The sequence below is a fragment of the Papio anubis genome, unplaced genomic scaffold, assembly GCF_008728515.1.
Source record: "Papio anubis isolate 15944 unplaced genomic scaffold, Panubis1.0 scaffold250, whole genome shotgun sequence".
Lineage (NCBI taxonomy): Eukaryota > Metazoa > Chordata > Mammalia > Primates > Cercopithecidae > Papio > Papio anubis.
The window spans coordinates 1,564-72,306 of record NW_022162568.1 but is presented as its reverse complement, the minus strand read 5'-3'; the positions used below and the strand labels follow the sequence as shown (position 1 = coordinate 72,306).

General features: G+C 57.5%; 3 protein-coding genes across 3 annotated transcripts; 2 read left to right on the top strand and 1 right to left on the bottom strand.

The window, feature by feature from the left end:
* The first annotated feature begins 19,852 nt into the window (after positions 1-19,852).
* On the top strand, positions 19,853-46,248 carry LOC101017900 (mucin-6). The gene is given in 35 exon segments (XM_031661793.1): positions 19,853-19,904; positions 23,280-23,342; positions 24,705-24,945; positions 25,017-25,143; positions 25,501-25,591; positions 25,767-25,876; positions 26,044-26,251; positions 26,475-26,597; positions 27,159-27,279; positions 27,411-27,549; positions 27,627-27,731; positions 27,816-27,888; positions 27,994-28,131; positions 28,384-28,545; positions 28,713-28,807; positions 28,955-29,087; positions 29,272-29,521; positions 29,596-29,648; positions 29,739-29,848; positions 30,291-30,442; positions 30,629-30,770; positions 30,855-30,965; positions 31,390-31,575; positions 31,674-31,913; positions 32,680-32,836; positions 33,131-33,274; positions 35,156-35,218; positions 36,162-36,329; positions 36,907-37,128; positions 37,621-38,046; positions 43,896-44,215; positions 44,217-44,276; positions 44,278-44,297; positions 44,299-44,837; positions 46,154-46,248. Coding segments are annotated over 35 exon segments (5,439 nt in total).
* A 3,187-nt stretch (positions 46,249-49,435) lies between these two features.
* On the top strand, positions 49,436-53,875 carry LOC116272900 (mucin-6-like). The gene is made up of 3 exons (XM_031661795.1): positions 49,436-50,941; positions 52,704-52,806; positions 53,085-53,875. The coding sequence occupies exons 1-3, from the start codon at positions 49,495-49,497 to the stop codon at positions 53,260-53,262; spliced, it is 1,728 nt and encodes a 575-aa protein (XP_031517655.1). The 5' UTR covers positions 49,436-49,494; the 3' UTR covers positions 53,263-53,875.
* A 610-nt stretch (positions 53,876-54,485) lies between these two features.
* Positions 54,486-66,850, bottom strand: LOC101016863 (AP-2 complex subunit alpha-2-like). The gene is made up of 8 exons (XM_031661794.1): positions 66,645-66,850; positions 63,327-63,409; positions 60,532-60,621; positions 59,000-59,123; positions 57,787-57,903; positions 57,606-57,675; positions 56,723-56,857; positions 54,486-56,124 (listed from the first exon to the last, which is right to left on the bottom strand). Exons 1-8 carry the CDS (start codon positions 66,833-66,835, stop codon positions 56,047-56,049), a joined length of 888 nt encoding a protein of 295 aa, XP_031517654.1. The 5' UTR covers positions 66,836-66,850; the 3' UTR covers positions 54,486-56,046.
* Positions 66,851-70,743: the final 3,893 nt, after the last annotated feature.

Below are 70,743 nucleotides of genomic sequence, written 5' to 3'. Positions count from 1 at the left end.
CTCCCAAAGTGCTGGGATTACAGGCGTGAGCCACTGAGCCTGGCCCCTAATAGAAATTTTACAATGATAAAGATGATTTAAAGTATACAGGAGGCCAGGCGCGGTGGCTCAAGCCTGTAATCCCAGCACTTTGGGAGGCCGAGACGGGCGGATCACGAGGTCGGGAGAGATCAGACCATCCTGGCTAACATGGTGAAACCCCGCCTCTACTAAAACATGCACCCAGCCGGGCGACGTGGCGGGCTACCAGAGTCCCAGCTACTCGGGAGGTTGAGGCAGGAGAATGGCTGTGAACCTCGGAGGCGGAGCTTGCAGTGAGCCGAGATCCCGCCACTGCACTCCAGCCTGGGCGATGAGCAAGACTCCTGTCTCAAAAAAAAAAAAAAAAAGTATACAGGAGGGGCCGGGCACGGTGGCTCCAGCCTGTAATCCCAGCACTTTGGGAGGCCGAGACGGGCGGATCATGAGGTCAGGAGATCAAGACCATCCTGGCTAACACGGTGAAACCCCGTCTCTACTAAAAACACAAAAAATTAGCCGGGCGATGTGGCGGGCGCCTGTAGTTAGTCCCAGCTACTCGGGAGGCTGAGGCAGGAGAATGGCGTAAACCCGGGAGGCGGAGTTTGCAGTGAGCTGAGATCCAGCCACTGCACTCCAGCCTGGGTGACAGAGCGAGACTCCGTCTCAAAAAATATATAAAAAATAAAAAAATAAAGTATACAGGAAGATGTGGCCAGGCGTGGTGGCTCATGCCTGTAATCCCAGCACTTTGGGAGGCCAAGGCAGGTGGATCACCTGAGGTCAGGAGTTCGAGACCAGCCTAGCCAACATAGGGAAACCCTGTCTCTACTGAAAATACAAAAATTAGCCACGTGTGGTGGTGGGTGCCTGTAGTCCCAGCTACTCAGAAGGCTTAGACAGGTGAATCGCTTGAACCCGGGCGGCAGAGGTTGCAGTGAGCCTAGATCACTCCATTGCACCTCAGCTTGGGTGACAGAGAGAGATTCTGCCTTAAAAAATTAAATAAATAAATAAATAAAGTACATGGGAAGATGTATGTAGATTATATGCAAAGACTATGCCATTTTATGTAGAGGATTACCACATGCACACATTTTGTGTCCTAGGGGTGCTGGAACCAAAGCCCCGTGTATATCAAGGGACAACTGCCGTTGCCTTTTATAGATTCTCGACTATGCACAGTCATATCATCTGTACAATTTCACTTCCCACTTCCAATCTAGATCTTTTACGCGTATCCACCTTCCCGATTGCCTGGCTATGCTTTCCAGCACCATGTTGATTAGAAGTGGCGAGAGCAGGTATCTCGGTCTTGTTCCTGATTTCAGGGGAAAGCGTTAGTGTGTAAGTGTGATGTCATCTGCAGGCTTTCTGTAAATGCCATTATGAGGACGAGGAAGTTCTCCTCTATTTTTAGGAGAGTTCTTATTAAGGGTGGGTGTTGAATCCTGTCAAGTGCGTTCTTCTGCATTGACTGGGATGATCATACGATTTGTCATCTTTAGTCTGTTCAGATGATGAATTGCATTGATTTTTAATGTTAGACCAACTCTAGATTCTTGGAATAAATCCTTTTTGGTTATAATTTTAATAAATTGTTTGATTTGATTTGAAAACATCTTGTTTAGAATGAGAACACACGGATACAGGGAGGGGAACAACACATACCAGGGCCTGTTGGGAAGTGAGGGGAGGGAGAGTATCAGGACAAATAGGTAATGCATGTGGGGCTTAATACCTAGATGACAGGTTGACAGGTGCAGCAAAAACCACCATGACACACATTTACCTGTGTAACAAACCTGCACGTTCTGCACATGTATCCCAGGACTTAAAGTAAAATAAAACTTTTTTAATTTGTTTAGAATTTTTACATCTGTGTTTATGAGGGATGTTGGTTCATAGTCTTCTTTTCTTTTTCTTTTTTTTTTCAGAAATATGGACACTTTATTTACGTGAAAGAGTCAGGAGACGAACTGGCCACAGTGGTAAATAATTGGAAAACATAGGAAAAAGATTAACAGGAAGTAGTATACTGTGTGTTTATTAAGTTGGGTTGTAAATAAGAGTGATAAGAAAACCCCTTCGGCCGGGCGCGGTGGCTCAAGCCTGTAATCCCAGCACTTTGGGAGGCCAAGATGGGCGGATCACGAGGTCAGGAGATCGAGACCATCCTGGCTAACACGGTGAAACCCCGTCTCTACTAAAAAATACAAAAAACTAGCCGGGCGAGGTGGCGGGCGCCTATAGTCCCAGCTACTCGGGAGGCTGAGGCAGGAGAATGGCGTAAACCCAGGAGGTGGAGCTTGCAGGGAGCTGAGATCCGGCCACTGCACTCCAGACTGGGCGACAGAGCGAGACTCTGTCTCAAAAAAAAAAAAGCCCCTTCGCCCACTCTTTTCCCAATGATCTCATTTCCAATACCTTCATAAGCCCTTTCGTTCATTTGATATACAGTCTTTCATTTGAAAGCAGTCTCACATGTTAATGTGTCAGATAAAGCTTGCATCTAAAGACTGCTTTCAAATGAAAGGTTCATAGTCTTCTTGAAATGTTTTTATGTGGTTTTGAAATTGGGACCTGGCAGATGCCACCTGAACCAAGGGGTCAAGGTTAACATCCCCAGCAATGGGACAGGCAGCGTCACACGCTCTGATAAGCTACATAAGAAGAGCACGTGGCTGGGTCCACTGGCTCACACCTATAATCCCAGCATTTGGGGAGGCCGAGTGGTTCTCTCCGCTTGAGGCCAGGAGAACTGCTTGAGGTCAGGAGTTTGAGACCAGCCTGGGCAACCTAGGGAGATCTTGTCTCTGCAGAAATGTTAAAAAATTAGCTGGGCAGAAGGTCGGGCGCTGTGGCTCAAGCCTGTAATCCCAGCACTTTGGGAGGCCGAGATGGGTGGATCACTCAGGGTCATGAGATCGGCGACCATCCCATAACCCGTGAAACCCCCGCCTCTACTATAATGACAAAAACTAGCCAGGCGAGGTGGCTGGCTTCGTAGTCCCAGCTACCGGGAGGCTGAGGCAGGAGAATGGCGCGAACCCGGGAGGCTGGAGCTTGCAGTGAGCTGATCCGCCACTGCACCCAGCCTGGCAGGATAGAGCAGACTGCCTCCCCAAAAAAAAAAAAAAAAAAAAAAAAAATTAGCTGGGCACAGGCATGGTCTGGGGTTCCCAGGCCCCGTGACTCCACCTCCTGCAGGGCTGACCCCGGGTGTGGCCTGTACTGGATGTCGCTGGCTGACATTTGCTTTCTTTGGAGGACTCCTTTCCTTTTTATTGCACTATTTAATTGGTATTAAATGGTGCCCGCAGGCATAAGGTGCAGGGATTTTATGGCCTCAGGGTGACTCCTGCAGCAAGGCTCCGGCTCCTTTCCCATCTTTTACTTAGAACCCGGGCTGCCCTGCCCTCAACGGGTGATGCTAGGAAGCCCTTGACTCATGTACCAGGAATTGTGAGGGACACCAAAGTCTGTGCTGTTTTCCATGCAGAGCTGCGGCACTCGTTACAGAAACCAGAAAACACAGAACCGTCCGTGGGTAGAAGAAAAACGTCCCTCTCCCCTTCCCCCGAGAAGCCCCTTAACCCTTCAATGTCTTTCCCACCTTCTGTGCAGTTCTGGGAGATTTCTGACATTGTAGTGGCCATTCCTGGGGACAATTCTGTAGCCGGAGTCTTTTCATTAAATGACATTTGTCGTCTCTGAACATAAAGCAACACACGTGCACTGAGGGAACGTCCAGATGCAGAGACGTGTTCGGAAGCTCCAGCGTCCAGTGTCAGCAGCCTGGGGTCCCCAGGCAGCAGCGTCGTTCCAGGTGGGGAGGGGCCCCAGCTGCTGGGTGCCGTGGCCTGACAGTTGCTCGTCTGTGATGGGTTCTAGACGGCAGCACCCTTGCTGGTTATGGGGGTGAACGGTGTTCGTGAATCTCTGCCGGGCATGGGCACCCGCGGGTCCTCCTAAGTTCTCCTGGTTATTACTGTAGATTGTTTTATAGCTTCTTTTCCCCCCCAATATATTGGGGAAATTAAATATTTGCTGAGAACATGATTATTTATTATTTAGTTATTTAGTCATTTATTGTGAGGCAGGGTCTTGCTCTGTTGCCCAGGCAGGAGTGCAGTGATGCAATCTTGGCTCACTGCAGCCTTGAACTCCTGGGCTCAAGCGATCCTCCTGCCTCAGCCTCCAGAGTGGCTGGGACCACAGGTGTGCACCACCATGCCCAGCTAATTTTTTCGTTTTTAGAGATGGGGCTGTCACTATATTGCCCAGGCTGGTCTTGAACTCCCCGTCTCAGGTGACGCCCCCGCCTCAGCCTCCCGCAGATCCAGTACCATCTTCCCAGGCTTTCTGTTTTCCTCCTAGGAGAGCAGTGGTTAAGAGGTCAGCCCGGCCTGACTGTCGTTCTGCCTCTGCTACTCCTCACGGCGCCCGCATCTCGCTCGCCTCTGACGGCTGAGAGCCTCCGCTTGGCCGTCCCGGGTCCATTCTTCCCATCGCGACTCTTCCAGCTGAGGGGCTGTGGCTCCCACTGTGAGGTCTGCGGCCCTCAGAGAAGAGCGGCCCGGGGGTCTGTCCGTGTCTCTATCCCCCTCACTAATCCGGTTCCCAGTGTGGGGAAAGGTCTGTCTTCTGGACCTTCTGTGTGGGGGAGGAGGTCTTACGTGACAAACCCACCCTAGCCTTCCAATCTCCCTAGGCCTTTGTGTCCTGTCCTCCACAGTAAACCGAGGCAGGTCTGGCATTTCCAGTTTAATGTGGCCCCTTTTCTGTCTATGTTGCAGCTAATGGAGCAGCCAGCGGTTCGCGCCCAGCTAACTCCCCGAACCACACCTCAAAAGGCAGACTCTGCTTGGTGGGCGCCTGCGGCATGCTCGGCATGACCTCCTCATGGTCCTCCCACACCCCTTGACTGCATTTCTGTCTCTGCGGGACAGACCCCGCGCTGCTCTTGCCATGGGTCACCTCCGTGGCTCGCACTCAGCCTCCGGCTCTGGGGCCTGCTGGACTTGAGTCAGCACCTGGGATCCCACCAGTGAGGATCAAACCCTTGTTCTTACGCACGCGTTTTTAGGGAGGTAACACATTCCTCTCTTTTTTTATTATTTCTTCCTACGTATGCTTAGAAAAGTGCTCTTCGCTAAAGATCAGATAAATTCTGACTCTATTTTCTTCTCTTTTTTTAAATGATCCTCCTTTTTCCTTATTTTTTGCCATATAAGCATTTCTCATGTTAAACATTAAACATTATTTTTTACTAAACATTATTTTAAAATTTAAAATTATTTTAATTTTAATGGGTTTTTTTTTTTGCGTTTTTTTTTCTGGGTTTTTTTGTTTTTTTGTTTTTTGAGATGGAGTCTCGCTCTGTCCCCCAGGCTGGAGTCAGTGGTGCAATCTTGGCTCACTGCAAGCTCCGCCTCCCAGGTTCACACCATTCTCCTGCCTCAGCTGGGACTGAGTAGCTGGGACTACAGGCGCCCGCCACCATGCCTGGCTAATTTTTTGTATTTTTAGTAGAGACGGGGTTTCACCGTGTTAGTCGGGATGGTCTCGATCTCCTGACCTNNTCGGGCCTGTCCCCACCTTTGTCCCCACACCTCGGGCCTGTCCCCACACCTCGGGCCTGTCCCCACCTTTGTCCCCACACCTCGGGCCTGTCCCCACCTTTGTCCCCACACCTCAGGCCTGTCCCCACCTTTGTCCCCACACCTCCGGCCTGTCCCCACCTTTGTCCCCACACCTCGGGCCTGTCCCGCCTTTGTCCCCGCACCTCGGGCCTGTCCCCGCCTTTGTCCCCACACCTCGGGCCTTTGTTGACACCTGTAGGCTCAGGCACCACGTGGGGCCCGGGACAATGGGGGCCGCAGCACATCGGGGAGGGGAGGCTGCAGTCTGGGCCCAAGGGCATCCAGCCTCTCCACTCCCTCCCTGGTGACCTTGGGCAGGCCGCCCCGTCTCTGTGCCTGTTTCCGCATCTGTGTGGGCACAGAAGACGTCTCCACCTGCAGTAAATCCGGTGATGGCAGAAGCGTCCCGCCAGCCACACACCAGGAGCCCTTTGCTGCCAGGATTGACTGGGGATGCCTCAGGCTCTGTCAGGGCCTGGACCCTCCCTGCCTGGGTACCTCTGACCCAGCAACAGGAAAGGCCACCAGGGCAACCCCAGAGGCCTGTCCAGCTCGGAGCCAACCCCTCCTGCACCGGGGTCCCCTGAGATTCACCCTGGCAGGCAGCAGGAAGGCACGGGGCCTGGTGGCCTTCTTCCCCCAGGGGGAGGGTCTGGGCTGGGCTCTTCTTTCATAGGCCACCTGGGTCCCACCTCAGGCCTGGAGGAAAGTGGAGGGGTCCACACCGTGGCTGGCCCTGGGACTGGGGACACATGGGCACCAGGACACACGAGGCCCATGGGGGCCGGGAAAGTCCCCAGAATCCCCACTCACCACTCCGGGTAGGGAAGAGGCGGGGCCAGCCTGTTGACGTGCATCTCCTGCTGTCCAGAGAATGCTCCAGATGTCCCCGTTTTCCTGCAGAAGGGACGTCCTTGCTGGGGAGCCGGTGGCTGCAGCCAGTCAGTGGTGACTCCCAGAAGGTTCCAGGCCCCATCCAGCCAGAACCCCAGAGCCGGACCTGGGGCCACAGGGCATGACGCCGCTCTGCCTACACGGGGACGGGCAGCTGCCCACGGCCATAGACACAGGCTTTGAGGAAGCGACAAGGCTCTTGCATCAGATTAAAATGCTGCCAAGCGGAAGAGTCGGCAAAAAGCTCTCGCGGAGCAGCTGGTTCAGGGCCAGCAGGCGCTGGGGTGGCACGGGGGCCCCTTGGGTGCTGTGGCAGTGCCTGTCCCCGGCTCCCAGCCTGGGAGCCCCGGCAGTGCCTTGCACAGCTGGCCCAGACATGCAAAGGGCCACAGCCCGGCACATGGCAGTGTTGACTGTCATAATTGTTATTGCCATAATCATCGTGATCATCGTTGCTATTATTATATTATCACCAGGAAACTCACCTACCTTCTGCAGGCTGCGGGTGAGGCCAAGGAGCAGAGGGCTAGGGGCTGATGTGGGCCGGCAAGGCCCAGGCCACAAGGGTGCCACCTTCATCCCAAGGATGCCAAGGCCCAGCAGAAGGTGAGCAGGGGAGGAGAGATCCTTACCCCAGGGTGACCCCATGGCGGGGGCTGCACGTGGGCACCCACTGGAGGCCTGGGGGAGACAGGTGTGGCTCGGATGCTTTTTGGCAAAGTGGGAGCCAGGGCTCCCTTAAGAGGTCCACCTTAAGAGGTCCTCCAGAGTGACCCAGGGAGAACCATTCTCCATCCCACCCACTCCTGGATCTCAAGCTCCCAGGACGCAGAGAGAACCTGAGCCATTGCCCGGTTTGTGCCGCTTGATCACGGTGGCCCCAGGAAAGCAATTCAAGAGTTGCAGCAATGCTGCCCAGCCCCACGGGCAGGGAAACCAGGGCCAGGAGGCGGCGCTGGGGGCTGCAGCTGGGTGGACCGCGCGGCTGGGGTGTGTTTGCTGCCTGCTACTCTTCTACATTTTTCCAGGTTTTATTTAGTGACTATGCTCCACTCTGTATTAAAGTATCAAGATTCCATTTCATCAAGGACTAGCATGTTTAGCAAAGAGAGTAGCAGAGGCCGGATTTAGCAACTGAAAGACTCCAGAAAACATGGGAAACAACAGCTGTCAAGACGTTGGACATCAGGCGACGAAGAGAGACAGCGGCTCCCTCCAACCCGGCTGCTACCCGGAAACGCCACGGCCTGAGTGGCGTAAAAGCAACAGACACGCATCTCCACAGCTGCGGAGGACGGGACGTTCAAGGTCGACGCTCTGGCAGATTCGATGTCCGGTGAGGTCACTGCCTGGTTCATGGACGGCACCTTCTCACTGGGTCCCCTTCCCCTCTGGTAGAAGGGGTAGGAGAGTTCTCTGAGGTCTTTTTTTTTTTTTTTTTGAGACAGGAGTCTCGCTCTGTTGCCCAGGCTGGAGTGCAACGGTGCGATCTTGGCTCACTGCAAGCTCCACTTCCCAGGTTCAAGTGATTCTCCTGCCTCAGCCTCCTGAGTAGCTGGGATTACAGGTGCCCACCACCATGCCCAGCTAATTTTTGTATATTTAGTAGAGACAGGGTTTCACCATGCTGGCCAGGCTTGTCTCAAACTCCTGACCTCAGGTGATCCAACTGCCTTGGCCTCCCAAAGTGCTGGGATTACAGGCGTGAGCCACCGCCCCTGGCCTCTGGGATCTCTTTTGTAAGGACACTAACCTCATTCTTGAGGGCTCTGCCACCTCCTCAAGTCCCCACTTCCTAATATCATCACCTTGGGCACTAGGATTTCAACACAGGAACTGGAGGGTGAGGAAGACACAAACGTACAGTCCGTGGCAGACAGGAAACACACAAAGGGAGCCCTAAAACTGCCCAGGTCACCGCCGCGAGGGTTTCCAGGACAAGGGGCCAGGAAGGGGAACTCAGGAAGAGCTCAGCTGAGAGGCCACGGAGCCCACGGCCGCTGGAGTGCACAGGACACTGGCAAGGAGAGAGCTGCCCAGAGCAAAGCGTAGAGACCTGCAGAAAGTCCATCTTGAGTGTTTGGTAGAGAACCCGCTCAGCACGTGCCTAGGAGGAGACTGAGGCTGACGAGCAACCACCCGAGAGCAGCGGCGCTCACACACGCCGGGAAAAGCACGGCTCCCGCCAGCACCACCGAGAACCCTCGCCACTCAAAGTTCACGGTGCAGTGGGCAGAGTCTCTGTCCCTCAGGGTCTTGCCTCAATGGTGAGGAGTAGTTTGCCCTGGACTCGGCACTGCTTTGATGCCACCTACAAGTCACAAAAGGCCCAGGAGGCCCCTCTCCAATCCCTTAATTACGTCCCAGAACAAAGCTCCAAGACACAAAAGCCTCCAGCAGTCCACAAGGTAAAATTCACGAAGTCCGACAGCCATTCAAATAGTACCAGGCAGGTAAAGAAAGGCGATAACTCCGCCCATAACCAGGAGAAAATTCCACTAAATCCAAACCACAAAACCAACACGGATGTTGGAATTAGCCGACGGAGACGTTAAAACAGGCGTTATGACAGTATTCCATGTCATCAAAATGCTATGCTAAAAATTGAACGGATTTAGTAAAAAACGTGAAACATATAAAAAGGATCCAAATTAAACATCTAAAGATAAAAATGACTATGTATGAGATGAAACACACTGGACAGGATTAACAGCGGATGGGACACCACAGAAGAGGAGGGTGGTGAACTCGAAGACATAATAGAGACACAGAAAGACAAAAGAATCCAAAAAATAAACAGCTCCTTAGTGAGCAGTAGGTGGAAAAGCTTCGCGCAGTCTGACACGTCTGTAAACGGAGCCCACGAAGGAAGAGAGGAGGACAGGAAAAACTGAAGAAATCATGGCCAAATTTGTTCAAATCTGATGAAAACTTGGCCGGGCGCAGTGGCTCACACCTGCAATCCCAGCACTTTGGGAGGCTGAAGCGGGTGGATCACCTGAGGTCAGGAGCTTAAAACCAGCCTGGCCAATCTGGTGAAACCCCATCTCTACTGAAAATACAAAAATTAGCAGGGCGTGGTAGCGGGCGCCTGTAGTCCCAGCTACTCGGGAGGCTGAGATGGAGGGGCCGCTTGAGCCCCGGAGTTTGAGGTTACAGTGAGCCGAGATCGCACCATTGCACTCCAGCCTGGGCAACAGAGCGAGACTCTGTCTCAAAAAAATAATAATAATAATGAAAACTAAAACGCAGAGATACAAGAAGCTCAATGAGCCCAAAGTACAAGAAACATGAAAGAAATGACACCAAATCCTAGTCAAACAGAATCAGTGTTAAAGAGAAAATCTTAAGTTGTAGGGTGGGGGCGTGTCACAAAGAGGAAACATATTAAAATAACAACAGATTTGGGGTTTTTTTGGGAACTCGTGCCAGTAAGAAAACTAGAGCAGCACCTTTGCAGTACAAACGGAAGAAGCTATCCTAAAAAAACATCTTTCAAAAACAAAGGCAAAATGAAGACATTTTCAGACAAATAACAATTGCACTGTACGTTAAGAAATAAAGAAAGCCCTTCAGGCCAGTGGAAAAGGATGCCAGATAGAAATATGGCTCTGTGGCTCATGCCTGTCATCCCAGCACTTTGGGAGGCAGAGGCAGGCAGATCACTTGAGGTCAGGAGTTCAAGACCAGGCTGACCAATATAGCAAACCCCCATCTCTACTAAAAACACAAAAATTAGCCAGGTGTGGTGGCGGGTGTGCCTGAGGTTGCAGCTGCAGTTACTCAGGAGGCTGAGGCAGGAAAATCACTTGAACCCAGGAGGTGGAGGTTGCAGGGAGCCGAGATCCCACCACAGAACTCTAGCCTGGGTGACAGAGCAAGACTCCATCTCGAAAAACAAAGGAAGGAAAGAAGGAAGGAGGGAGGGAAGGAAGGAGGAAGGAAGGAAGGAAGGGAAGGGAAGGAAGGAAGGAAGGAAGGAAGGAAGGAAGGAAGGAAGGGAAGGACGGGAGGACCACATGTGATAGAATATGCATTTGAAACACAGTAATTGTATGGGTAAATATAGAAGTGCATTATTTAAACTCTTTTAAAATAAATAACTAATTAATCAAAAATACCAACAATGTAATGTGGTATGAATCGTGTGTAGAAGTAAAATGTGTGACAAGAATTGCACAACCCGGGAGGAGGGAACTGTGAGGCACTTTTTTTTTTTTTTTTTTTTTGAGACAGAGTCTCACTCTGTTGCCTAGCTGGAGTGCAATGATGGGCCTGTCTCACCGCAGCCTCCTCCCAGGTTCGGGCTTTGCATTCTCCTGCCTCAGCTCTTCCTCGGAGTAGCTGGGACTATAGGCTCGGCCACCACTCCAGCTTTCACTTTTTTGTATTTTTAGAGACGGGTTTCACCCAAGTTGACTAGGCTGGTCTCGAATTCCTGACCTTGTGATCCACCCGCCTCAGCCTCCCAAAGTGCTGGGATTACAGGCGTGAGCCACTGTGCCCAGCCTGGAAGGTTCTTATTCTATATGTGGAATGTGGTAATATCTTTAGAAGGTAGACTATAGTAAGTTGTAGGCGTACTATAAACTCTAAGAAAACTACGAAAATAATAAAAAGTTATGGCAGACAAGCAAACAAAGGAGATAAAATTGAACTGTGGAAAAATAGTCAATCCAAGAGAAGGTAGAAAAGAAAGACGAAGAACAAATGGAAGACACAGAAAACAAGTAGCAAGATGGTAGATTTTAACCTGTGGCCGCATCAATAATTACATTAAATGTAACAGTCTAAACACCCCCAATAAAAAGATGTGGATTGTCAGACTAGAATAAAAAGCAAGATCATCCTATAAGCTGCCCAGAGAATCTCACTGTAAGGAAAAGATACACATCAGTTATTGAAAGTAAAGGAATAGAAAAAAACAAACCAGGCTAACACAGAAAGAAAGATTAAGTGGTAATATTAACACTAAGGTAGACTTTAGAGCAAGGAACCGGCAATAAAGGTCATTTCATAATGATAAAATCATGACCTTGGATTAAGCAAAGATTTCTTACATACAACACTAGAAGCACGATGAGTCAAGTAAAATATAATACATTGGACTTTGTCAAAATTAAGAACTTTGGCCAGTCTAGGTGGCTCATGCCTGTAATCCCAGCAATTTGGGAGGCCGAGGTGGGTGGATCACCTGAGGTCAGGATCTCGAAACCAGCCTGACCATCATGGTGAAACCCCATCTCTACTAAAAATACAAAAATTAGCCAGGCGGGGTGGCACGCACCTATAGTCCCAGCTACTCCGGAGGCTGAAGCAGGAGAATTGCCAGAACCAGAGAGGCAGAGGTTGCATGAGCCGAGATCGCACCATTGCACTCCAGCCTGGGCAACAGAGCACAAGCCTCCATCAAAAGAAAGAAAGAGAGAAAGAGAAAGAGAGAAAGAAAGAAAGAAAGAAAGAGCCAGAAAGCAAGAAAGGAAGGAGGGAGTGAGGGAAAGAACGAACTTTCGATCTTTTGAACAGAAGTTTTGACAGTTAATAGTATCTTCTGACACAATTAAGAGAATAAAAAGACAGACAAACCCCAACTGGGAGAAAAATCTTTGCCAAGTACATATTTTTAGTGAAGGACTCGAATGCAGAATATAGAAAGAACTCTCAACACCAAAGCAACCCAGTTTTAAAATGGACAACACGTTAGAACAGACCCTCCACCAAATAAGATACGGGGATGGACAACACGTTAGAATGGACCCTCCACCAAAGAGGATACGCGGATGGCAAATAAACACATAAAAAGATGCTCAATGTCATGAGTCGTTAGGAAAATTCAAATTAAAACCACAGTCAGATAGCACTGCCCGCCTGTTAGCATGGCTAACATTTTAAAAACGGACGACGCCAAGCATACAGGAGGGTGAGGAGGGGCTGGAACGCGTATCACGGGTGGGAGGCACAACGGCACAGCCGTCCCGTTAAACAGTTTGGCAGTTTCTGAAAAATTCAGATGCCAACCACGTGATCCAGCAGTTCACACTGGGAGAAGTGGCAGCACAGGCTCCTCTGAGACACAGACGTGCATGTTCTACTGCTTTGTTTGTAATTGCTGAAACAGGATGAGCAGACGAACGGACCACGCTGTGTTCACCACCGATGGACACCTGGGTCATTTCCGGTTTGGGGTTGTTACAAACAGCTCCTGGGAGCATGTGTGCGCACGCATCCGCCTCGGGCACTGGCCATGCCCCCAAGAGTCAGTGGCGTCCGGACTGGAGGCAGCTGCTCACTACAGGAAGGGTGCACTTGGCCACCAGTCTTGAGCCAGGCTCCTGGGTAAGCCGGGGGGTGCTCCTCGGCCGCCCTGCTTGTGCTTCCATCTGGGGGAGGGTTGGGCTTTGGGGGACCCCCGGGGAGCTGCTGAGACAGTGGACAGTGGCCATGGGCTGCTCTGATGACCGGTCTCAGCCCCAATCAGCCCTGACACCAGCTGGGAGGGCCTGAGCCTCTGGCTTCCCGAGCCCCGAGCCCGGCTGTAGGGCCACGTCTGTGCCACGTCTGTGCCACCTGGGCTTCTGCCAGGCCTGTGTGTTCTGGGCCCCCGACCCTGCGGGCCATGTGCACGGGCCCCCCATGGGCCACACAGCACTCACGGCCACAGGGCAGCAGATCAGACCCAAAGTTCCCCTGGGCCGGCACCTGGTGTGAGTGGCTGGGAAACCGCCTGTTCCCTTCTGGCCTCCACTGTTTCCGCCTGAACAACACCCGAAGAGCCAGCTGTTGTGAGCCTGGGGGCTCCTTGGCTCTCCGCAGGCCACGCCAGCCATGCCAGCATCCCCCAGGACCCTCTGGACCGGGACCTGCCCCGTCACCCCTGCTTGCCTGGGCCTCAGTAGCTGCCCCCACTGCACGTCCCACCGCCTGGGAAGGGCCCTGGACGTGATTCCTGAGAGAGACTCGGGTCTGGCTGCAACACCTGGAACTTTTCTGGGGAAAAAAACAAATTCTTCAAATTCTCCGCAGGATCTGTGGCCCCAACGCCATTGCTGGCAAAGGCACCTCTGCCGGGGCACCTGCCCAGACTCTGCACCAGCACACAGCACCACCGCCCCCAAGGCTGGCTCAGGGTCCCTTCCCCGCCCCCAGCTCTGGTCCTCAGTGTACCCACTGCTCCCAGCTCACTCTAGGCCAGGACACCTTCCAGCCTGGTCTCCGACACCTCCTGACGACCTGGCCCCACCCCCCACCCAGTCCTGCTCCTCACCTGGGGGCCCTGGAAGCCCTTCGTCTCGCCCTGGGCTGCCCAGGGCCCCCTTGCTGTGAGCGGCACCTGCCCTCAGAGGCCATTTGACTTCTGCTTTTGGGGCCCTGCTGGGCTCCCCAAAGGGACCCCGTAAACGTCACCCCCATGAGAGGGATGAGGATTCCTGGGAAGGAGGTGGTCTCATGAGCCTGAGCTCCAGCTTGACCAGCAGCCTCCAGAGTCCCAGAGTCAGCAGTCCAAGGTCCCCCCACCCCCCTCAAAGCCCCCCCACCCGCCCCCCCCGGAGAGCAAGCCCCCGCTAACTCCCTGTCCAGCCACACTCACTGAAGGCAAAAGGTGCCCGATAAGCCCTGGCCCCGGGCAGTGCCTCACGGCTGCCAGCCCAGAGCAGCCCAGGGCGCCCAGTTCCCAACAACCTTATCTGTTTGCATTTCACTCCTCATCCGCTGGTTATCAGCTCCAGAGCCCGGGCGGGGCAGTCGGCTGGACACCCAGCCGTCCTGGCAGCCTCTCCCTGTGGGTGCTCAGATGAGGGCGCCTTGGGTTCAGGCCTGGAGTTGGCAATGCATGGACATCTGCCCCAGGATGTCGGAGGTGCAGCCCAGCCCTCAGGATCCTGGTCTTCCCCTCGGGGCTGGTGGGGCACAGTCACCCCGGCACGGAAGGCCCTGTCCCTCGAGGGCCTGCTCAGGGCCCCACGGCAGGGGGTGAAACTCTCGGGGCGGGTCTGACAGGCCCTGCTCCTCCCAGGGAGCAGCTGGGGGCTCTGTACCCTCACCTGTGGCACACAGCCACCTCCCATGGGATGGCAAAAGGGGAGAAGGCATTTGGGGTGCCAGGTGGGGAGATGACTCGGCCACCTACCCCGGGGCTTAGAGGTACGCAAGTCAGGTGTGAGAGGAGCTCAGGCCAGGGGCCTCTCCTGGGTGCCTGCCCAAGGCTACCGGCCGGCAATGCTCACCCAGGGAGGTGGGGGTCCCGCCCCAGCTAAGCTCCCACCTGGAGGGAGGGGTGGCCTGGCCAGGACCCCTCCTGTGGTGCTGCCTCAATGGCCCCAGCAGCCCGTATCCTGCCGCCGCCCCCAGCTGAAACGTGTCTGCTCCTGAGGGCCCCGGCCCACCCTGACCTGCTTCCTGCACGGGGCATAAGTAGACAAAAAGGACAAGGGCCCGTCTCTGGAGGAGGGCAGGTGGCAAGTTCCCCAGCCCTTTCTGGAACGTGAGTCTACTGGCCTGGGCTGAGCCCAGCCTCAGGCAGTGGCTCCTGCTGGCCACTCCTCAACCCGCCCTGGACGTGGGGGCCAGGCCAGCATCCCAGCCACCTCCAGGCCCAGCATCCTAGAGACCTCCAGGCCCAGCAACTACCAGGGCCCCTCCTGCAGCCAGACAAGACCTTTGGTCCACTCGAAGCCACACAGTGGACTGTGGGCAGCAGACAGCACAGGGCTGGGGCTGGGCTGGGGGTGGGAGCTGTGTGCACCCGAGTGTCCGGCTCCTGAAGGGGGTCCCAGGGATACGGGGAGGGGCAGTGCCCCCAGATCCCAGCCCAGGCACCAAGCAGTCAAGTCTGAAAGTGCAGACAGGTGGATGCCTGGCGAGCCCTGGCCCTCGAACATCACTGGACAGGGGCTGTGGGGTCTCACTGAAGAGGGTGGGCTGGTGGTCGCCCGGGTGAGCTGCACTGCCCAGCCCTTGCAGCTGCCCTCCTGGGGTCATGCTGCCCCTCCCCAGGCCCTGGGGAAGGCCCTCACCTGTGGCATGCAGCTGGCTCTGTTTCTACCTCCAGCAGGGTGGACTCCAGCAGCTGAGTGGGGGGGTCTGCAAGGCTGGTGGAGGAGCAGAGTTGGCCAAGGAGGGGAATAGAGGCCAGAGGTCAGGGAGTGTTGGAGCCAGGCAGGGCGTCCTCTGAGGTGCTGGAGACAATGAGTGGGCACCACACACGCGTGGCTGCAGGGTGGGGGCCACAGCAGGCCAGATTCGATGGGGGTGGCTACAGGCAGGAACTGGACTAGGAGTGTTTCAACATGCTCAGGAGGTGAAACCGCAGGAAACCACAGGGTACTGGCAAGCTGGACAAGCCCACGGGAAGGTCACCAGTGACGCTCAGGGACGGGGGAGACGGAGAAGACCCAGGGCCAGCCCCACCCAGCCACACAAGGGCCTTGGAGGGAGGGGGGGGCAGGTGACCTCCCCCCAGGCCTGACGCCCCTTCCCTGCCATCCCCCTGCCCCTTGGGGGACTTTGCATCCAGCCACTCTGTCCCCAGGGTCTCGGGGTTCCCACCACCTCCCCAAGCAGTGGGCTCCAGGACCTGGCACAGGGTCGGTGCCTCCCAAGACATCGGGCATCCGGATCAACAGGAAGCCGTGGCGCGCCCCCTCGGGCATGCACCTGGGCACTGGCTGGCCATGCTGAGCTCTGCCAGCCAGCACCGGGCCCGCGCCTCGGACGGGATATGGCAGGGATCCGAGCCTGGGCGCGTGCCCACTCCTGGGCTTGAAATCTTTCCCGAACACTCCCCAAAGCCACAGCTTTCAGTGCTTTGATCTGATGGGGACCAGCTGCCAAGCCTCTGGGGGTGAAGCCCCACCTGTTCTCCTCCAGGGGACGTCACACCTGACCACAGGGTCCAGCAGGGCAGAGGCGGGGAAGGGGCTGGCCGAGGGGCGGGGGGCCACCAGCAGGTCCATCCCAGCACCTCCATGAATATGAGTCCCAGCAGACCCTGTGAGGGAAGCCTTCTGGAGACACCTGCAGGGGCGAAGGCCTCAAGTCCAAGCGAAGGTCTGCTCACACCTGTCCGGGGAGCCCCTCGGGTCTAGGAGACAGCGCCCACCCTCACAGTTCAGCCGGGAAGCTGGGACCCGGGGCCCACCCTGTGCTCCCACTTCACAGCCACACCAGGCCCAGAGTGACCGCTGTTCAGGGCCAGGCCACACAGATGGATGTAGAGGGCAGGGCCAGCGATGGGCATGAGACGGGACAATCGCCCACTTGTCCAGTCCTCAGGCCCTGTTCTCCAGCCAGGCGGAGACATGGCTCCTATCACCAGGTTGCTCCAGGAACAACACCTCATACGCTTATCTCCCCCATTGCTCAGCGCATTCAAGCGCTCCCCGGCCAGGACAGAAATGCCGCTCCCAGCCATTTGCCACCAAGCGAGTGCATTGGGAGAGAGGGACCCCCAGGCTCCGGAGACCCCATGGTGTCACGATGGAGCCCCCACCAGGGCTCGGGGCCAGGGCCTTCTACACACCCCTGAGTGGCCCTGAGATCATGGGGACAATAAATTCTGGGATGCAGAGTTTTCACCAGAAATTCAACACATGCACACACAGGCACACATGTGCGCACATGCATGCACACACACATGCACACAGGCACACACATGCACACAAAGGCACACACATATGCACACAGCCGCACACATGCAAACACAGGCACACATGCACACACAGGCACACACACATGCACACACACGTGCACGCAGGCACACACACGCACACATGCATACACAAGCACACACGTGCACACACAGGCACAGATGCACACAGGCACACACGCACACAGGCACACACACGAATACACACGTGCACACAGGCACACACACATGCACACACAGGCGCGCACACACGCCCACAGGCACAGACATATGCACACACAGGCACACACACGTGCACACAGGCACACACACATGCACACACAGGCACACGTAGACACAGGTATACAGGCACACATGCGTGCACACACAGGTACACATGTGCGCACACACACATGCATATGCACGCACACACACGCACAAGCATCACATGCCTGCAAGCGGGCATCTTCACCACAGGCCCAGTGGGCAGCCCCATTGCAGGCTGGTGGCATCCAGCCCCCACCTGCCCCACACCTGTGCAAGCTGCAGGGATCCCCCAATTCTAGGGGACGCTGGGGACTCACGTGCTGAACGTCACGGCCATAACTGCCCTTCAAGGTCAGGGTTCTCATGAGCCCAGACAGGCGGTCAGACAAGCACAACTGCCGGGCTGACGCGGCCACAGGGCTCCCAGCCATGCCACCTGCCCATGAGGCCCCTTTCAGTACCAGCTGCCCTGGTGCAGTGACCCCACCCAGGGAAGGGGGCCCTAAGATCTCGGCCCCTCTTCGTCTCCACCTCAAGCCCGGGTTGAGAGGCCCCAGCTCAGAACAAGGGCCAGCTGTGAGCCCTGTGTCCATCCAGCCTCAGCATGACAGGACAAGGGCCTCACTCCTGTGCCTCAGTTTCTCACCTAAACCACAGGGGCCACTGAGAGTGTTAAGAAGGGACAGCCAAGGCCAGATGCAGTGGCTCACACCTGTCATCCCAGCACTCTGGGAGGCTGAGGCAGGAGATCTCTTGAGCCCAGAAGTTCAAGACCTGCCTGGACAAAGTGAGACCTCGTCTCTACAAAAATAAAAAATAAAAAGAACAGATGAGAGCAGGAACACCAAAATGCCTGGTGTGGGGCTCTCGGGGTGGGTAGCACACATACAGCAATTTCCTACGAAAACAACTTATTGTAATTTCAAGCAACGTTCTGCAAAACAAGCTGATTTAAGTGAAACACCTGACACCTACCGCGTGGGGCACGTGTGGCCCTGGAGCCTCTTCCGGGGCAGGTGGGGCGGCTCCCCGGCGAGTGGGCACAGGTGGGACAGAGGTGGCAGGCTCCGGTCCCAGCCAGCGGGCTCAGCTCACCTGTGGGACAGGGGTGCAGCCCCATGTGGGAAGCCCAGCCCAGGGAGACCAGGTGGCCTCGGGGCCCTCCTGGCTCAGGCCGGGATGCTGGCATGTGGTGGGAATGGCCCCAAGGCCAGCAAGGGCTCCTGTTGGGGTAGGGGGGCCAAAATCCCCTGCGGGAGGGGTCCCTGGGCTCCCAAACGAGGCTGGGGCAATCCCGGCGACTGCTCAGACCTCCACCTCCCTCCCACACTGCCAGCCACCAGCACCACCCCGATGTCCCCAGACCTTGCCCTGGCCCCTCAGGCGTGGCACGTGCCTCCACAGGTGAGCCCCCCTGGTCATCCCAGTTCCTGCCCCTCTGCCTGAATGGGTCAGGAGCACACCAGCGACCCCACAGCCCTGCACAGATGCCCCAGCAGACAAGCGGCCCCTGAGCTTCTGTGCCCAAGACGGCCACCAACAGTGCTCGGGGGAGAAGAAAATAGCTGTGGAGGGGTCTTCAGGAGCAAGCCTGGGACCCGGCGGGCTACAGAGACACGGTAGGTCCTCAGGCCTCCAGGGCAGCCTGTTTGAGCCCCAAGGCTGTTGTCTGTCCCAGACAGCAAATCCCCTGCTCCCCAATGCCCCCTGGCAGGGTTCACCCAGTCCTCAACGCCCCCTGGCATGGTCCCTCCTGCTGGGTGATCTTTCCTGCTGGGCAGGGAACTCAGGGTGAGGGGCGGACCCAGCGCCCTTCAGGGGTCCTGGGATTCAGGGTGAGGGGTGGGCCCAGCGCCCTTCAGGGGTCCTGGGATTCAGGGTGGGGGTGGGCCCAGTGCCCTTCGGGGGCCCTGGGATTCAGGTGTAGCAGGGCTCCCCCCAGCTGGGTCAGCACTGGTCCCCCCAGAAGGGGCAGAGCAGGTGCCCCAGGGCCCCTACCTCCCCCAGCAGGCCCGTCCCGGCCACCAGGCGTGTGGCTGACAGGGCCCACGTTGACCCAGCAGCGGGGAGGGCCCGGCCGGGATGGCCCGACGTGGGGGGTGTTTGCAGGGCCTTTGGGGGTGTGCGTGCGTCAGCCCCCGCTGGGAGCGGGTGATAATGGGACCACTGCCTGCAGGATTTTCCAAAGAAAGCCGAGTCCTGATAAAGCAGGCCCAGATCCTGTTTGGCCACCGCTGCGCCCGCCAGCAGTGGTGATTAAGGGGCTGGACCGTGGGGCGCAGGCAGGTGCGGCGGGGGAGGACCCACCACCCTATATAAGGCTCCCAGGACTGGCCATTGGAGCCGCACGGGTGGCAGCAGCAGGTCTGCCGGGCCCAGCGCGAGCTCCTCTCCACGGTGCACCATGCTCTGGCCGTGGCTGCTGCTGTCCTGCTGCGGAGCCCTGCTCAGCACTGGTGAGTGAGGCCAAGGGGTGCCGGACACCGCGGTGCCCTCAGAGGGGCCCTGGGCCTTCTCGCCTTGCCAACTGGGCTGGCCCACGTGGACGCTGATGGACAGAAGGCCCCACCTCGGCTCCGTGACCAGCCCCCGCTGCCGGGCCCAGGTCCCCCTCGCAGCCTCAGCGCTGGGCTCTGCCAGTTGGGGTCAGGGACCCCATGGGGCCTGGGCAGGGACGCCCTCCTGTGGGCTGACACAGCGGCCAGCAGGGGAGGACGCTCAGCTGGAGTGGGGTCCGGAGGTCCCGCAGGAACAGTAGGCAGGTGTGCTGGTGCCCAGGCCTGGCGCTCTCCCTCCCCCAGTGGGGTTCTGAGTCCCGAGAGCTCTCTGGAGTGTGGGGGACAGAGGCCCAGTCCCTGCTGCCGTGGGCCTCAGTTTCCTAGTCTACAGAAGTAGGGGATGCTGCCTCCCCTGGTGTGGCCGCCGTGGGGGGAAGGGAGGGGAAGGTGCGCAGCCATTCTGGGCTCAGAACCACCGCAGGCAGCCTGCCCTCTCCCCCACGCTCCCCTACCCAGCTCAGGCAAGATCCAGGAGGGACTGACATCCTGGATCCTCTGCCAACCACCTGCCCTGCGGCTGCTGCAGGTGGCCACCAGTCCTGCCCCAGGCCCCCAGAAGGAGCCAGCCCCAAGGGGTCCCTCTGTGGCCACAGCCTGAGGCCTGGGGAGACCCCTCTTGCCGACCAAGGCACCAGCCCAAGGGCCTCTGTGTTCCGTGCTCCTCCTTCCTCTCCAAGCTGGCCCCTGACCCTCCTCCACAGCCGGGAGTCCCCTGGGGTGGACGCTGGCCGGACAGAGCTCGCCCTCGGAGCTGCTGCCAACCTGGGGCCTCGGGCTCAGAGCACAGTGGGACCCCCCCAGGGGTGCCCCAAACCCGCCTCGCCCCTTCTCTCCCTTGAAGCCCCTTCCCCACCACACCGGGCACCACCCTTCAATGGTGGGAGATGTGGGGGTCTCTGAGCCCTCCCAGCAGTACCCTCTGCTTGGGACCCCGGCCCCCACCTGCACACCTGGCACAGCTTGGGGACAAGTGCCAGAAAGTGGGGCTGAACTTGCAGCAGAGCGCGACCCCTAGTCCCTCGGGCCACCACCCTGGAGCCAGGGAGGGAGGTGTGATGAGGCCCAGGGAGCCTGGAAGTCTGCGCTGTGGGCAGTGCAGAGGGTGGAGGGCCAAGTGGGGGTGTCCACCGGTTACCCCAGCAAATGCTCTCTGAGCACCGCCTCTGCCAGCACGGGAGGGGTCTCAGCCGGCAGAGTGTGGAGTCGGGCAGCTGTGCTGCAGGCCTGGGCCACAGTGGGCCGGGAGGCAGGGGTGGGTGGCCGCCAAGCGTGCAGAAGGAACAGCGCGCACCTGCCGCCTCGTGCTCGTCCAGGGGCTGAGAGGCCGGGGGTGGCAGACCAACCCGCCCAGAGGCCCATGGGCCTGGCCGAGGGATGAGCCAAGGGGAAGCACAGCCAGTCTGGGCAGGAACACAGGAGCCTCCCACTGGGCTTCAGACAGAGCTGGAGGCAGCCGACTTGGAGCCAGTGGACCCAGGGAACCTCCTGCGGGTGGGGCAGGGCGAGGGCGGTGGGGGGCACAGGGGACGCAGCAATGAGGCTCCCACCCGGGGCAGTGGAGCCAGCCTGGCAGGGCCGAGGGCACCGAAACACGGGCCTGAGGTGTCTGTGCTGCAGCGGGGACGGCCACCAAGTGCCATCCCCCATCTGAAAGGTGGAGAAACTGAGTTGCAGGGGGCATTGCCCAGGGGAGACCTGTCACAGCTCTGCAGCCTCCAGAGGTGCTGGCCTAGGGGCGGGCAGCCGACTCCTCCTCCCGCTCAGAGCTCTCCCACCCCTCCCCCACCAGAGGCCAGTGAGGGCCCCGTCCCAGGAACCACTGAGTTCCGTGGCTGAGGGTTCTGTGTGTTGCACACTCCTACAACAGGTGCTTCTGAGCCCCATGGATCATCCCTGGAAAGAATGGCAGGGGGCTGAGGACCACGACACCTGCTGGGACCCCCAGGAAGGGGATGGGTGAGGGGTGGGTGCTCGCCAGGCTCAGGGCCCAGCATGAGCCACCCCCACCCAAGTCTGGAGTAAACTCAGCTTACATTGGGGATAAGCCAGGTGCAGCCCATCAGAAAACGATCTCAAGGCCAAAGGGGACCACAGCCAAATGTGTGTCCCCCACAGCCAAGACTAGCATTCTCCTTAAATCCAGTCACTCAAATATCCAACAACTTCTGCCTGTGCCAGAGAGGACTCACCCAGGCGGCCAAGGGGCAGGCAGCCTGGCTCCTCCCTGGACCGTGGGTAACACCATGCCCCAGCTGACAGGCCCCTGCCCCTGCGTCACCGGAGACACAGGTGTCCAGTGGTAACGGGGGCAGCACCAAGTCAGTCCCAGAAAGTGGGCAGAGCCGGGGGTGGGAGCGCAGGTGGGGAGTGGCAGGAACAGGATCTCAGAGCTACGTCTGGAGGGAGGTGCCGTGAGTGCCCTGCTAACCAATGGGCAGGGACAAGGAGGGTCCCGGCCCCGAGAGGGGTCTGGAGAGGTCACGGGTCCTGCTCAGGTGCCCCACCAGTACTCAGACATCGGCGGCCCATGGGAGCCACAAGAAGGGCCACAGTCCCGGAGGCAGGGTCCGGGGAGTTACCCAGAGGTGGTAGAAGTCTCCCTCCGGGTAAAGGGGATGGGACCTGGGGGGTGTCGGCCCCACCTCAGCCTCCGCGAGTCAGAGTGGGGCATCCCCCGCTGCCCTGCCCTGGAGTCACCATGACTGGGCTATCTGGACATTTCTCTGACAACAGTGGCCTCGGTGCCAGGCCTGACTTCAAGGCTGTCTCAAGGCTGACGTGCAGGCAAGTGGCCATGTTTAGAGCCACTGAGGGCAGGGAGAACCGGCCGTGGGGCCTTGGCACAGACCCCTCAGGGAAACCAGGCGGCCAAGCTGGGGAGGTGGGCACAGCCCGTTCTGTTGGCTCCACTCTCAAGCCCCTGCCACCCACACCAGCCCCTCCTCGCCCTGCCCAGGAGCCCCAGGGATGAGTACCCTGCACACAGGGTGCCCGTCATCTGCTGAACCCCAAGGGGCTGACGGCTGAACTGGGACTGAGTGGACGAACGAGGAAGTGAATGAAAGCAGGGAAGGAAGCCGGGGCTCATGAAGGACAACACGAGAGGCCAAGCGCTTGGCCTGCTGTTGAGGCCTTGAGCCCCACGAGCCATGGATACTTCTCGCACTCCGAGTGTGTGCAGGGGCACAGGCAGAGCAGCCCTGGGCAGAGGTGAGCGGCGCCCTCAGGGACGACAGGGCAGCCCCACACCAACCGCGGGTCCTGTCCACACAGGTCTGGCCGACACTTCCTACACCAGCCCAGGCCTCTGGAGGCTGAAGGACTCTCCACAGACAGGTAAGAGCGCAGCGGCCACTGATCCTGCCGCCCAGACCACCCAGGTCCGGTGTGCAGGAGAGAGGGCCCCCCAAGACACACGCATCAAACACACATACACACACATACATGCACCAACAAACACGAACACACATGCATATGCCAACATATGCACACGTACCAACATACACATGCACATACACCTGACACACATACATGACACAGATGCATGAGCACATGTCACATACACACCCAACACACACTACACACACCCAACACACACTACACACACCCAACACACTACACACAACCCAACACACATGCACACACACCCAACTCATTACACAGACACAACCCAACACACATGCACACACACCCAACACGATCTACACACACACCCAACACACACTCCACACACAAACCCAACACACATGCACACACACCTGAACACATTAATGCAGACAATAACCCAACACACATGCACACACACCCAACACACACTCCACACACAAACCCAACACACATGCACACACACCCCAACACACTCTACACACACAACCCAACACACACGACCTACACACACCCGACATACACATACACACACACCCACTACACACACACAACCCAACACACATGCACACACCTGACATACACATGTACATGACACATGCATGAGCACACGTCACACACACACCCAACACACAACCAACACACACGACCTACACACTCCTGACATACACATGCACACACCCAACACAGCCAAACACATACACACCCAACACCCACGCACACACATCCCAGACATGCAAACGTGCACACATACAACATGCATGACTTATACATGTGCACGCACCCAACACACAACCCTACACACACATGCACCATTGTACACACCCTACACACACCTGAGACATGTGCCCAACACACACCTGCACACCCACACACACGCATACACCCAGCATGCACACACATGCACTCAACACACATGCCCAGCTCACACAAACAACACACACATGCACACAACACACACAATCACACCCAATACACATGCAGGTATATATTGTACACGCCTACACAGCTCTCCAACACACACTCCCAATGCACGCATGGACACACCTGACACGTATGCACACACCCCCAACACACACATACGTGTACACACACACACGTGTGTACATATGCCCACAGCAGCGCTGACTCCTGGCCAGACATATACCATAGCACTCAGGTTCACTCAGATGCCCATGTCTGGGGTTTCCACAGCCTGGCCCCAACTCTAAAACCCTGGCCCAGGGAGATGAGTGACCTCTCTGCCTGCCCTAGCCCTGCCCGGCCAGGATGGTGGGGACACAGGGTTTTGTGTCAGCACTGCTATCTCTGTAGCCCCGGACAAAGGCCAGTGCTCCACGTGGGGGGCTGGTCACTTCTCCACCTTCGACCACCATGTGTACGACTTCTCGGGGACGTGCAACTACATCTTCGCGGCCACGTGCAAGGACGCCTTCCCCACCTTCAGTGTCCAGCTGCGGCGAGGTCCAGACGGGAGCATCTCGCGGATCATCGTGGAGCTGGGGGCCTCCATCGTCACCGTGAGCGAAGCCACCATCTCAGTCAAGGACATCGGGTAGGCCAGGTGGGCTGGGGCCCGGGGGCCGGAGGACTGAGGGGCCACCACCGACTGCCCTCGCCCCACAGGGTCATCAGCCTGCCCTACACCAGCAATGGGCTCCAGATCACACCCTTTGGCCAGAGTGTGCGGCTGGTGGCCAAGCAGCTGGAGCTAGAGCTGGAGGCCGTGTGGGGCCCTGACAGCCACCTCATGGTGAGGAGAGAGGGGCCAGGGTGGGCCTGGAGACCCACAGCACTGGGGGGGCAGGTGGGACTCTGGAGGGGCTGCCCTCCTTGGGGATCCCAGCCAGCCCTCAGGCTGCCATGCAGCCAGGCCCTTTGTGCCAAGCAGTGCTGACCCCTGGCCAGTAACATGAGCTAGGACTGGGTTTTGTGGGTGATTCAGCTTCTCCACTGGAAAATTAGGCTCCCACAAGAAGCAGCAGACGAACAGGGTGGGGGCATGGTGGGGGCTCTGGGTCCAGGAGCAGGAACTGAGAGCCCTCCACAGCGGATGAGGGGCACCTCGGTCCCCTAGCTCCCTGGCCCCCAGCAGAGCCGTCTCCCGCAGGTTCTGGTGGAGCGGAAGTACATGGGCCAGATGTGTGGGCTCTGCGGGAACTTTGACGGGAAGGTGACCAATGAGTTTGTCAGTGAGGAGGGTAGGTGGGGCCAGGGCTGGTGGGGGCCTCTGTTCTGAGCAACAAGGGTAGGTGGGGGTAGGGCTGAGGGTCTCAAAGTCGGGGACAGGGCTGGGGGACCTCTAGGTGGGGGGCCGGGCAGGGGTGCCTCTGAGGCCCAGCCCCCACGGTGCTGATCCCTGTCCTGCACCCCCAGGCAAGTTCCTGGAACTCCACAAGTTCGCTGCCCTCCAGAAGCTGGACGACCCCGGTGAGATCTGCACCTCTGAGGACATCCCCAACACCCACGTCCGGCAGGGCCAGCATGTAAGCAAGGGGGCTCCAGGTGGGGCTGACCCCAGGTCTCACAGGGTCGCCGAGACCACCAGGGTCCCCCACAAGCAGCCCCATCACAGACGCCCTGCCCTGACCTCCCCAGTCATGGTGGCACGGGGTGTGGCCTTTGCCCCCATGACCCTGAGCGGTCCCCCCAGGCCCAGATCTGCACACAGCTGCTGACCCTGGTGGCCCCCGAGTGCAGCGTGTCCAAGGAGCCCTTCGTGCTAAGCTGCCAGGCAGACGTGGCCGCAGCCACCCAGCCAGGCCCACAGAACAGCAGCTGTGCCACCCTGTCCGAGTACTCCCGCCGGTGCAGCATGGTGGGCCAGCCCGTCCGCCGCTGGCGGGGCCCCGGCCTGTGCTGTGAGTCCAGGGAAGGGTGGCGGGGGGCAGGGAGGCCGAGGGCTCCAGACCCAGCTCTCCCAGCTCCTGGACTGCCTGATGTGACGCCTGCATCCGTCCTCGTCTGAGATCCTGGCTGCTGCTTCTAGATGGAGGAGGGGCTGGGCTAAGTCCTCCACCAAGCTGGGGGGGGGACAGGGAGGGGTGGGGGGGACCCTCTCACCAGAGCCGTGTGTGCCCACAGCCGTGGGTCAGTGCCCAGCCAACCAGGTGTACCAGGAGTGCGGCTCGGCCTGCGTGAAGACCTGCTCCAACCCGCAGCACAGCTGCTCCAGCTCCTGCACCTTCGGGTGCTTCTGCCCAGAAGGTGAGGGCAGTGGCAGGCACTCACTCTCCCCGGGACCCCTGGAGAGAGCCCAGGGACAAGGGGACGTCAGACTCCACCCACCCCGACCCGGCTCACCCCAACATTCTGCCGTCTGAGTCCCAGCTCCGGCGCCTCTTGCCCTGGGACAGGCTTTTCCCGCCCGGAGCTTGCAGCCTGCAGGTCTCCCAGCCATGGCCACCCCTGCAAACTCACAGGCAGTGAGGGCTGCTCACTGGAGTCGGGGAGCTGCCGAGAGAAGGTGGGGTTTGAGCTGGGCCCATGGGACAGTTACACGTCCCTGCCTGCTGGAGGCCGCCACCCACCAGGAGCCTGGGCCGGGCACACTGGCACGAAGGGCTGTGCACGCACAGGGCCTGACGTAGACTTGCAAATGCAAGTGCAGCTGGAGTGAGAAGTCGCAGCCCAGGCTGGAGGGGCGTCTTCTCGGAGCCAGGTTGCGGGGGGTGGGGGGCGTCTCCCTGGAGCCAGGGAGGGGCCGCCCAACAGGAGAGTGGGAGGCAGTCAGTCCCACCCAAGCCCCAAGAAGCCCCGCTATTGCAGGGACGGTCCTGAATGACCTCTCCAGTAACCACACCTGCGTGCCCGTCACCCAGTGCCCCTGTCTGCTCAACGGCGCCATGTATGCCCCCGGGGAGGTCACAATAGCCGCCTGCCAAACCTGGTGAGTGAGGCGCTGGAGGGGGCTCTGGCTGGCCGGCAGGAGTTCCGCTGGCCTAGGGCGGGTAGGGGTGTGCTGCTGTCCAGCTCCAGCGGCCCTGCCCACCATGCGGTTGCCCCCATGCCCACCCACAGCCAGTGCACCCAGGGCCGCTGGGCGTGCAGGGAGCGGCCATGCCCCGGCCACTGCTCCCTGGAAGGTGGCTCCTTCGTCACCACGTTCGACGCCAGGCCCTACCGCTTCCACGGCGCCTGCACCTACATCCTCCTCCAGGTAGGACGAGCCCTGTGGCCCGTGGGGAGGGGCACTCCCAGTGACCCCACCCATGCCTGAGCACCAACCCCTCGCAGAGCCCCCAGCTTCCCGAGGAGGGTGCCCTCATGGCTGTGTACGACAAGTCCGGCTTCTCACAGTCCGAGACCTCCCTGGTGGCCGTGGTCTATCTCTCCAGGCAGGTAAGGCCTTTCCCGCGCCCGTCCCTGCCAGCAGGGCTCCGCTCCCTGGCGCCTGTGCCCTGACTCAGGCCACCCTCTCTCCAGGAAAAAATTGTGATCTCTCAGGACGAGGTGGTCACCAACAACGGAGAAGCCAAGTGGCTGCCATACAAGACTCGTACGTCCTGGCCCAGTCCCTGGCCCCCCAGAACGGTGCCTTCGGGGTGGGCTGCAGTGGGCAGGGAGGGGGCTGAGACTGCCCATTGAGCACTGTGTCCTGCAGGCAACATCACGGTCTTCAGGCAGACGTCCACCCACCTCCAGATGACCACCAGCTTCGGGTTGGAACTCGTGGTCCAGCTGCGCCCCGTCTTCCAGGCCTACATCACTGTTGGGCCCCAGTTCAGAGGTCAGACCAGAGGTGAGTCCCTGCTCCTCCGGGTGGCCCTGTTGCCTCATTCCTACGGGGCCTGGCCATGACCAGGGGAAGAGAAAGGTCCAAGAGAGGTTCACACAACCCTGTGTATCTGGGGAGCCCCCGGGGGTAACAGGCACGTGTGGCCCACACGGCTTCTCACCCAGGATGCTATTAGAGGAAGGACGGGGGCTCCAGGGCGTGTGGGCAGGAACAGGTGCAGGAGGGATGGGCTCAAGCTGACGCCTGCCGGCTCAGGGCTCTGTGGCAACTTCAACGGGGACACTACGGACGACTTCACCACCAGCGTGGGTATCGCCGAGGGCACCGCCTCGCTGTTTGTGGACTCCTGGCGGGCGGGGAACTGTCCAGCCGCTCTGGAGCGTGAGACTGACCCCTGCTCTATGAGCCAGCTCAACAGTGAGTGTCCGGCCCCCAACTCCCCCTGGCTGCCCCCTAGCACCCACAGTTCTGACAGACCCCTGGACTCGACCACAGGCCCAGTTGCCAGGGTGGGGGGTCCCTGGGAGGAGCCGTGGCTGGAATGGGGAGGGGCCGGGACTCACACCCGGGCCTGTCGTCCCCAGAGGTGTGTGCGGAGACCCACTGTTCCATGCTGCTGAGGACAGGCACGGTGTTCGAGAGGTGCCATGCCACAGTGAACCCCGCGCCCTTCTACAAGGTGAGGGCCCGAGGGCGTCTTGGGAGGGCTGCAGGGAAGGCCGTGGTGGCTGACATGGTCTCAGGCACCCAAAGGCATAGGTTTGGGGCCCCCACATCCCCAGGGCAGGGTGCCTGCCACCAGCCCATGCTGGCTCTCTGCCCGCAGAGGTGCGTGTACCAGGCCTGCAACTACGAGGAGACCTTCCCCCACATCTGCGCTGCCCTGGGTGACTATGTACACGCCTGCGCCTCACGGGGCGTCCTGCTCTGGGGCTGGAGAAGCAGCGTGGACAACTGCAGTGAGTGCCCAGCGAGGTTTCAGCGGGATCACAGCAGGCTGGGCTCATGAGGGGGTGTCCTGGGGCCCCAAGCTCTGAGGCTCTGCAGTGCCCGGCAGGCAGTGGAACCCAAGCTCGCCCTCCCCGGCCGGCCCCTCCCAGAGGGTCTGATGCCCGGAGGGTCTGATACCCGGGTCCTCCACAGCCGTCCCCTGCACGGGCAACACCACCTTCAGCTACAACAGCCAAGCCTGTGAGCGCACCTGCCTGTCGCTGTCAGACCATGCCACCGAGTGCCATGCCAGCGCGGTGCCCGTGGACGGTTGCAACTGCCCCAGTGGCACCTACCTGAACCACAAGGGCGAGTGTGTGCGCAAGGCCCAGTGCCCGTGCACACTGGAGGGTTACAAATTCATCCTGGCCGAGCAGTCCACCATCATCAACGGCGTCACCTGGTGAGGGGCCAGGCAGGGGCCAGGCGGGGGGTCCCTGCCGGGCCCCGGGGGCTCACGCAGCCTCTCTCTTGCAGCTACTGCATCAACGGGCGGCTGAGTTGCCCGCAGCGACCACAGATGTTCCTGGGTACGTACAGCAGTGCCGGCCACAGGCTGGGACTGTGAGGGGCCCCGGCTTCCTCTCAGTGTCCTGACTGGGTGCCCCTCTTTCCTATAGCCACCTGCCAGGCCCCCAAGACCTTCAAGTCCTGCAGCCAGTCCTCCGAGAACAAGTTTGGGGCGGCCTGTGCCCCCACATGCCAGATGCTGGCCACTGGTGTTGCCTGCGTAAGGGGGCGCGCAAGGAGCGGGAACGCCCAGGCCCCACCTGGGCCATGAGGGAGTTTCCACAGAACCCCGGGAGACCCGGTCATGTTCTGCCCTGCGGCGGGTGCCTGGGGCTGGCCAGGAGGTGGGAGCAGCCCTGTGGCCGGGCAGCTGGAGGCCCCAGGGGCTCGTCTGCAGGGCTCCCTGAGGACAGTGGCCAGCACCAGCTTGGGGAGGGTGGGTTGACCACGTGTAGGGATGGGTACAGAGTCCCAGCACCTTTCACAAAGTGGGGGAAGCTTTGCTAAGGCAATAAGCCCAGCTGCCCACAAAGGCCACAGAGTAGGGCTGTATTCAGGGAGAGGGCCTGGGAGACACGCCAGGTGGTCTCAGAGGGGCCCAGGGCTGGGCAGCGGCTGGCTGAGGCCACCCTTCCAGGGGCCGCTGACCTGCCTCCCTCCAGGTGCCCACCAAGTGTGAGCCTGGCTGTGTCTGTGCCGAGGGCCTCTACGAGAATGCCGACGGGCAGTGTGTGCCCCCTGAGGAGTGCCCATGTGAGTTCTCGGGGGTCTCCTACCCTGGGGGAGCTGAGCTCCACACCGACTGCAGGACCTGGTGAGACAAAGCGTCGCTCCAGACGCCATGGGCTCTTGGGGCTGTCTGGGGCAGGCAGGGGCTGCCCAGGGTGGGGTTGTCCCGGAGGTGGGGGGCATCCAGAGGTGCAGCCTGGCCTCTCCAGGGACCACATCCAGTATGGCAGGAGGGCCACGGGCCTGCCACCCACACCTACTGTCTCCACAGCACCTGCTCCAGGGGGAGGTGGGCCTGCCAGCAGGGCACCCACTGCCCGTCCACCTGCACCCTCTACGGGGAGGGCCACATCGTCACCTTCGACGGCCAACGCTTCGTATTCGACGGCAACTGCGAGTACATCCTGGCCACGGTATCCACCGGGCGCGGGGCCGCGGGGCCCGGGGACCCAGAGGCACGTCCCCCAGGGCTCCTCCTCAGTGCCCTCTCCCTGCAGGACGGGTGTGGTGCCAATGATTCACAGCCCACCTTCAAGATCCTGACAGAGAACGTCATCTGTGGGAACTCCGGGGTCACGTGTTCACGCGCCATCAAGATCTTCCTGGGGGTGAGCAGCGAGGCAGACTCTGGCAGGGCGGGAGGGGGCCCCTGCCACACAGATGGACCCTGCCCACTGGAGCCTCCAGGTCCTGCCCTGAGGTGCAGCTCTCCCCGCCTGCCTCTCCTTGAGGGGTGCCTGCTGCCCCTCCCTGGCCAGACACTCAGGACCAGGGGTGCTTGTCCCCCACAAGGTTTCAGGGGCTGCGCAATGTCTCCCAGGCAGAGGGGAGGGACTCTCCAGGAAGCCCGAGCTTCAGCCCTCAGCCCTGTTCCAGGCATGCCAGGCCCTTCTGCCCCAAGCTGGTTCTCAGCAGATGCTCCTGTGCACGGCCTTAACAGACCTGGCAGCTCTGCCTCTGAGAGCTCGGTCCAGCACGGCTGTGCCAGGGGCCGGGGGAGACAGGCAGTCCCATGCCAACGCTACTCCACAGGGCCTGTCCGTGGTGCTGGCAGACAGAAACTACACGGTCACCGGGGAGGAGTCCCACGTGCAGCTCAGTGTGAGGCCGGGCACGCTGAGCCTTGTCGTGGACATCAGTGTCCCCGGAAAGTACAACCTGACACTCATCTGGAACAGGCACATGACCATCCTCATCAGGATCACCCGTGCCTCCCAGGTACCGCACGCCCTCTGCGTCCTCCCAGACCCTCCCCGATGCAGGGGTGGAGACGGATGGCACAGTCCCTGGGCCCGGCCTGATGCCGCTGCCTGCAGGATCCCCTCTGCGGCTTGTGTGGCAACTTCAACGGGAATATGAAGGACGACTTTGAGACGCGCAGCAGGTACGTGGCGTCCAGCGAGCTGGAGTTCGTGAACTCGTGGAAGGAGAGCCCGCTGTGTGGGGACGTGAGCTTCGTGGCGGACCCCTGCAGCCTCAATGCCTTCCGGCGCTCCTGGGCCGAGCGCAAGTGCAGCATCATCAACAGCCAGACCTTTGCTGCCTGCCACAGCAAGGTGGGCACCGGGCAGAGGGCTGTGCGCCTGCTCCTCCACAAACGTCCGGTAGGGGTGGGGGAGGGGGTGGGGGCCGGGCCCTGTCTGGCCCAAGGTGGGAAAGCCAGGCACAGTTCTCCCTCCATGGGATCCCAGACCAGCCAGATCAGGGTGCAGAGAGGTTCAGACCCTCTGCCTGAGCGCAGGGCCCTGACGTGGGGCCAACTCGTGCACTGTGGCTGTTTAGCAGCCCCCGGCCTCTGGCCACCAGATGCCAATAGCACCCCCAGACAGTGCCATGAGTCTCCTGGGGCAGCATGGCCTGGTGGGGCCCCCTGCTCAGGAGCCGGTGGTCAGGGAGACCTCCAGGATGCAGGGCACGCGCTTCCCGGCCCAGGGTGTGATCCAGTCATCGGGGTGCAGTAAGAACTGAGAGGATGGGGACAACCCATGGTGGAACAGCATGGCACTGGCCCGCTGAATGTGAGCGTGGCGTGGGGGGAGCGGAGACCCCGGGCAGGGCTGCAGTGGTCATGGTTGGTGGCAGCGTACCTTGGTCCCAATGGCGGATCTCACGGCGTGAGCTCGGGTCAGGACTCCGTGGCAGCATCGGCTTTGGGAGGGTGGCTGGCGGTCAGGGCTGAGGTCCATGTGCTGCCGCTCACCCAGTGCCAGTGCCCTTGCCGCCACACTCTGGCCTCACCACACTGAGGGCACTGCAGGTGGCAAAGCCTGGTGCCCCACTACCCCCCGACGGCCAGACACTGACTGGCACACGCCCCTGCAGGTATACCACCTGCCCTACTACGAGGCCTGCGTGCGCGACGCATGTGGGTGTGACAGTGGCGGGGACTGTGAGTGTCTGTGTGACGCTGTGGCTGCCTACGCCCAAGCCTGTCTAGACAAGGGTGTGTGTGTGGACTGGAGGACCCCGGACTTCTGCCGTGAGTGACCACCCCACCCACAGGTTGCTCCAGCCCCTGACACCCAGCACCACTGAGGGCCAGCGCAGGGCTGCCCTCGCCCACAGGCCCCTCTCCCTGGACAGGCACCAGGCTGTGCCCTGCAGGGCCACCCTGGTCCTCCCGCAGGCCCCAGCTGCCCAGGGGAGGTTTCGCCAAAAGGGCCCAGGCCTTCCCCGCCCACGCTCAGGTTCCACACATGCCCAGGGGAACCACTGGGTCAGGGCCAGGGCCAGGGCCAGGAACCCCGCCAGCTGACATGTCCCTTCCTCCCAGCCATCTACTGCGGCTTCTACAACACGCACACGCAGGACAGCCACGGCGAGTACCAGTACACCCAGGAGGCCAACTGCACATGGCACTACCAGCCCTGCCTCTGCCCCGGCCAACCACAGAGCGTCCCAGGCAGCAACATCGAAGGTGCCAGGTGGCGGGGAGGTGACGCAGATACACAGGGGGACCCATTCGCACATTCATTCACACACATTCACTCATTCACACACATTCGCTCATTCACACATTCATTCATGCTCATTAATTCACACGCATTCATTAATTCACACATTCATTCACACATTCATTCACTCACACATTCACGTTCTTTCATGCAGATTAATGCACATTCACGCATATTCATTCACACACATTTGTTCATCCACTCACGCATTCACGCATTCATTCACGCACCTTCATTCATGCTCATTCATTCACGCAGATTTATGCACATTCATTCACGCATATTCATTCATGCACGCACATTTGTTCACTCACACACATTCACGTACATTCACTCATGTACATTCATTCATGCACATTCATCCATGCACATTCACTCCACATTCATCCATTCACGCTAACTCACGCACACTCATTCAACATATTCATGCTCATTCACGCATTCACTCAACACATTCATTCATGCTCATTCACACATTCACTCATGTATATTCACGCAGATTCATGCACATTCATTCATGCACATTCACTCATGCACATTCACACATTATTGAACATTCACGCACATTCATTCACACATTCATCCATGCACATTCATTCATTCATGCTTGCTTATTCATTCAAGCACATTCGCTTATACACATTGATGCAGTCATTCACTTGCACATTCATTCTTTCACACACAATCATTCACTCGCTCAGCAGATGCGTCCTGAGCACCTCTGTCCTCCAGGCCAGTTCCAGGTCAGGGGACCTGGCCTTACACAAAACAAACAGTCCTGCACCCTGAGGCTTCCCTCCCAGCCAGGGAGAGGTGCCTAAGGAGGCAGAACCAGTGTCGTCCAAGGCACCCACCATGGAGGGGAGAAAGGCAGGCCGGGGTGGGAGAGCTACCCCATGGCTTCCGTGCCACACAGGGTGGTTGGGGTCCTTGGTGGGAAGCAGATGTGAGGGTGAGGATGGGAAAGGTGAGGCGGGGAGCCAGGAAAGTGTCCAGAGGAGCAGCCAGGAGCAGCCTTCTGCCCAGAACCCTTGAGAAAGCCAGGGCAGTGGGCAGAGCGAGCGAGTGAGGGGCGCGGGGCTACAGAGGGGTGTGGGGTACACAGAAGTGTGGGATGGGGTGTGGCCAGGATGCAGGGGTCTTTGTGAGCCCTGTAGCTGACCCAGGGCAGATGTCTGAACGCAGATGGTCCTGGGATTAACAGATGCTGGCCCAAGCGGTGGAGGAGGGTGATGTCTGGAGCCATCCGGACACACGGGACAGATGCACTGGGGCTCAGGAGGGCAATGCAGGATACCCGCATTGGGGAGCACAGAAGAGGGGGGCCAGTGTCTGAGGTCCAGGGGGAGGTGAGGACTGGAAGATGGCACTGAAGCCCCAGCCTCGGGTGATAAGCAGGGGATGAGAGACCAAGGCCCGAGGAAGGCATGGCGGGAAAGGAGTGGCTTAGAGCAAGGTGCGCGGGTGAAGCTGTAATCCCTGCACACTGAGAGGCCGAGGCAGGCAAATCACCTGAGGTCAGGAATTCGAGACCAGCCTGGCCAACATGGCGAAGCCCCATCACTACTAAAAATACAAAAATTAGCCGTGCATCATGGCACACGCCTGCAATCGCAGCTACTTGGGAGGCTGAGGTAGGAGAATCACTTGAATCCAGGAGGCAGAGGTTGCAGTGAGCTAAGATCACGCCACTGCACTCCAGCCTGGGCGACAGAGCGAGACTCTGTCTCAAAAAAAAAAAAAAAAAAAAAAAAGGCAGAGAGGAAGGAGGCCGCCAGGACAGGAAACATGCAGGTGGACCTGGCTGGCCACTGGTCACACAGCCTGGCCGTTCTCCACCCTAGGCTGCTACAACTGCTCCCAGGATGAGTACTTCGACCACGAGGAGGGGGTGTGCGTGCCCTGCAGTAAGTCCAGTCAGCTGCCCTGAGAACCCCTGCCCCTGCCTACATGGAGGCAGAAAGCATGTCTGCATCCCACAAACAAGGGAGAGAGCCCTCGGGGGCTGTGAACCCTTACGTGAGCTCTGGGACTCGACTGTCCGGGACCCTGGCCCCTTGGGTCTCCAGAGACTCAGGCAGCCTCCAGCCCATGGCAGCAGAGAGAAAAAAACAGCACTGAACCCCGTTGGGCCCTCCCATCCCTCTTCCACCAGCCCCCAGCTCCCCCTACCCTCCCCAGGCCTGCCAGGGTGCCTGGGGTAGAGAGTGGGGACCATCCTGGCAAGGAGAAAGGGAGAGAGGGAAGGGTAGGCTCCCAGCCCCTCTGGTCCCCTCCACCTCATCCTTGGTGAGCATCTCTGACTCAGGCCCTCGGAGCTCCCGGAGGCCCCACGGGGTGGGGAGGCTTCGAGCGCCACAGGGAGCTGACGCCGTCTTCTTGCAGTGCCAGCCACCACACCGCAGCCATCCACCACAGGTGATTGCACGCACACTAGGTGCCAAGGTGACGCGGCCCTTTCCTGGGCTCCCCCTGGCTCCCTGGACAAATCTGTTGGGTGGGAAGCAGGGAGGGGGCAGGCAGTGCCTGTGCCCTTCCCAGGTCTAACCTGGCAATCAGAGCTGGGGGAGGAGCTCAGCCCACAGCCAGGCAGCAGCCTGGTCCCCGTGGCCCTGGCTGGACCCACGGATGAGCACACAGTGGGGCCTCAACAGGTGACCGCCGCCATGCAGAAGGCCCGACCAGGAGCCAGGCTGCACTCAGAGAGCCACGGGCCAGCCCTCAACTGAGTGCCCGGCACATCAGCCCCTGCAGGGCTGCCCGGCTTCAGGGCCAAACAGGCAGCGGGGAGGGTGCTCCCCAAGGATGTGCCAGTGCCCTGCAGCCCTGATGGCATGTCCGTCCACCCAGGCTCACGGCCCACACAAGTCTGGCCCACAACGGGAACCTCCACCACCATCGGGCTTCTCAGCTCCACCAGACCCTCACCCAGCTCCAAACACACCCCTGCCAGCCCCACCCAGACACCCCTCCTTCCAGCCACGCTCACATCCTCCAAGCCCACGGCCTCCTCAGGAGGTAAGGAGCCTCCAGATGAGCCCATGGAGAGGGCAGCTGCAGGGGGTCCTAGGTACACCTCTGGGGTGGGTTCAGGGATGGCCCCGCTTCCTGGCTCAGATCTGCCACTAAGCAGATTCTCAGCATAGAATTTCCTATGCTTGGGAGCCAAACTGGGGATTTTTCAGAAAAACTTTTAAAGACAAGCTGGTCACGGCACAGGGCTGCTGTCACTAGAAACCGTGTGGGACCTACAGGGCCTCTGCCAGGCAGCCTGCCCCTGCCCTACACCGAGCAGGGCCCCATCTGCTGCCCAGGGACCCTGGAGGGGACAGGACAACCGTCCGCTCAGCCGAGTAAGGGTGGGTGCAGGAGCAGCTGCAGCCCCATGAGCGTGTGGTCACTGCTCCAGCTCTGGCCGCCACAGCCAGGAGTACGGCGGGAGGACCTAACAAAGGCAAGAGGAAGAGCCCCTCCAAGGAGGCTGAGTCCCGGACAGCAGGCCAGGGATCCCAGGAGCAGGGCAGGGGGCTGGGACATAAGCCTTTGAGATGCAGGCCCACAGGAAGGGGATGTTCCGGGCGGCTGTCCTCTGCAGAATCACCTAGACCAACCACGGCCGTCACCCCACAAGCCACATCAGGGCTGCCTCCCACAGCCACACTGAGATCGACAGCCACAAAACCCACAGTGACCCAGGCCACAACCAGGGCCACGGCATCGACTGCCAGCCCAGCCACTACGTCCACAGCTCAGTCCACAACACGGACCACGGTGACACCACCAACACCAGCCACACCAGGGACAAGCCCCACGCTGCGTAAGTCACGGCGCCACAGGATGCCAACCATTGCGAAGGCACCCGGGCCCACCTCCAGCTCACATTTGGTGACTCAGCCACAAAGGAGACCCCATATTTCCAAAAGGGCAAGCGGGAAGGCAGCTCAACAGCGCACGATGGAGTTAGATGCGAGGGAGGGCCGCCCTGCACCCACAGAGGCAGGCCTGGGGAGCAGAGGTGCAGGAGGGCAGGGGCCACCACCAAGGAACCAGAGGAGGATAAAGTAGGGCCTGGGCTCCAGTCACAGAGTGGCAGCTGCGCTGAAGGAGTCAGCACTCAGCTGGGGGCAGGATGTGGAGCAGGTCCAGGTGAGATGGAGACACTGGGGCAGGCTACAGTGCCCAGCAGGGGCCATGTCACAGGACCAGAGACAGAGATAGGCAAGAAAAAGGTCACACGGACAAAAGGCCAGCAGAGGTCAGGGTAGAGAAACACACACAGTAACGATGACAACTTCACCAATTCCCACAGCAAAATCGACAGATCAGGAACTGCCAGGAACAACGGCCACCCAGACGACAGGCCCACATCCAACCCCAGCGAGCACCACGGGCCCAACCACCCCACAGCCAGGACAACCCACGAGGCCCACAGCCACAGAGACAACTCAAACAGGAATGACTACTGAATACACAACGCCCCAAACCCCACACATCACACATTCCCCACCAGTGGGGAGTCTCGTTACTTCCACAGGTCCTACGACTGCAACATCCTTCCAGACCACCACTATCTATCCAACCCCATCACACCCTCAGACCACACTTCCCACTCACGTTCCACCTTTCTCCACCTCCTCAGTGACTCCAACTACTCACACAGTCATCATCCCTACCCACGCACAGATGTCCACTTCTGCCTCTATCCACTCAACGCCAACAGGCACCATTCCTCCACAGACAACAGTCAAGTCCACAAGGTCCACCCACACAGCCCACCAATGGCCGGCCAGCAACCAGTAGGACCATGCTGCTTTCATTCCATTACCTTCCACCTCATCCACTCCTTCCTTCCTCCACCATCCTAATCCCACCCAACTACCACCACCATTACTCCCAGTCCACCAGTACAAACTGCCAACACCCCTGTGACCCCACACCAGCTCAGCCACCAGCAACCCAGGCACCCATACCCATCACAACACACTCCCCACCTACAGGGAGCACTTCTGTCTCTTCCACAGGTCCACATGAGCTGCAACATCCGTCAAGACCACCACTACCTATCCAACCCCATCACACCCTCAGACCACACTTCCCACTCATGTTCCAGCTTTCTCCACCTCCTTGGTGACTCCAAGTACTCACACAGTTATCACTCCTACCCACTGAATGTCCCTTCCTCCTCCATCCCACTCCAAAGCCAACAGGCACCATTACTTCACCAACAACCCTCACATTACAGGTCCGCAGCTGGCCCAGCAATGGCCCGAGGCCATCCATTTCCAATCCATTCCATCCATCCACCTCCATCCACCATGCTACCATCCATCCACTACCACCATTACCACCCCACCATTTCATTTCCCACCACTGGTCACCAGCAAACCACCACTTCACCACATACTCCCCACCTACAGGGAGTAGTCCCGTCTCTTCCACAGGTCCTATCACTGCCACATCCTTCCAGACCACCACTACCTATCCAACCCCACCACACCCTCAGACCACATTTCCCACTCACATTCCACCTTTCTCCACCTCCTTGGTGACTCCAACTACTCACACAGTCACCACCCCTACCCACGTACATTTGTCTACTTCTGCCTCCATCCACTCAACGCCAACAGGCACCATTCCTCCACCAACAGCGCTCACGACCACAGGGTCCATGCACACAGCCCCATCGATGACAGTGACCACCAGTGGGACCAGCAAAGCCCCGAGCTCATTCAGCACAGCCAAAACCTCCATATCCTTCTACTCACATGCTTCTTCCACACACCATCCTGAAATTACCCCAACTTCAACCACCAACATTACTCCCAAATCCACCAGTGCAGGAACCAGCACCCCTGTGGCCCACACCACCTCGGCCACTATCAGTGAGCCACACACACCCTTCACCACACATTCCCCACATTCAGGGAATAGTCCTGGCACTACCACAGGTCCTATGACTACAACATCCTTCAAGACCACCACTACCTATCCAACCCCATCACACCCTCAGACCACACTTCCCACTCACGTTCCACCTTTCTCCACCTCCTTGGTGACTCCAACTACTCACACTGTCATCATCCCTACACACTCACAGACGTCCACTTCCACTTCCATCCACTCAACACCAACAGACATCATTCCTTCATCAACAACAGTCAAGGCTACAGGGTCCACACACACAGCCCCACCAATGACAGGGACCACCAGTGGGACCAGCCAGAATCCCTGCTCATTGCTGATCAAAAGCTCTCTACATCCCTTACATTCATGGTTCCCTCACACACATCATCCAGAAATCACCCCAACATCTACAATCGCAATTACTCCCAACCCCACTAGTACAGACACCGGAACCCCTGTGGCCCACACCACCTCGGCCACCAGCAGCAGGCCACCACCACCCACTTCACCACACACTCTACACCTACAGGGAGCAGTCCCACCACTTCCAAAGGTCCTACGACTACGACATCCCTCAAGACGACCACTACCTATCAAACTCCATCACACCCTCAGACTATAATTCCCACTCACATTCCACCTTTCTCCACCTCCTTGGTGAACCCAAGTACTCACCCAGTCATCATCCCTACCCACGCACAGATGTCCACTTTCACCTATATGCACTCAATGCCAACAGGCACCATTCCTCCACAAACAACAGTCAAGGCCACAGGGTCCACCCACCTTCTTTCCATTCCTTCCTTCTTCCTTCCTTGTCCATCCACTCCTTCACTTCCTCCACACACCATCAGAAATCACCCCAACTTCTACCATCATGATTACTCCCAAGTCCACCAGTGCAGGCACTGACACCCTGTGACCCACACCACCTCAGCCACCAGCAGCGGGCCATGCACCACGGTCTGGCCACGCACTTCCACCTGGGGAGTAGTCCCCTCTTTTCCACAGGTCCTATGACTCCAACATCCTTCAAGACCACCACTACCTATCCAACCCCATCCCACACCCTCAGACCACACACTTCCCATCCCGTTCCACCTTTCTCCACCCTCCTTGGTGACTCCAAACACTCACACAGTCATCACCCCTACCCGCCTGAATGTCCGCTGCCGTCATCCATCCAATGTCCTGGGCACCATTTTTCTTCCACCACCCATTATTCCATGCATTTCCATTCCTTCCTACATCCACCTCCATGCTTCCTCCACCATCCATCCACCCAACTACCACAAATAATCCCCACCCACCAATTTCAGGCACTACTTTTCTTGACCACACCACCTCGGTCATAACAGCAGGCCACCACCCCACCCCACCACACCTCCCCCACCTACAGGGAGCACTCCCATCACTTCCACACAGGTCCTAACTTTGCAACATCCTTCCAGACCACCACTACCTATCCAACTCCATCACACCCTCAGACCACACTTCCCACTCAGGTTCCACCTTCATCCACCTCGTCAGTGACTCCAAGTACTCACACAGTCATCACTCTTACCCATGCACAGATATCCACTTCTGCCTCAATCCACTCAACGCCAACAGACACCATTCCTCCACCTTGTCCACCCTATGTGTTCCATTCCAGGCTCCATTCCTTCCTTCCTCCTTCCTCCACCATCCATTCCTTCCATTCCACCCTATTCTTTCCATTCATCAGTAAACCACCCTTCCACATTCACCTTCAGGGGAGCAGACCAGCTCTTCCACCGTCCCTATATTTCTAATATCCTTCAAGACTACCACTACCTATCCAACCCCCTCACAACCTCCACCACCACACTTCCACTCACGTTCCCTACTACTCCACCTCCTTGTGTCCATCCACCATGCCACCCCTCCATCCACCTACTTCCATTCCTTCATCCTTTCCAGTCCAACCTTAAGTCCACCTTCTGTGTGTGTTCCCAGTATATTTCCAATACTTCCACTAACAAAACCTCTACATCTATACTCACTTCCTCCACCATCCTAGAGAATCAGCCCAACTTCTACCACCACGATTACCCCCAATCCCACCAGTACAGGCACTGGAACCCCTGTATTGCGCCACCTCGGCCACCAGCAACAGGCCACCACCACCCTTCACCACACATTCCCCACCTACAGGGAGCACTCCCATCACTTCCACAGGTCCTATAGCTGTAGCATCCTTCCAAGAGACTACCACTACCTATCCAACCCCATCACCCTCAGACCACACACTTCATATTTCCACCTGTCCCTGTCCACCACCCTATCCACTCCTTCCATTTCCTTCCATCCCTGTTTCCAGTCCGGCTACAAGTCCACCCCTGTTCTTTCCTCCATTAGAGACCAGTCAAACCTGTTCATTCCACTTCCTTCCTCCATCCCTCCCTCCACCCCTTCCTCCACACATCATCCAGAAATCACCCCAACTTCTACCACCACAAATACTCCCCAAGTCCACCAGTACAGGCACCAGCACCACTGTGACCCTCGCCACCCATTTTCCAACAGGACACCCCACACACCCATCACCACACACTCCCCACCTACAGAGGGGCAGTACCCTCTCTTCCACAGGTCCTGTGCAACATCCTTCCAGATCACCACTACCCTATCCAACCCCATCACACCCTCAGACCACACTCCATTCCCCTTTCTCCACCTCTTGTTGTCCATTCCACACTGTCTTCCTCCTCCATCCACTCCAGCACCAACAGGCACCATTCCTCCACCAACAGGTCAGTGACCTGGGGTCCACACAACCCCACCAGCCGGGGAGCCACCATTCAGACCCAGACCAAGCCCACAGCTCATTTGGCACAAACCTCTACATCCCTCCACTCACAGGCTTCCACACCATCCTGAAACCACACCAAATTCTACCACCATTATTCCCAAGTCCACTAGTGCAGGCACCAGCACCCCTGTGGCTGGCCCACACCACGTTGACCACCATCAGTGAGCCACACACACCCTTCACCACACATTCCCCACCTACAGGGAGCAGACCCATCACTTCCACAGGTCCTATAACTGTAACATCCTTCAAGACCACACCATCCCCTCCATTCCACCTCCATTGGCTCCATTCTCCATCCACCCTTCCACTATCCATCAATGCTGCTGTTTCCATTTATCCACAGACAACAGTCCAGGCTGGGGTCCACCACAACCCCTGTGTTCTTTCTTCCAGTGGGACCAGCCAAGCCCGGGATTCATCCTTTAATAAAACCTCTACATCCCTCACTCCACCCTTCCTCCACACATCATCCAGAAATCACCCCAACTACTACCACCACAAATGCTCTGAGTCCACCAGTACAGGCACCAGCACCACTGTGACCTACGCCACCTCGGCCACCAGCAGCAGGACACCCACACCCATCGCCACACACTCCCCACCTACAGGGAGCAGTACCCTCTCTTCCACAGGTCCTATGACTGCAACATCCTTCCAGACCACCACTATCTATCCAACACCATCACACCCTCAGACCACACTTCCCACTCACGTTCCACCTTTCTCCACTTCCTCGGTGACTCCAGGTACTCACACAGTCATCACGCCTACCCACACACAGATGTTCACTTCCTCCTCCATCCACTCAATGCCAACAGGCACCATTCCTCCACCAACAACGGTCAGTGACACAGGGTCCACGCACACAACCCCACCAATGACGGGAACCACCATTCGGACGAGCCAAGCCCACAGCTCATTTAGCACAGCCAAAACCTCTACATCCCTTCACTCACATGTTTCCTCCACACACCATCCTGAAATCACCCTAACTTCTACCACCACCATTAATTACAATCCCACCAGTACAGAAACCGGCACCACTGTGGTCCATAGCCCCTTGACCACCAGCAGCGGGCCACCCAAACCCTTCACCACACATTCCCCACCTACGGGGAGCATTCCCATCTCTTCCACAGGTCCTGTGACTACCACACTCAAGACCACCACTACCTATCCAACCACTTCACACCCTCAGACCACACTTCCCACTCACATTCCACCTTCGTCCACCTCATTGGTAAGCCCAAGCACTCACACAGTCATCACCCCTACCCATGCACAGGTGTCCACTACCACCTTCATCCACCCGTCACCAACAGGCACTATTCCTCCACTAACAACCTTCAGGACCACAGGATCCACACACAAAACTCCGCCAAGGACAGTGACCATCAGTGGGAACAGCCAAGCCCACAGCTCTTTCAGCACAGCGAAAACCTCTACATCCTTGCACTCACACCCTTCCTCCACACACCAACCAGAAATCACCCCAACTTCTACCACCACCATTACTCCCAAACAAACCAGTACAGGAACCGGCACCCCTGTGGCCAACATCACCTGGGCCACCAGCAGCAGACTACCCACAGGCTTCACCACACACTCCCCACCTACAGGGAGCAGTCACATCTCTTCCACAGGTCCTTTGACTGCAACATCCTTCCAAACCACCACTACCTATCCAACCCCATCACAACCTCACACCACACTTCCCACTCACATTCCACCTTTCTCCACCTCCTCTGTGACTCCAAGTACTCACGATGTCATCACCTCAACCCATGCACAGATGTACACTTCCACCTCCATCCACTCAACACCAACAGGCACCATTCCTTCATCAACAACGGTCAAGGCAACAGGGTCCACACACACAGCCCCAGCAATGACAGTGACCACCAGTGTGACCAGCCAAGCGCACAGCTCATTTAGCACAACCAAAACCTCTACATCCCTATACTCACACACTTCCTCCACACACCATCCTGAAATCAACCCAACTTCTACCACCACGATTACCCCCAATCCCACCAGTACAGGCACTGGAACCCCTGTGGCCCACGCCACCTCGGCCACCAGCAACAGGCCACCACCACCCTTCACCACACATTCCCCACCTACAGGGAGCACTCCCATCACTTCCACAGGTCCTATAACTGTAAACATCCTTTCAGCATCACACTACCTATCCAAACTTCCCATCACACCTCAGACCATTAATTTCCCACCTATGTTCCACCTTTCCACCTCCTCAGTGACTCCCAAGTACTCACACAGTCAGCTCACCCCTACCCACACACAGAGAGATGCCCCACTTCTGCCTATAATATCCACTAACGCCAATATAACTATTCATCCACAGACAACAGTCAAGGCTACAGGGTCCACCCACACAGCCCCACCAATGACAGCAACAACCAGTAGGACCAGTCAAGCCAACAGTTCATTCAGCACAGCCAAAACCTCTACATCCCTCCACTCACACCCTTCCTCCACACATCATCCAGAAATCACCCCAACTTCTACCACCACAAATACTCCCAAGTCCACCAGTACAGGCACCAGCACCACTGTGACCTACGCCACCTCGGCCACCAGCAGCAGGACACCCACACCCATCACCACACACTCCCCACCCACAGGGAGCAGTACCCTCTCTTCCACAGGTCCTATGACTGCAACATCCTTCCAGATCACCACTACCTATCCAACCCCATCACACCTCAGACTCACACTTCCCACTCAATGCTCCACCTTTTCCACCTCTCTTCGGGTGACTCCAGGTACTGGGCACACACACGCCTCTACCCACACACACAGATGTACACACTTCTCCTCCATCCACTCAACGCCAACAGGCACCATTCCTCCACCAACAACGGCTCAGTGACATTAGGGTCCACGAGACACAACCCCACCAATGACTTGAACCACCATTCGACCAGCCAAGCCCACAGCCTATTTAGCACAGCCAAACCACATCCTCTCCACCACAGGCTTCCTCCACACACCATCCTGAAACCAGCCTACCCTACCACCATTATTCCTAAGTCCTGCCCAGTGCAGGCACCAGCACCCCTGTGGCTCCGCCCACGCTGACCTCACCATCAGTGAGCCACACACCCTTCACCATGAGCCTCCACCTACAGGAGCAGACCCATCACTTCCACAGGTCCTATAACTGTAACATCCTTCAAGACCACCACTACCTATCCAACCATCACACCCCAGACCCATGGCCTCCCACTCAAGTTCCACCTTTCTCTCCACCTCCCTCAGTGACTCCCAAGTACCACACACAGTCATCACCCCTACCCATACAGAGATGTCCACTTCTGCCTATATCCACTCAATGCCAACAGACACCATTTATCCACAGACAACAGTCAAGGCTACAGGGTCCACCAGGCCAGCCCCACCAATGACACAGTGCAACAAATCCGCAGGTGGACCAAATGTTCAAGTTCATTCAGCACAGCCATAAACCTCGGCATCCCTCCCCACTCACACCTTCCCTCCACACATCATCATCCAGAAATCACCTTAAACTTCTACCACCACAAATACCCCAAGTCCGCACCAGTACAGGCACCAGCACCACTGTGACTCCCCACGCCACCTCGCCACCAGCAGCAGGACACCCACACCCATCACACACCTCCCACCCTGCTACAGTAATTCCTCTTCCTGCCTGTGGTCCCAAGTGACTGCAAAAGATCCTTTCCAGACCACCAGCCACCTGTCCACCACCATCACACCCTCAGACCACACACTTCCCACTCAATGCCCATATTTCCTCCACTTCCCTCGGTGACCCAGGTACTCACACAGCCTATCACGCCACCCACACACACACAGATGCTCACTTCCTCCTCCATCCACTCAATGCCACCAGGCACTATTCCTCCACCACCAACGTCAGTACTACATAGGTCCTTTACGACACAATAACTCCCCACCACGATTTGGAACCACTCATTCGACTGTCAAGCCCATACAGCTCACTTAGCACAGCTAAAACCTCTACATCCCTTCTCACTGCTTCCTCACACACCATCCTGAAATCACCCTCACCACCATTAATCACATAACCTACCAGTACAGAAACTGCACCACTACGTGGTGTCCTATAGCCCCTTGACCACCAGCAGCTGGCCACCCAACCCTTCACCACACATTCCCCCACCCACGTGAGCATTCCCATCTCTTCCACAGGTCCCAGGGACTACTACACTCAAGACCCACCACTACCATCCAACCACACTTCACACCCTCAGACCACTTCCCACTCACACCTTCGCCCACCCTATTGGTGTTTCTCCCAAGCACTCACAGTCACCACCCTACCCATGCAATAGTCCACTTCACACCTTCATCCACCACACCAACAGGCACTATTCCTCCACTAACAACCTTCAGGGACCACAGGATCCACACACACAAACTCCGCCAAGGACAGTGACCCCATCAGTGGGAACAACAGCCAAGCCCACAGCCTCTTCAGCACAGCTTAAAACCTCTACATCCTTGCACTCACACCCTTCCTCCACACACCAAACTGAAATCACCCTGGGTACTCACCACCATTACTCCCAAACAAACCAGTAGAACCGGCACCCCTGTAGGGCCACACCGGGCCACCAGCAGTGACTACCCCGCCACAGGCTTCACCCACACACTCCCCACCCAGGGAGCAGCCACACTTCTCCACAAGGTCCCGGACTATCCTCCAAAACCACCACTACCTATCCAACCCCATCACAACCTCACACCACTTCCCACTCATGCCCCACCTTTCTCCACCTCCCTCTGTACCTGGGCACTCACACAGTCATCACCTGACTCCACACAGGTAAGGTCCACTTCTGCCTACATCCACTCAACACCAACAGGCACCATTCCTCCACCTACAACGGTCAAGACCACAGGCACAGTGTCCACTCACACAGCACCCCTACCATATGGAACCACAAAGCTTTTGGACCCTCAGCTAAACCCTGAGCCTATTCCACAGCCAAAACCTCTCACACCCTGGCCACACACACAAGCTTCTTCTTACTACCCACTTAAAGTCACCCAACTTTACCACCACCTCTAACCCACCAGTAGAATAACTGCACTCCCTGTGGCTCCACACCACTGTAGCCACTCAGCAGCGAAGCCACCTACACCCCCACCACACACTTCCTGAGGGAAGCTGTAAGCAGAGCAAACCGGTCTTCCACAGGTCCCATGATTGCAAATATCCTTCTGCCATCACCACCACCATCCAACCACACTCACAAATCCCTGTAATTCACACTTTCCACCTATGTTCCACCTTTTTATCCACCTCCTCCCCAGCACCCGGCACTCACAGTCATCACCCCACCCACTCCACAGGTGTCCACTTCTGCCCATCCACCAACAACAGGCACCATTCTCCAAATCTGCACAACAGTCAAGGCCACAGGCACAGTGTCCACTCACAGCACCCCCAATGACAGCAAACCACAAGCCGGGACCCAGCCAAACCCCGGTGCCTATTCAGCACAGCCAAAACCTCTACATCCCGACACACACATGCTTCTTCGACACTCCATACTGTAGTCACTCCAACTTTTACCACCATCACCCCCAACCCCACTCCAGAATAACTGCACCCTGTACTCCACACCCAATTCTCAGCACCAGCAGCCAGAAATGCCACCTACACCTTCTTTCAATTTCACACACTCCTCTGCAGCTACAGGAGTAACCCCATCTCTTCCACAGGTCCCACACTGCAACATCCTTCAAGACGACCACCACCTATCCAACCACATCACAACCCCTAGACCACACTTCTCTTTCCACTCATATGTTCCACCTTATCCACCTCCCCAGACTCCAACTACTCACACTGTCATCACCCCCTACCTCCACACACACAGATGTCGCATTTCTCCTCCATCCACTCCAGTGCCACAGGGACCATTCCTCCACCAACAACGGTCAAGCACCAGGGTCCATTCCACACAGCCCCGCCCACATAGCAACAACACCCAGTGGGACCAGCTAAGCACACACATGCCTATTCAGCACCAGCCAAACCTCTAAGCATCCCAAGGACACTGGCCCACACACATCCTAAGTCACCCCAACTTCTACCACCATCACCCCCAATCCTACCATAGTACAGGAACCGCACCCCCTGTGGCCTACACCACCGGGCCACCAGCAGCAGGTGTGGCCACACACACTCCATACCCTTCACTTCACACACTCCCCCCACCTACAGGAGTATCTCCCATTCCTTCCACAGGTCCCATATCGCAACATCTTCCAGACCGCCACTAGCTATCCAAACCCCATCACACCCTCAGACCACACCTCCCACTCACGCCTCCACCTTTCTCTGACCTCCTTGGTGACTCGAACCACACCACCCCTACCCACGCTATGTGTTCACTTCTCCTCCCATCCCCTCAGGGCCAACAGGAACCATTCCTCCAGTGACAACAGTCAAGGCCACAGCATCCACGCACACAGCCCCACCAATGACAGCTACTCACCAGTGGGACCAGCTAAGCTCCTCAACTCATCTGTAGTACAGCCAAAACCTCCACATCTCTACATTCACAAAACTTCTTCCACACACCATCCTGAAGTTACCTCTGAACTTCAACCACCACCACCCCAAACCTACCAGCAAGGAACCGCACCCCAGGGCTCCAGGCACCACGGGCCAACAGCAGCAGGCTACCCACACCCTTCTTCACCACACACTCCCCACCTACAGAGAGTACCGCCTCAAGTCCCAAGACTGTAACATCCTTCAAGACTACCAATACCCATCCAAAACCCATCAAGACCCTCAGACCACACTTCCCACTTCCACGTTTCCACCTTTCCACCTCCTGCACTGCAACTACTCACAGTCACTCACTCCTACCGATGCAATAGAGGTCTACTTCTACTCCTCCATCCACTCAACGCCAACAGTACCATTCCCTCCACCAACAACGGCCGGCATACAGGGTCCCACCCACACAGCCTCCCACCTCAATGACGGCAGGACCACCAGTGGGACCAGCTGGGCACCTCGTAGTTCATTCCAGCACAACCAAAACCTCTACATCCCTACATTCACACACCTCCTCCACACACCACCCTGAAGTCACCCCCAACTTCTACCACCATCACCTCCCAAACCCACTCAGTACAGGAACCGCACCCCTGTGGCTCCACACCCACCGGGCCAGCAGCAGGCTACCCACAACCTTCACCACACACTCCCACCTACAGAGAGAGCACTGCCTCTTCCACAAGTCCTAAGTGACTGGCAACATCCTTCAAGATCACCACTACCACCAAACCCATCACACCCTCACAGACCACTTCCCACTCACGCCTAATCTTTCTCCACCCTCCTTGGTGACTCCAACTACTCACACTGTCATCACCCCTACCCACGCGCAGATGTCCACTTCCTCCATCCACTCAGTGCCAATAGGCACCATTCCTCCACCAACAACAGTCAAGGCCACAGGGTCCACCCACACAGCCCCACCAATGACGGCAACCACCAGTGGGACCAGCCAAGCCCCGAGCTCATTCAGCACAGCCAAAACCTCTACATCCCTACATTCACACACTTCCTCCACACACCATCCTCAAGTCACCCCAACTTCTACCACCATCACCCCCAACCCCACCAGTACAGGAACCGGCACCCCTGTGGCCCACACCACCTCGGCCACCAGCAGCAGGCTACCCACACCCTTCACCACACACTCCCCACCTACAGGGAGCAGTCCCGTCTCTTCCACAGGTCCTATGACTGCAACATCCTTCAAGATCACCACTACCTATCCAACCCCATCACACCCTCAGACCACACTTCCCACTCACGTTCCACCTTTCTCCACCTCCTTGGTGACTCCAACTACTCACACAGTCATCACCCCTATCCTCCCAGAGATGTCCACTTTCTCCTCCATCCCTACAATGCCAACAGGCACCATTTCTCCACCGACAACGGTCAAGGCCACAGGGTCCACCCACACAGCCCCATCAATGACAGTGACTACCAGTGGGACCAGCCAAGCCCACAGCTCATTCAGCACAACCACAGCCTCTTCTTCCTTCATATCCTCCTCCTCTTGGTGGCCTCCGAACTCTAGCTCAAGGCCACCGTCACCACCTTCTGCCACCACACAACTCCCCCACTTCAGTTCTGCAACCACTCCTGTTTCTACAACTAATGAGCTGTCCTCCTCATTTTCTCCCACTCCTTCTGCCCAGTCTTCTGTTTCTTCTCATGTACCTTCCTCCCACTCCTCTCCCCAGACTTCATCTTCAGCTGGTACATCTTCCTCTGTCGTGTCCACCCCCGTGCACTCCACAACCCTGAGCTCGAGCTCACACTCCTTGTTCTTCACTCATCCCACAACTGCATCAGGGTCTGCATCTCCTCTTTTTCCTTCTTCTCCAGCTGCCTCTACCACCATTAGGGCCTCTCTCCCCCACACTATCTCCTCTCCTTTCACCCCCTCTGCTCTACTCCCCATATCCACTCTTACTGTGTCTCCCACCCCATCCAGTCACCAAGCCTCTAGCTCCGCTGCATTTCCGTCCACGCCCAGGACCACGGCCAGCACCCACACCGCCCCTGCCTTCTCCTCTCAGTCCACTACCTCGCGGTCCACTTCTCTCACCACCCGAGTTCCCACGTCAGGCTTTGTGTCACTCACCTCGGGGGTGACGGGTATCCCTAGCTCTCCACTCACCAACCTTACCACCAGGCACCCTGGTCCCACCTCACTGCCTACCACGCAGTTCCTGACCAGCTCCCTCACTGCGCATGGAAGCGCCCCTGCTTCTGCCCCGGTATCTTCTCTCAGGACACCTACGCCCACCTCACCTGGTAAGTGGCATCTCTGTGGCCCTCCTGCTGGCCTCACCTCTGTGCTCGTGACTCCCAGGCAGCCACTGCCTCAGTTTACCCCTCATGGTCCTATGATCCCAGGACCACATGCCTGTTCCCCACCTTCCCTACACGCCTAATGGGTTTTTCCCCTCTCCTCTCTTGGGCACCCTCTATGCCAATGCTTTCTTGGCCAAGCAAGTGTCCGGCCTCCCCGTTGGCCTTTCCCCAGCTAACCTTGACCTTTCCCTGCACTGGCTCACTCATGCCCCGGTCACTGCTGCACTCCTGGCCTCCCCTCAGAGTGATACCTGCCAAAAGACTTCCCCGGCTGCCCCTTTGGGTGCTCAGAGGATGTCAGGGCTGGCCGGACCCCAGGGTTCAAGCAGCACAGCCCTTCCTCCAAGTGCAGAAAGAGACATAAAGGTCCGGCACAGCCCCTGCCTCGCCCCGAAGGACCTGTTGAAGGTGAAGCTGGACCTGGCAACCAGGGCGCCTGCTCCTTGGTACTCATGCCAATTCTCCGGGCCACGGCTCTTCCCGGCCTCCACCTGGTCTCATGCCTATGAGCGAGTCCACTGCTCCCCAGGCCATGGGATGCCTGGAGACAGAACACACCTCAGGCCTCGTCCACATCCACCTAACCTCACGTTCCAGGGATGTCCCTCACTTCCCTCCTGGGTGTTCCTCTCACAGCAACCACCCAGGGACTGGGTCCCTCGCATGCATCGACCTCCACCAGGTGGCAACGCCACGGTTGGCTTCGTGGTCTCTCACGTGGGTAGCAGCTCATTGCTGCAGGCTGAGGGAATCTTGGTTTGGGTCCCTCCCTGAGACCAGGACTTGGGTGCAAGCTGTAACCGGGGAGGTGACCCCAAGAAGCAGAGGTGAGGGAGCAGGAACCATCTAGGAGGGGAGGGCAGCTGGGGACGGCAGGGCCTGTGGAGGCACACATAGTCCTGCCCCCTCCTGGAGAAAGCTCTCTGCAGCGGGCAGGTAGGTTCCAGGCGACCTGTCTTCTCTGTGGCCAGGAAATGAAGCTGGGCACAGCCAGGGGAGGGCACACAGGCAGCAGAGTCCAGCCTTTACCCCAGGACTCCTTTTCCACTTTAACCCACACTCCGCAGTGGCGGTTTCTAATGCCGATGCTGCCACTGCCTGCATCAGTCCACCCTGCTCCGTGCTGCCTGCCACGTGCCCAGGCCTCTCACTGAGGCTGGCTGTCTGGGCCTTCCACACGGTTCCCCACCCCGCCCCTTCCAGGAGCCCAGACCACGGGGCCTGCTCCACTTCCCTCCTCCCCAGCTGGGGCACATGGAGCTCCCACGACACCACTTGTCCCCCCCTGGCGTCACTGACACGGTGTCCTCGGCCCCCCTGCAGGTCCTGGGTCCAGCCAACCAGAGAGACCCATGCCCACAGGTCGGTGTCGAGGCCTGGGGTGGGGCATCAGGGAAGCTGGGGCCCAGGGGTGGCTCACACAGGCCCAGGGCTCAGTATCTGCTGAGTCCACTGAGAAAATTCTCTACCTTGATGGACTCCAGCAGAGCGACTTTGAGGGGAAAAAACAAACTAGGATGCTGCTGGCCTTTGCCTTTGGGTATGGCTGAGGTCTGAGCTCTGTGGGGCTCCACAAAGGAAGACCACACCTTGGGCAGGAGAGTTCAGAGACAGGTGGGGACCCCGGTCTCTAGCCAGGGCTTCCCTCCCTCCTCGCTCCATGTCCACCCTGAGCGCTGCTGACCGTCCACTTGGCTCCCAGGGGTCTGCAGCGTGCAGGAGCAGCAGGAGGAGATCACGTTCAAGGGATGCACGGCGAACGTGACGGTAACCCGCTGTGAGGGCACCTGCATTTCTGCCGCCAGGTGAGTCCACAGGCGGGAGGCCTGCCCCACGTCCAGCAAGGTGCTCACAACCCCACCCCAGAGAGGCACCAGGGCAGGTTCGGGCTCCCCACCCAGGCGCTTGCTGCCCCGTCAGGTTAGCCACTCTGCGCTCTATCTGCCCAACACCGGCCTTGGCCCCTGTGAGCCAGGAGCTCAGCAGGGAGGTCCAGGCCTCTGTGGAGCAGCTGCCCTGGGGAGGGAGGGGCCTTATGCCCCTGCAGCACCCGTGACCCTGCTCTGTCTTGGCTTCTCGGCAGTTACAACACCATCACCCAGCAGGTGGACGCCCACTGCGGCTGCTGCCGCCCCCTCCACTCCTATGAGCAGCAGGTGGAGCTGCCCTGCCCAGACCCCAGCGCGCCTGGCCAGCAGCTCGTACTCACCCTGCAGGTGTTCAGCCGCTGCGAGTGCAGCTCTGTGGCCTGTGGAGCCTAGCAGGGTCGCTGCCCGCTCTCCTGGGGCTGAAGGACTGCAGATGACAGACAGGACAAACACCCACCGGCCCCCCTCCCACTTGTGCCGGCAGCTGCTTTCCTGGTCACCAGGCCTGCCCGCAAGTGCCCCCGGCCGTGGCTCACCTGGGGCACCGGTGGGAGAGGGGCTGCCAAGCAGAGGCCCAGACCACCACACCCCTGCAGACCCTGAGCCAGCAGAGAGGGACTGAGGCGGGCAGTGGCCACGCACCCTCCCAGGCACACAGGGCACTCCCGACCACCTGTCTGCCATCCAACACCTCCCAGCCCTTGAACTTGGCCCCAGCCCTGCTACGCCCAGAACCCTGCAGATGAGGCCAGAGCAGGCGCTGGACCAGACCCGTCAGGACCTGTGCCGAGATGGGGGCAAGAGGCCCAGGCAGCCACCGACACAGAGAAGAGGAGCTCCCCAGAGTTAGGGAGGGCAGAGGGTGGCAGCGAGGGCAGGGCAGCCACCCCCGCTCCCAGCCAGGCAGAAGGCCCCGGCCAGCACCACACCTGTCCCCAGCAGCTTGTCCTCGGGAGAGGGCGTCACCCGGCCAGAGACTCCAAATAAACTGGTTCTTGTCAAGGCACAGAGGCTGGTCCCTGAGCGCTTGAGCCCTGCTTTTGCCTCTCCCCAGTCCCTTAGACATTAGGCACCCGACCCACACCTGCATCCTGTGGGCCCCTGGGATCTGAGGTTGGGCGGGGCTGCCCCCAGGAGGGTCTGGGCTGGGAAAAGAAGCTGCCTCTGGCCTTGGGCCCCTGCCCTCCCTCCACCAGGACTGTCCCATCTCTGGCGAAGCCCACCGTCCTCCAGGGGCCACCCCCATCTGCCCGAGAGCCCCTTCTGTAGTCAGATCAACAGGAGGATCCCCCACGGAGCCTCCTCATACCCACGTGGTTTGGCAGGCCTGTTCCCCAGGAGGGAGCCCTGGGCTGCACCCCAACACACTGTACAGCGGGGAGCCCTGAGGCCAGGCTGGAGGGGTTCCCGCATGACCTGAGTCCCAAAAAATTCCACCACACGCCCAGAATCAAACTGGCAGAGCAAAGGGCAGGTCACTTTCTGATGCCCACTGCCTGTGAGCCCACGTGCCGAAGGACAGGCCAGGGACTTTGGGGTCTGTGCCTCACACGGCCCCCGGGGAGCTGAGGGTTACGTGGGATGCTTTCCCCCCAAAGAAAGCGCACGATCTGGGGTGCTGTTCTAGCCTTTATTTTTCTTTGACGAGGAGTGCCACACTGAGGGCCCCTCTGCAGCCACACAGGGAAGTGGTGCCTCGGGGAGCAGCCTTTCCTCTGATGGCGGGAGGGGTCAAGGGATGCAGGAGATCCACGGCAGCACACGCAGCCGGCAGGCGCAGCACACGGGCAGAGCACTGCCCAGCAGCTGGAACACAAGAATGAGGGCCACACCACCCAGCTGCAGCACAAGCCCAGCGCGGCGTGTCATGACACCTGGCACCGCCAGACCCAGAATGGCCAGTGCAAGAGGCGCACGCCACCGACATGGCTATCCTGTGATCAAAGTCCGACACGCTGGAAGGAGAGTCACAGACATCATGGGCTGCACACACTGCAGGGGAGCTGTGGAGACCTGATGGGTCCATGAGCCCGTGCAGCTGCCCCAGGGACCCGTGGAGCAGGTGGCTGAGGGCCAGGCTCAAGCACATGTGGCCACCCACCCTCCCTGCCTCCACAGCATGTCAGGAAGCCGGAACCCATGCTGGGTGTGTTTAGGACAAACAAGGCCACCGTCCTGGGGACAGAGCACAGGGCCCCAGCCTTGGCTCCTAGGCCAGCCCCACTCTCTCGCCTCTCAGGTGTCAGACGTGCAGCCTGGGTGCTGAGTCCAGACGACAGGCGAGACACAAGCCGCAGGTGGCACACAGTGTGTGGCCCATGGCCCCTTCACTTCCTGATGACACAGAGGCTTCCCTCCTCCACAACCCCTCCAGGGATGACTGGACGGGGCCAGTGGAAGCATTCGAGCCTGCACCGTGGCCTGGGGACACCCACTCTTGACAGGAGAGAGACGAGCACACCTGAGTCTGAGCCACCAGCCCACGCTTTACCCCGGAGTCCTGGGGGCCCCGCGGGGCCAGCAGGACGCTCCTTCCCTGGCTGCACATCTAAGGCCTCGGGGACTGCAGGAGCAAAACAGATGCCCTCCACGAACAGGAGCTGGGAAAACAATTACATCCAGCCAGGACACGCGGTTTGGCCAGAAGTCATTACAAATACAAATGCTTCTGAAGTCCAGATTAAAATCCTGCCTGGGAAAACTGTCCAGCTGGGACTGCAGCAAAACCAGGGACGGCCGTGCTCCTCCCAAGGGCCCAGGACGATGCCAGGTGTGCAGCCGCCAGAACAGCCACACACCAAGGCTCAGCCCACGCCACATGGAGCGGCACTGCTGCTCCCAGAGGCTCCGAGGCGGGTGGGTGGCAGCACGGGCCATCTCAGTGACACTCCCACAAACGCCACGTTCACGCCAACTTCTAATTTCCCTTTAATTTGTAGATTTAACCACAGAACTGTCTTGATTTTTATAAAAACTGATCCCAAGATCCACCTTCTGCCGTGGCTGCCGCAGTCCAGGCTGAGCTTTTCTTCCTGAGCCACACACGTGTGTTCCTGTCCAGCCCAAAGTGGGGAGGTCTGGGGCAGCGGGGGTGCTCATCTGCAGGACGGCCACGAAGACAAACGGCACAGACGAAGACAACGCAAGACACACGGGCCTGGTCTTCCATCCTCAAGACTAAAACTGCGCGGACAGCAATTCACATAATCTCTGAGAAACGGCTTCCTTACTCGTCCGCAGCGTGAGCCGGTACATCTGAAACGGAGAGCGCAGCGGGTCAGCGGGCATGCCAAGGCTCACACAGCCCTCGGGTCCAGGACCCGCCATGCAGAACCCTGTGGGCCACGCCCAGGGACCACTCTCTGGGGGCACCCACAGCTTGGCAGAGGCCTGAGCACCACACAGTCAGCATGAAAACTGAGGGCTGGCACGGGAGCGCCTGGCGCCTCGTACATAGCTGGCGGGAGTGTGAAGTGGCATAGCTTCTTGTAGCGCTAACCACACACAGGCCCTGGGCAGCAGCGGCATTCCTGGGTGCCGCCCGAGTGAAACGGAGACAGGTGTCTGTCGACAGAATGGGACGTGGCGAGAAGGAACAACGCGGTGACAGAGAGGAACAGCTGGGAGAGCCACCGCCCAGGGCCGGGCTGCTCTGTGGCGGGACGATGCTCCAGGTGGCCAGCTGTGGGGAGACTGGGACGCAACCATGTATCGACAGGGTGGTGGTTAAACGGGCACACAACATCTATCAAAACTGACCGAACTGCACTAAAGAGCTACACATCTCACCATGTACATTGTGCCAGAATAAAAAGCAACTCAAGTGTGTTCAGCCATTTCCTGAGGGCCTGACCTGGGCTTGCAGGTTCGGCTCCAGGCGTAGCAGGCATCCGATCTGGGTGGTTTTCGTGTGGATGATTCCAGCTCCCACGAAATTCGCAGGATTAGGATCAACTTCTTCAAGAAGTGCGGAACCAAATCCAATGATCTGTCCAAAGAAACAGGAGAATGATGATCCTGGAGCGGGGTCACAGGCAGCATGTCCAGGGCCATCCCTCCAGACCCCGGCGCTGGGTTGTGGGCAGCCGCGTCCCCGGGCGACCCTCAGATCCTGGCTCGTAGCAGGCAGCAGCCCTCCAGACCCTGGTGCTGGAGTGTGAGTAGGCGTCCCAGGCCCGTCCCCCTCCCAGATCCTGGCTGGATGGCCCGGGGCGTGTCCCAGGGCCATCCCTCCAGACCCTGGGCACTTTGGAGTGCGCTTGAACAGCAGCCCTCAGACCCTGGCACTGGGTAAGTGACAGCACCTGGAATCCCCGAGGGCCCATCCCTCAGACCCTGGCTGGAGTCACCGGACTGTCCCCAGAGCCCGTCCCTCCAGACCCTGGCTAGGTGGCAGGCAGCAGCCCTCAGACCCACCAGGCTGGAGTACAGCGGGTAGAGTATCCCCGGGGCCATCCCTCCAAGACACAGCTGGAGTGGCAGGCAGCTGGCCCTCCAGACCCTGGCGGCTGGAGTGCAGGCAGCCCGTCCCCGGCCCGTCCCTCCAGACCCTGGGCTGGAGTTTGCAGCAAGCGGCCCTCCAGACCTGGCCCTGGAGTGCCCAGGCAGCCGTCCCAGGGCCGTCCTCAGACCCTGGCTGGAGTTCTTGGGCAAGCGTGTCCCGGGGCCGTCCCTCCAGACCCTGGCGCTGGGTTGCGGGCAGCGTGTCCCCGGGGCCGTCCCTCCAGATGCCCTACCTTGGCTTTGGTGACTTCTGTGTCCATTGGGTGCTTTGCTTTGAAGATGTTCTGCACCTCCTGCTGTGGACTGTGAGAAACAGCAAAGGCGAGTTTCTCAGCCAGGCCAGAGACCAAAGCCCATCTGTTCAAATGACCCCCATCCCCACCCCCGACCCCTAGAGCACAACAGGTTTCTCACTTGCTCAACTGCTTCCAACGTTGAAAGAAATCCTGAGAAGCCATTTCTGTCGGCTGGAAGAATTTGTTGAGAGTGATGGGCAGCTGCACAGACACGTTCTGGAAGGTGCCCCCATACCTGCAGCAGAGAGAGAGAGTCAGCTCCTCCTCTGAGAGCCCCAGGGGCCGGGAAAGAGCCGAGGGACCGTCAGCTCCTCCTCTGCCGAGGGACAGTCAGCTCCTCCTCTGAGAGCCCCAGGGGCCGGGAAAGAGCCGAGGGACCGTCAGCTCCTCCTCTGCCGAGGGACCGTCAGCTCCTCCTCTGAGAGCCCCAGGGGCCGGAAAAGAGCCTGGAGTGAGAAGCGCCCCCACCTACCGCCACCCACCAGAGCGTGGGGAGCCGAGCCTTGAGTCTCCACAGACCATGTGTGGCTCAGTGTACAGTGTCACCCACAGACAGGATAGGCCAGGGCCACGTACACAGGCAGGACGCCCCTGTGCCTCACTTCTCCCCATTTATCTGTTTCTCAGAACTCCAAGTCTGTGCAAATAGTGTGATTTTTTTTTCTTTAAAAAGGCAAAGGCATTTGCACAAAGAATGAAACAAAAATTTGCATGTCTATGTCCCCAAATTCTACGGTATACAATCCTTAAGTTCACTGTATTTTTAATGTTAGCAAGTGTGCTTTTCTCAACATTCAGAACCTTGCAGACACCCAGCAGGGTACGCGCTGACCGTGTACACGCTATTGTAGCCACTGAAAAGTGAGAGTAATCAACAGTTGCAACAGGAAAATCTCATGCTTTTAAAAAATAAGCAAAGTGGTATGATCTGAGTCCAACTGTGCAAAAAACGCACCCCTCAGGCCAGGGTCCGAAGGAAGCCAGCCGCCTTCACCTCGCAGCTGTTGTCTGGTACCAAGCCAGGCAGGTGGCATGTGGCCCTGGCTGTCTGCTACCCCATGAGGTAGGCTCCGTTGTGCCCAGAAAGATCCTAGCAAGGCCCCATGTGGGAGCTGCCACCTGCCATCCCACAGCCCAGGGCTTCACCTCCCCTTGTTTCCTGCGCTCTGCAGAGCTGAGGGCAGCAACAGCTCAGGTCGCATCCATGCACCATGAGTACCCACATGCCCTGGGTCCCCTCAGGAAGGACATGGGGGCACAGTCATGGAGCCCAGGCACACAGCTCAGGCGCCCACACAATCCTTGGCCCGGGGCGCACAGATGGCTCTTACCTGAACTGAATGTTGAGGACTGGCGCCTCCGTGAAGTCAGACACGCACTCTATGTTGACCACCTGCTGCACCTGCGCACCCCCCTCCACGGTCGGGTCCACGGGCTTGGTCTGCAGGTTCAGGTGTGTGTGCGTTAAGGAATCCAGCCAAGCAAGCCCCAGCGGCAGAAGCGGAAACGGGCCGGGCTAGAGCCCCGGCAGGACCCGTGGAGGCGAGCACACTCACCACGCTCCAGGACCACCAGCTACGGGGTCAAGGGGCGGCCACACCACCCGGCCCTGCCCTTCCACCCAGACAATCCTCAAAACACTGTTTGCTTCTCACGCTTCCAAAACGGCTCCTCCATTTTAAAAAGTCGCTTAGACTATACACTGGCTGTTCTCCTTATCTGTTTTCACTCTGTGAGCCTCGGCTCTGGTTCTTACACACACAATTTTTGTCGCCGTTAGCAGAAACTGGTGCTTAGTAGGGCAGGAAAACTTCAAGAATCCTGGGAATAGCAGGCTCCTGAGACAGCGAGACTCAGAAAAGAGCCCGCCTTGCTGGGACCAGCGTTGTTTTCATGCTGGAAAACAAGCGTTTGCCTACAGCCTCTCCTGAAGAAACAGCGACACGAGCAAAGCTGGGTGCAGGAGGCAGCAGGGTGCAGGCCTCGCCTACCCTCTGGGTCGTGTGCTGCCGGCCACTCAGCTGATGGGCTCGCTGCTGCCTCGAGCCAAGCGGACCCCGAGGGAGAGACCCCTAAAGAGGGGCACAGTAGGAGTCAGCTTCCACTCCGGATTCTCAACGAAGTCTTTAATACACGTGATCCTACATGTGTATTTTTAATGACTGTTTTGAAACAGTTAGCTTGAACAGTCTGCATTACAACGTGCTCATGTTAAAATGAACACAGACCAGCCAGTGGCAAGGACGATGTTGCTTCACTCAGGTCTCATAAACCCCCAGGTGTCACTGTTTCTGGTCAAGCTGGGGTCTTCACGCTAACTCTACTCGGTGGGCCTATCCTTACAGGAAGAGACGTTAGCATCTCCCTCTTTTAGCTGGGAAAGTTCTAGTAACACTTCTGGCATTATGAAGGGAAAATCGTCAGTCTAAAAGCTCTGCCAGAAGCACACACAAGCTCGGCTGGGGTGTGCGCACCGTGCTCCAGTCCCCGCCGGCGCCTCCCATGCTCTGCAAGCAGCAGCTCTGTGAGGCTTCAGAGAGGAGGGATTTAAAGACAATGTCACAGGGGGGTGAGACCAGCTGAAAAACAAAGGGACTCAAACTAGCCAAATGGAAGGGAAGAGACTTGTGCACAGTATTTTTAGATGCATTATCAAAAACTGACACTTCAATATGGAAGATTGCCTGTTTTCTTTTTGCTGCCCAACACCACAGGCAGACTGCGATTGCCTGACTTTCATATAGCATCTGGAATTATCTTGCTATTTTAACAAAATAAGAAAACCGAAAAACTTCCTCAGAAGCCTCCTCTAAGTCCCACATTATGCTGTCTGTGGGCATGGGGGCAATGAAACCAAGGATATTAGGCTGAAGGTCATCTGAACAGATGAGTGTTGGAGTAAAATTTAGGAACTGCGTGGAGGTCTTATTACCATAAAAGATAAACATCCGGCCTAGAAGGAAACAAAACCGTTTTTTTCACACACATCATTTTACACTTACCCTGAATATTTACACTGAAAAACAAGAGCCCCCCCCAAATCTTCAGCTGAATCAAAATTCACTGTTGTGATGCACGACTCTTGTTAAAATTAAGAACAAATTTTTTCCAGTTTTAGAACGAGCACACCAGTGTTGGAAACGGGCGGGGTATCTCCTCCACTCAGGTAACTTCTGCCCTCCAGCACCCTCCTCTCTCGGCCCCTCCTTTACACTCACACGGGATGGATGAGGTCACACGCGTATGCACGGGGAAGGACCTACAGAAAGCCCTGTCCGCAGGCTGGGCTACAGCTGGAAGGGCCTCGAGGGACGCCGCAATCACACAGGCCGCTGCCGGCCCTGCCCCACGTCTGCGACACGTAAACACAGGCCGGCCCCGGCTGCCTCCCGTCAGGGGACCCGGCTGGCCTGCGTCCAGCACAGCACTGGTGCTGCACACGGGCCCTCACGGCAGCGGCTCACGCACAGCACTGGTGCTGCACACGGGCCCTCACGGCAGCGGCTCACGCACAGCACTGGTGCACATTTTGGATGTGTCGCTGTTTTTATTTACATCACAGTAACAAATCTTTGTGAACATCTGTATGCCCCTTGAATTCAGAAAGGAAACCTCGAATATTCTGAAAAGGGTGAACCGTTTGGCATCACTCCTCCCACAATTTAAAAAACCAAAACCAACACCTAGTTGAAGCTATCACGGCCCAGAGTTTAAAAACTTAAACCAGGACTGCAAGTACCATCTGTTTTCAATGTAGCATTTCCTACAAGAATTACTCTGACAACCCTCACTTTCTAACAGATCCCCGGTGGGCAAGCGACTAATTCTCTTTTTTCACACTCTTTCCGTGTTTTTCACAAGCGAGAGACAGAGCAGTCCTCAGGAGGCTCAAGGCAGGCACTGAGAGGAGGCATGTCCACAGCCAGGGGCCCTGTAGCCACAGGGTTCCATGCACAGCGTTTTTTAACACTCAAAGGCTTTTTTATGTCCTTCTTCTAAATTGTGGTAAAACACACAGAACCTAACATTCACCTTCCTAGCCGTATTTAGGTGGACACAAGGACGCAGGAAGTGCAGCCACACTGCACAGCCACTGCCACCACCATCTCCAGAACGTTCTCATCTTCCCAAACTGAACTCCGTCCCCATTAAACACCAACTCCCCATCCCCCTGGCCTACGCTCTGGCACCCACGAACTACGTTCTGTCTCTATGGAGTCACTGCTCTAGAGACCGCATGAGTGGAGCCACACAGGATTTGTCCCTGTGTCTGGCCCGTGTCACTGAGCACCATGTCCTCAAGGTGCATCCGTGCTGTTTTATGCATCAGAATTTCATTCCTTTCTGCCGTTTCATGGCTGAATAATATTCCACTGCGTCGACGGACCACATTTTGCTTATCTAGTCATCCACCCATGAACATCTGGGCTGTTTCTAACGTCTGGGGATTGTGAATGCTGCTATGGATATGGGTGGACAGGTACCTCTTTAAGACCCAGCTTTCGATTCTCTGGGGTCTGTCCCCAGACGTGAACCTGCTTGGGTGAGAGTAATTCCACTTTCTTTTGTGTTTTGAGGAACTTCCCACAGTAACTGCACGACTATACACTCCCACCAGTGGCACACAAGGCTCCAACGTCACCATGCCCTGCAGACACTCCTTTTCCTTCAAGGTTTGTTTTGATGTATGTGTTATTTATGAATGAATGAATGAACGAACAACAGGGTCTCGCTCTGCTGCCCAGGCTGCAGTGCAGTGGCATGATCTCAGCTCACTGCAGCCTCAAATGCCTGGGCTCAAGCGATCCTCCCCCCTCTGCCTCCCGAGTAGCTGGGACCACAGGTGTGGACCACCACATCTAGCTAATTTTTGTATTTTTTGTAGAGATGGGGTCTCACCATGTTGTGCAGGCTGGTCTCAAACACCTGGGCTCAAGTGATCCTCCCACCTCGGCCTCCCAAAGTGCTGGAATTACAGGCCTAAGTCACCAGACCACCAGGCCAGTCTGTTTATTTATTTACAGAGTCTCACTCTGTTGCCCAGGCTGGAGTGCAGTGGCATGATCTCGGTCACTGCAACCTCCGCCTCCCAGGTTCAAGTGATTCTCCTGTCTCAGCCTCCCGAGTGGCTGGGACTACAGGCATGCACCATCACGCAGAGCTAATTTTTGTATTTTTAGTAGAGACAGGGTTTCGCCATGTTAGCCAGGCCGGTCTCGAACTTCTGGCCTCAAGTGATCCGCCTGCCTCAGCCTCCCGACATGCTGGGGTTACAGGCGTGAGCCACCGCCCAGGCTACCTGTTTGTTTTATAACAGCCATCCTGGCGGGCCGAGGTGGTGTCTCGCTGTGGGATTACAGGCGTAAGCCATCCTGGCGGGCTGAGGTGGTGTCTCGCTGTGGTTTTGACTGGCATTTCCTTCATGACTTTGTCCATCTTTTCAGGTGCTTACTGAGCATTCCTGTATTCTCCCTGGAGAACGTCTTTTCAACAACTTTGCACCCACCCCTCCCCCCGGCCCCCTTTGGTTGTAGAGATGGGGTGGGGTCTTGATTTGTTGCCCAGGCTGTTCTTTTGCCCATTTTTTAATTGGGCTGCTTTCTTACTGACTTATGGGAGTTCTGAGAGAGGGTTTCATTAAGTAATTAAAACACATACCTAAATTCTGCCGAAATTCAGACTTAAGTCCAATTTGAAGCAGCTGATTTTCAAACAACACACCATTGTTTTTACAAACAAACCTAGGGGGAAAGGGACAGTATATGTGTCACTCAAAGCCACCCGCAGAAAACACAAGGGTTTGTTTTGGAAAAAAATTCATAGCACGAGGAGGCCAGAAAAACCTCTATGGGACACAAGGGAAGAAAAAAGTGGAAAAAGATTCCAAGGACCATCCTGACAAATAGCCACAGGTGGACAGTGAGCAGGGCACAGGGACGCGGGCACAGCTTCAGCGAGGCCTGTGAAGGCAGTTGGTGCAGCTGCTTTCTAGGAACACGCTGGTCCATGTGTAACGGCCTCTCACGGCCCCAGACAGGACACGGGCGCGAAGGCATGCACACAGCTTCTGGCCACGCCACAGACTCCATCCAACACGGGTGCCGGACTTCCACCCAGTGAGGGCCTCGCCATCAGAGCCTGGCTGCTCCCCGCTGATGCACACGCACACAAGGGCACCCAGCCATCCACCCACCAGCAGCACAGCCCTGCAGGGCCCTAGGCGCCCCCATCTCCCCTCTGGCCTCTCCTCTCGCCGCACGCGTGGTTCGTATCTACACTGCACAGGGAGCCCAGGGTTTTGCTCACCACAGGGCACCTATCTACACTACACAGAGTTGGGGGAAAATAAAATAGCATTGGTTAGTTTTCATTTGTGTTTCTCTCAGAAGAGCTTCAAGTTTTCTGACCTCCTCTAGGAAACTATAACTCCACAGTGACCTGGATCCAAAAGAGTCAAGGAGAGGGAGGCAGGGCAGCAGCACAGGGCTCCTGGGTGAACCCAGCACAGAGATGGACGTGGCACTGATTCAGACCACAGGGTGGGAAGGCAGGAGCTCACGGTGCCGCTCCCTCGCCCAACCCACCCCAGTGCCTAAGAAGCAAATGCTGCCTGGCAGCAGCCTAATTCTGAAATCTCCACACCCACCTGCGCTGACGCCGAGGAGATCAAGGTCAGCCATTCCTACGCTCACCCAGTCTCCACTAACTGCACCACAGCTGCCACCCTGGAAGGTCTGAGTGCTGCCGACCTGAAGATCAGCTCATCGGCATCCTGCCATATGGACACCAGGCCAGGAAGAAGACGGAGGAAGCAGAGACAGACAGCAAGGGACAGTGACGGGCGGCCCTTGGCTTGCTCTCAGGGCTGGGAGAGCGCTGCTCGCCTCACACTGCCCCACTCCAGCCTGCCGCAGCCACAAGAGCCACTGAGGCAGCAGTCCCTGCACACACCTCTGGAGGCCACAGCCGCCCCCTGCACAGCCCGGCAGGCTGCCGGTCCAGCTCCAGCCACATGCAAAGCTTCCAAAGTCAAGTGCGGTCCAACCAACACACAACACAGGATGGTCATCCACAACACGGCCTGGAACACGTCTACTGCGCTTCACCCAGGACGGCCACAGCCGGCCACCAACAAAGCCGAGGCCACTTCACAGGAGGAGCCGGCCGAGGGAGAGGTGTCCACTGTGCCCCGGGATCACTGCTCTGCCCACAGCCAACGGTCTCTCCACACAAGAGGCCACGGAGTTTACACTCGTGGTTTCGCCTAAGCCACTTTAAAGCGAAATCTGTCAAGGACATGGGAGGGGCTCCGACTGATCACCCATAACGTGGCGTGACAGAGGGGCCCTCGTGGTCGGCGTCTCTGCTTGGTTGCTTGCTTTTTAAAAGGTCATCCCAACTACAACCTGGCCTGGAGGAATTTTTGGGGAAAATGCAAACCACTCTGCAAGGCCACAAGAATGCAGCCGCCCTGTCCTGTGAGCCGTGTTCCAGCAGCCACCGCAGCCGGCTCGCCCAGGTACTCTGTGCCTCCATCTACACCAAACACACGCAGACACCTGATGACCCTCTGTAGCCAGATCAAAGCCAAGACGGCCACATGCACAAGAGCCCCAACGCTCGGCCAGCTGGAGACGGCGCCACCCAATGTGAGGCGTGCACAAGGCCATGTGCAGCTCCCAGCACAGCTGTATGGAGACGGGGCAGGCATGTGCCCAGCAGGGAAGGGCCACGGCTGCCACGGACTGCCCAGCCCCTGGTCCCTTCCTGCCACCAAGACACTGAGGAGTGGCCACCACCAGAGCCCTGGAACCTGGATTCTCAATCGCAAACACAGCGACTCTAAGAGCAGTAAGAAGACTGTTTTCAGCCCAAGTGGCGATCTGCACCAAACGCCACGCTGGTCTGCCTCTCCTAAGTCCTTTTCCAACACGTAACAGGAAACAGAACTCACATGCAACATGAATACAAAGAACTGAAAAACATTTTAAAACACCAGAATTCTATTACAGTCTTCAAAACGCGGGACCAAAAGGCCATTCCTCAAAGGCTCTCTAACCTCTATCTGAGACAGAAACCAGCACCTCCGCTGCCACCCACAGGGCAGTGGGGGAGGGGGAGGGGGGAGGGGGGGGGGGGGAGGGGGAGGGGAACGGGGAAGGGGAGGGGAGGGAAGTGGGGAGGGGAACGGGCATCCACTCCGGGAATGGGACGCCTCAGACCTCCACCAGACATGAAAACAAGCAGACAGCTGAGAGCAGCCAGCAAGGGGAATGCACAGCTGATGAGCCCAGCAGAGAGGGCTGGGGAGAGCACGCACCGGGGAAGCAGTTGGCACGGACGATCTGAAGACCGTGGAGACGCTGGCAGAGACCACTGCATGTGGGGAGCTGGGAGGTGCCCATGCATTGGACAGAAATTAGAGCAGGACAAGCAGCAAAGACAGGCTGCCCTCGGGGGCAACCACAGGGTGGAGGCCGAAGGTGTGAGCAGGGCAGGCCTCACAGGAGGACTTGGCAAGTGAGCAACTCAAGGACAAGAGACTGGGCCTCCAGGCCAGACACAGACAAGACGGCTTAAGTCAGAGTGAAAAGCAGCCCAACTAGACAGGAAAGAGGCGAAGAGAGGAAACGAGTAGCTACAAAGAGTGTTTACCAACACTCAAAGAAAGAGCAGCTGAAGCATGATCGGACACAGCCGCCGGCCAGACCCTGTGGCTTCTTTCATGTCCTCTTTTCCTCCTGAGAGGAATGTCAGCCCTTTATCTAATGCACACTGCAGTCCACAAGTCAAGGCTCTGAGGGGAGTTACACAGCAAACCCACCCACGACACAGCAGCTCCCACTCTCTCCCCCAAGCAGTAATTTGGGAGGTAAACTCCGCTGCCCACCTCTGTCCAGCTGGCCGCGGCCACACCGGAAGTCAGGGGGCACGGCAGTCCCGTGCCCGTCTGCAGGACTCAGGAAACCTGACTACCTGGCAAAGTTGTCTTCGGAGCCAGGAGCGAGAGGCGCGACCACAGAGGCCGAGTCTGAGAACACGTCCACGAGCAGCCCGCCGCCGCCGGAGGAGGGTGGGGGGCCCGCAGGGGCGGCGGGGGCGGCCCCCAGACCCAGCAGGTCTGCCGACGGAGAAGGCGTAGACTGGAAGAGAAGGAAGGAGAGCATCAGCAGAGAGCCTCCCTGGCCTGGCCGGCCCGGGCAGCTCACACCTGCACATCCTCCCCCACGGCGCCCGCTTGGCAGCCATGCACTCCCGGGGGGCTGGGGCAGGCGGCACACGGCTCAGTGAGTGACCAGAGTGAGGGCTAACAGCCACTTCCTGAGTACATCCCAGAGTCCAGCCTAAAGATAACTGCACTTAAAACATTAGTCATAATTTCACCAAGACACCCTACTAAGACATTTTTTCACAAATGCTATTTGAATGAAAAAAATCTCAGAAAAATTTTGCCACGAAAGACATAAAAAATTAATACATGGTTTAAGAAATAAGATAATGCAGGCTGGGCGCGGTGGCTCACACCTGTAATCCCAGCACTTTGGGAGGCTGAGGCAGGGGGACCACAAGGTCAGGAGATGGAGACCATCCTGGCGAACACGGTGAAACCCCGTCTCTACTAAAAATACAAAAAATCAGCCGGGCGCGGTGGCGGCACCTGTGGTCCCAGCTCCTCCGGAGGCTGAGGCGGGAGAATGGCGTGAACCCGGGAGGCGGAGCTTGCAGTGAGCCGAGATCACGCCACTCACTCCAGCCTGGGCGACAGAGCGAGGCTCCTCGGGCACATTATTAGTTTAATCGTTAAATCATTATTAATCACTAAAAGTCTACAGAACAGAGACTTTTTAAAAATAACTACTTTTTGGCTGGGTGTGGTGCCTCACGTAATCCCAGCACTTTGGAAGGTTGAGGCAGAAGGAATGCTTGAGCCCAGGAATTTAAAACTAGCCTGGACAACACAGCAAGAGACTGTCTCTGTTTTTGCTTTTTTTGAGACACTCTCACTCTGTTGCCCAGGATAGAGTGCAATGGTGCAGGCTCATTGCAACCCCCACCTCAAGCGATTCTCCCGCCTCAGCCTCCCAAGTAGCTGTGGCCGCCACCATGCCCGGTTAATTTTTGTATTTTTAGTGGAGACGGGGTTTCACCATGTTGGCCAGGTTGGTCTTGAACTCCTGACCTCAGGTGATCCGTCCACCTCAGCCTCCCAAAGTGTTGGGATTCCAGGCGTGAGGCACCACACCTGGCCCCAGTAATTGCTCTTTGATCCTGGGCAAAGGCACAAGGAAAGAGCGCCTATGATCTCATGATTAAAGTCCCACAACAGGCACAAGCAGCCGCGCAGTTCATTGCATGCTTACCCATCCAACAGGGCAGCAGGCTCCCCAGCAATGCCCCAGTGGCCTGACCTTCGGAGCTCAGAGCTGCTCTGGGTTCCATGGGTCCTGCCCTGCAGTAGCCTGTGCACCAGAGGGACTCAGGTACTCCCTATAAAAAGGATACTCAGCCGGCACGGTGGCTCACACTCGTAATCCCAGCACTTTGGGAGGCCAAGGGGGGGGGCAGATCACGAGGTCAGAAGTTCAAGACCATCCTGGCCAATATGGGGAAACCCCATCTCTACTAAAAATACAAAAATTAGATGGGTGTGGTGGCGCGTGCCTGTAATCCCAGCTACCCGGGAGGTGGAGGCAGGAGAACTGAAACCGCGAGGCGGAGATTGCAGTGAGCCAAGATCACACCACTGAACTACAGCCTGGCGACACTCACACTTTGACACTGTACATCAGGGGCTCTTGGTGGAGAAACCCGCCACTCAGCTAAGGAAAACTTGGAGATGTGGAGGTTCAGCCTCACCAACAATATGGCATTTTGGCTGTCAAAAACCAAGGAACAGGCTGCTGCTTGAGGGCTATCTTAGAGTAACTTTAGAATGTTCCACTGGACATCTAAGAAGGTAAAAAATGAGTTTGTAATTATCTGAGACTCCATCTGAATGCCATTTATGGTAATGCTGGATGGTGACAAAAAATTATGCGGTATGTAAATTTCACTAGGATAAAGCAAGAGCATCAAAGTGTATTATAAATTACAAGTCAGAATGCAGGAGCGAGGAGAATCAAGAATAGAAGCGAAAAACCTTGAGAATCAGAATAAAGTAGAGATCAGATAGGGGGCAAGAGAATCGAGGTGAAAAGGGAGTCGAGTGAAGTCTGGAGACAAAGGTGGTCGAGACGAAGTCGAGAAGCCGAAGTCGTCGAGGTAAAGTCAGAAACAAGTGAAAGTCAGATAGAACAAAGTCAATCAAAATCAAAATCGGAAAATCCGAAAATAAAATCGTCAAAAAGCAAAAATCAGAATAAAATCCGGCTCAAAAATCAGAAATCCGTCAAAATAAAAATCCGGAAAACCAACGCGAAATCGAAAATCAAACCGTCGAAATCGAAATCAAACTCGAAATCATCGAACAAATCAAAATCAAAATAAATCCATCAAAATAAATCAAATCGAAAGAAATCGATAAATCAATCGAAAAAGCAAAATCAAAAACCGAAAATAAAAGTCAGGAAAAATAAAAGGAAATAAAAAATCGAAAATCAGCAAAAGAAATCGTCAAAAGCAAAAAAATCAAAATCAAACAAAATCAAATCAAAAGCAAAATCAAATCAAAAGGCTCAAAATCGAAAGCAAAGAATCGTCGAAAATAAAAAGAAATCAGGAAAAAGCCAAAAAGAAATCAAAACCGAAAATAAAAGTCAATCAAACAAAATCCGGAAAAAATCCGAAATCATAAAAATCAATCCAGGAATAAAGAGACGAAAAATCGCAAAACAACTCGCTCCTGTCAAAAAGAATATTCAATCACAATCTCCGTAAAGAAATCGAAAAACAATCAAATATCCAAAGTGCCGGTGAGGCATCACCCAGGAAGTGACGGCTCCCATGCCTGGGACAGGCGCCCGCCAACACTGTAATTCTCCGGCCTGAAACAAAGCTGTGAATATGTGGGAAGCCGTGACCTTGTGATACCTGCATAAACCCCAGTGGAGACAAATTCCTCCTCTGCATCTAGTCACAGATGTTACCCTGGTTCCTGCTGGTTCAAATACATCTATGGCTTTTGGTTTTTTTTTTGGACCCAGTCTTGCTCTATTTGCCCAGGCTGGGTGCAGTCGTCTGATCTCAGCTCACTGCAACCTCTGTCTCACGAGGATGCAAGCAATTCTCCTCCTGCCTCAAGCGTCCAGGTGGCTGGGATTCTGAGCCACACACCACCATGCCCAGCTAATTTTTTGTATTTTAGAAGAGGCGGGGTTTCACCATGTTGGCCAGGCTGGTCTTAGACTCCCTGACCTCAAGTGATCCACCACTTCAGCCCCAAAGTGCTGGGATGCAGGTATGTGCACAGCCATCTATGGCTTTGCTGCTTTCTAAAGTGGAGAGAAGCACTTTGCCCTAAAATGCGTGAATTTGTACCTGAAGCGTTGCCACACAGATGGTGGCAGGGCTCAGGACAATGGGGACACAGGCCCACTTTGGGTTCCTCATCCCTCCCTCATCCCACTCCTCAGGCCTAGGAGACCCTCCTGGGAGCCAGCAGGCCTGGCTCCTGGGCCACACCAGTTCGCCTCCTCCCTCCAATAGCAGGACAGCTTGAGGGGTGAAGGTTTTGCCTACAAGGGCCCCAGGCTCCTGCATGTGAGACCAGGCAGCCTCTGATCCCCACACCCCGTGCTCCCCGGCACACCCGAGGACACGCACACCACAGCCTCCCCCAAGGAGCTGTGTGCAGAGAGGATGCTCGGAAGAAGTAAAATGTTCTGGCCTCATCTATGATCGTAAATAAAAGACATTTTGGCCAACGTGACACCAAGATAAAGCCACGGCCTTTTATGGGAAAGGCACATGTGCTGATGCCACCCTGAGGCCCCTTCACGGCCCACGCAGAAGACCCTGAGCAAGAGAACTTCGCTGGGAGTATCTCCCCATAGGGAGGCCCTCACTGCAGCTCCTGTGAGCAGTGGGGGCTGAGAGTGTCACCCCATAGGGAGGGCCTCACTGGAGCTCCTGTGAG

Excerpts from the sequence above, each read along its gene's own strand:
- LOC116272900 (XM_031661795.1), top strand. The coding sequence starts at position 49,495 with ATGTCCACTTCCTCCATCCACTCAGTGCCAATAGGCACCATTCCTCCA. Across the intron at positions 50,942-52,703 it reads ACCTACGCCCACCTCACCTG|GGGTCTGCAGCGTGCAGGAG; the intron begins GTAAGTGGCATC and ends CTTGGCTCCCAG. Across the intron at positions 52,807-53,084 it reads ACCTGCATTTCTGCCGCCAG|TTACAACACCATCACCCAGC; the intron begins GTGAGTCCACAG and ends GCTTCTCGGCAG.
- LOC101016863 (XM_031661794.1), bottom strand. The coding sequence starts at position 66,835 with ATGCTCTCCTTCCTTCTCTTCCAGTCTACGCCTTCTCCGTCGGCAGAC. Across the intron at positions 60,622-63,326 it reads TGAATTTCGGCAGAATTTAG|GCCGGATGTTTATCTTTTAT; the intron begins GTATGTGTTTTA and ends GTTTCCTTCTAG. Across the intron at positions 56,858-57,605 it reads CAGAAGTCACCAAAGCCAAG|ATCATTGGATTTGGTTCCGC; the intron begins GTAGGGCATCTG and ends TTCTTTGGACAG.